The sequence below is a fragment of the Silene latifolia genome, chromosome 1 (assembly GCF_048544455.1).
Source record: "Silene latifolia isolate original U9 population chromosome 1, ASM4854445v1, whole genome shotgun sequence".
NCBI classification, from domain to species: domain Eukaryota; kingdom Viridiplantae; phylum Streptophyta; class Magnoliopsida; order Caryophyllales; family Caryophyllaceae; genus Silene; species Silene latifolia.
Window position 1 is genome coordinate 11,765,198 of NC_133526.1, and position 71,878 is coordinate 11,837,075.

At 38.4% G+C, this 71,878-nt stretch overlaps 5 protein-coding genes across 8 annotated transcripts; 2 read left to right on the forward strand and 3 right to left on the reverse strand.

The window, feature by feature from the left end:
• Positions 1-12,560: 12,560 nt before the first annotated feature.
• LOC141598741 (pectinesterase-like) lies at positions 12,561-18,212 on the reverse strand. The gene is made up of 2 exons (XM_074418495.1): positions 17,198-18,212; positions 12,561-13,624 (listed from the first exon to the last, which is right to left on the reverse strand). Exons 1-2 carry the CDS (start codon positions 18,117-18,119, stop codon positions 12,933-12,935), a joined length of 1,614 nt encoding a protein of 537 aa, XP_074274596.1. The 5' UTR covers positions 18,120-18,212; the 3' UTR covers positions 12,561-12,932.
• Positions 18,213-22,745: 4,533 nt separating this feature from the next.
• On the reverse strand, positions 22,746-23,219 carry LOC141638427 (uncharacterized). The gene has a single exon (XM_074447868.1). The coding sequence runs from the start codon at positions 23,217-23,219 to the stop codon at positions 22,746-22,748; it is 474 nt and encodes a 157-aa protein (XP_074303969.1).
• Positions 23,220-30,811: 7,592 nt separating this feature from the next.
• On the forward strand, positions 30,812-39,804 carry LOC141598758 (protein LOW PSII ACCUMULATION 1, chloroplastic). Of its 4 annotated transcripts, XR_012523625.1 has the most exons (6): positions 30,813-31,212; positions 33,617-34,189; positions 34,283-34,333; positions 34,959-35,124; positions 38,166-39,531; positions 39,754-39,804. XR_012523625.1 is itself a non-coding variant. In XM_074418538.1 (5 exons), exons 1-4 carry the CDS (start codon positions 30,983-30,985, stop codon positions 35,095-35,097), a joined length of 993 nt encoding a protein of 330 aa, XP_074274639.1. In that variant the 5' UTR covers positions 30,812-30,982; the 3' UTR covers positions 35,098-35,124; positions 36,389-37,504. The 4 variants fall into 4 exon arrangements, 3 of the variants coding, with proteins under 3 accessions (XP_074274639.1, XP_074274631.1, XP_074274620.1); XM_074418538.1 differs by lacking the exons at positions 38,166-39,531; positions 39,754-39,804 and adding an exon at positions 36,389-37,504 and having other exon boundaries at positions 30,812-31,212; XM_074418530.1 differs by lacking the exons at positions 38,166-39,531; positions 39,754-39,804 and adding an exon at positions 35,545-35,796 and having other exon boundaries at positions 30,812-31,212.
• On the reverse strand, positions 37,391-39,231 carry LOC141598778 (photosystem I reaction center subunit IV, chloroplastic). The gene is made up of 3 exons (XM_074418551.1): positions 39,022-39,231; positions 38,321-38,386; positions 37,391-37,689 (listed from the first exon to the last, which is right to left on the reverse strand). Exons 1-3 carry the CDS (start codon positions 39,229-39,231, stop codon positions 37,585-37,587), a joined length of 381 nt encoding a protein of 126 aa, XP_074274652.1. The 3' UTR covers positions 37,391-37,584.
• Positions 39,805-51,225: 11,421 nt separating the features above from the next.
• On the forward strand, positions 51,226-55,826 carry LOC141598749 (uncharacterized). Its single transcript, XM_074418506.1, has 8 exons — positions 51,226-51,336; positions 52,443-52,554; positions 52,702-52,850; positions 52,948-53,064; positions 53,156-53,278; positions 53,533-53,635; positions 53,713-53,770; positions 54,295-55,826. Exons 1-8 carry the CDS (start codon positions 51,249-51,251, stop codon positions 55,642-55,644), a joined length of 2,100 nt encoding a protein of 699 aa, XP_074274607.1. The 5' UTR covers positions 51,226-51,248; the 3' UTR covers positions 55,645-55,826.
• Positions 55,827-71,878: the final 16,052 nt, after the last annotated feature.

Sequence of the window (71,878 nt, forward strand, 5' to 3'; positions counted from 1 at the left end):
TTTAATATAATCCTCGGTTATAAACCATGACAAACTCTAATCTTGAAACATTTGCAACATTCTAGAGTTAAGTGTGATTATTAGACTTCGATTTTGTTGATTGAATCCTGAAAAAGAGGTAGCAATAATTAATACTATAAACTTATTAAACTGTAAAACAAAAAATGTAGCCTTGTCGAAATTAAAGCAAAAATTATATTTTCTTATAATTAATGATAAATTAATCATTCAACTTCAACTTATCTAATGATGTGTAGTTGTGAACTTGTTTTATGGTAGGAGTTATATGAGATGTAGAAAAAATGTAAAAGTAAATAAATATCAAACGCTAATACATGTAATGCCTTATAGAAAAAATATGTAAGTCAAGCAATACCTCATTCTGCCTACATTCATTTTCTATCTGCCCACTTCAAATGCAACATCGACGTACACATGATGTTAATCCAAAATTGATGTGATTCATGGGAACTTAAATGTATACCTTTGAGATCAAGTAGAGAAATTTTACACAGGCATGCAAAGAATATTTCATACGGTAGTGTTCATGCATGAAATTTGTGTTGGTTTAGTTTATATAAGGATGTATGTATTTAGTGATGGCTTTTGGAATACGAAGAGGTAAAATATTTATTAGTTGTTTAATGTTGGTTAGATGTATGTTTTTCAAACTTAGGTTATACAATATTTGACACCAAAGGTCATGAGGTAGTCTATCTATAAATACACAAAAATAATTAATTAAAAGATAAGATTAAGAAGTCAATGTTGCTGGCATTTTTTATGCGGACGTGTCATTCCATAGTCAAACGTGGCATTTCGTTAATCAAAGGTGGCATTTCATGATCATACGTGGACTTTATGAGTCATTTTAGTCTAGGCTTTTAATAGTATTTTATAGATATTTTTAAATTTAAATCATTCATTTCTCGGTCAAAAAACAAAAAAAAAAACAAAAAAAAAACATTTATTTTATTACATCTACGATTTAAATTTTTATTTATTTCTCTAATCAAAATACATTAAGGAGAAACATGAAAAATAAGTGAATTGTGAATTTAAATTCTACAAATAATACACTAAAAAATAAAACTCTATATATACCGTGCATATATATTAAATACCGTGCATATATTGCACGAGGTCTATATTAGTAACTCTATAAATACCGCGCATTTATTGTGCGGGATCTAAACTAGTTTATTTTTAATTAAATAAACCTATTTTAAAGTTGCATAACTCATAAATTTATATTTAATATATTTTTCTAGGTCATACCTTACAATTACGATGAAATAAATTATGAGACAAATTCACTACTTTCGTTAGGGGTAGATCAGGCTATCTGGGCTGAAGCCCAACCTATTTTTGAGGAGAAAATTAATAGATACTAACTTGTACAAATAAGGCATCAATCGTGTATTGACTCAGTGTTAAAGTATTGCCTTCTACTCCCCATTGTCATGGGTTCAAACCTCAGCAAAGAAATTTTAATTTTAAATATTTAACCTATTAGATTTCTCATGATATGTTGTTTTTCTTTGGAATTTATATAACTTATTAGATTTCTCATGCTATTTAACCTACTCCGTACAATTGTTCACATATGTGTAGAGTAAGGCAGCCCACGTTGGGGCCACCCAACCCTGATCGGGGTCATGATAAACTACTACTACCCACTTTCATATGTTTACAATTTCATTCAAATGTTATTTAACTTGACCCTGAGGATCTAACCTCTATAGGGACGCAATATACTATGTCAACACGTAGAATTAAGCTTTTAACACATGATAAATATCTGTTGAAGTATGAGACTTTTAGTGTATTCTAGAAGTTTCCGGAATATTCTAGATTTATCCGGAATGTCCTGGAATAATGTAGAAACAACTAGAAAAGTCTAGAAGAGTCTAGAAGGATCTAGAAGAGTCATGTATGTTCTAGATTTATGTAGAACAACCTAGAACCTTCTAGACGTGTGTATAAGTGGTAAGGAACTCTAGAGAGTTCCGTGTCTAGGCCACTCTAGAATGTCCTATTCTAGAGTGTTCTTAGGATGTATGAGAAGGAGGAGGAGCTCTATAAATAGAGGACCTCCCCTCCCATTTCAATGAACCCAAAGGAACCCAAGTGAACCAAGTGTATCCCAACAAATTCACAACAAATCAATACACAAACTAATTCGTTTAAACTAAACTCCAACTAATCAACCTACAAATTAATCAACTAAACAAACAACTAATCTCCACTCTACTTCTTATACTCCCCCATACACCAACAAGTGGTATCAAGAGCTCTAAAGATCTTAGGGCAACAAAATAAAACTATGACTTCCACATCAAACACTCCATTGCCCGCTCCTCTAGATTTTCTAGATTTATTTAGAGGAGAAAATTACGACCATTGGTGCATTAAAATGAAGCTCTTCTTAAGAGCAAATGCACTATGGGAGATAGTGGAAAATGGTCCCCAAAAACAACAAGAAGGTGTTCCAAGCACCGAAGCCACCTTAAAGAAAATAAAAGAGGATGAAATAAATGATGCCAAAGCCCTGTGTTTCATATTTAATACCGTTTCGGAGATCATTTTTCCAAAAATAATGTGGGCTTCTACCGCAAAAGAAGCATGGGATATACTCCAAAAAGAATTCTATGGTGATGAAAGGATAAGGGCATTACGTCTTAATGCCTTAAGAAAACATTTCGAAAATTTGAAAATGGGGAAGAATGAAGACATAACAACCTACACTTGGAGAGTAATGGAGACAATTAACCAAATGAAAATATATGGTGAAGAAGTCGCTGAAACGAGGATTGTGCAGAAAATTCTCACAACTTTGACAAAAAAATTCGACATGATTGTCACTATTATTAAAGAATCAAGGGATCTATCGAAGCTCACTGTGACAGAGCTAATTGAATCTTTACACGCCCATGATCAGAAGTTCAAGACTCAAGAATCTTCTTTCGAAGATACATCTTCCCATGAAGCAGCCAGACATTGGGAGGAAAAGAAGGTAGAAACAAATGTGACCTGGGAGGAAAAGAAGGTAGAAACAAATGTGACCTTACTCCCTGATCATCCCCAGCATCCACAAGGAGCACAAGGTAAGAGAAATCTCTTTGAAATTTATGTAGAATATCTCTCCATTCAAGATACAGAAGAGTGCGAAAGATGCTACTTCACTTTTGAGGAGCCAAAAGACTTTGATGAGGCTTCCAAACAGAAGAAGTGGCAAGAACCTATGGAGAAGGAGATAAATATGATAAAGGAGTTGGTTGACAAGCCAAGAGATCAAAAGGTAATTTGTGTAAAATGGGTTTATAAAACTAAGTTGAATTCTAATGACTGTATCAACAAGCACAAAGCAAGAATGATCGGCAAAGGATATTCCCAACAAGATGGAATTCACTACGAAGATACATTTGCTTCAGTTGTTTGTCATGCTACCAGCTCGAGGAGGAGACGTACATTGAGCAACCTCCGAGTTTGGCGATACAAAAGAAAAAGGAAAAGAAGAGGAATGTTCAAGCTAAGTGTTACACCAAAAGTCTCAAGGAGGAGTGTTGAAGTATGAGACTTTTAGTGTATTCTAGAAGTTTCCGGAATATTCTAGATTTATCCAGAATGTCCTGGAATAATGTAGAAACAACTAGAAAAGTCTAGAAGAATCTAGAAGGATCTAGAAGAGTCATGTATGTTCTAGATTTATGTAGAACAACCTAGAACCTTCTAGACGTGTGTATAAGTGGTAAGGAACTCTAGAGAGTTCCGTGTCTAGGCCACTCTAGAATGTCCTATTCCAACATGAGTGAGTAGTTACCCTTCTAGGGTTTAGGGGGAGCCTAAATAGGATTAGTGGGCATGATTAGTTGATAGTTTTGAGTCTTTGGTGTAGGAATTTGTCTTTCTTAGTGTTCCAGGTGTAATTCCAGAGCAAGTATCGTTACCACCCGTGGCTTGTAGAATAATGTCTTGAGTTGAACCCTTCTTGCTTTTATCGTTCCTCTCGGCCTCTCCTGCAACAATGAACGAACTGAGGGCTTGGCTTTGTGCCAAGCGTACTCACTCCGACGCTCAAGTCAGTAAACTTAAAGGATTAAGTTGTGTTACTTGGCTAGGTATGTATTGTAGAGAGATAAGGAAGATATTACCAGATGAATAGTGTATTTAGGTTCAGTTGTGGGATCCTTTCCTCAATGAAGGTTGAGGAGTATTTATAGGCTTTCACCTTTTGTCACGTAGTGGCCAAGTGGCCAAGTGGCTAGCAGGTGGAAAGACTGATCTACCCCTCGGCCGAGGGACCTATGGCAGGCCGGCGGGCCATGTTGACTCACCGCCGAGGGGTATTGGATATGAGTACGCGGGTATGTGTCCCGGCTGGCAGGTTGTCACGCCGAGACCCAGGCTAACAGGCTGATGGGCAGACGGCTAGTCGTCTAAGTCGTTGACTTGTCAGTGGGATATCTTTGACCTTGTTCAATATGTTGACTTGGTCAGCGGTGCAGAATATGCCCCATCAATTTGCCCCCAGCGTAGTCTATGCCGTGGTATGGGCTCCGATGTACGTTTGAGCGTATATTCTGCGCAAGTAATTTGTAAAAAAATGTTCTGCATCGGCTTCTTCTGCGGCGGCTTCTTTTACCTCGGCCTGGTCTACCTTAGGCCGTACCATATCCCCCCTCCACATGGATGCGTAAAGGGTATCCGATGTGGAAAAGAAAGTGACGCTGGCCGAGACCAGGGTTGAGAGTGCCGGTTGTTTTTGATTGCCCCCGGCCGGCGCTACCTAGCTTGGTTGATCGAGTGGCCGGCGGAGAACAGATGCTTGGGAATTTGTTGAGGAAGGTGAATAGGCGGAGAGATATGAATGGGCGTGTTGAAGACGCTTGGTCATCGTTTGCATTGATTGACGTCTAACTGTTGCAACGATTGACATCCCGTGGTTGCATGTCCGACACGTGTCTGCACGCTGATTGGATGACGCTTCATGGGCTGTTCGCTGATTGGTCCTTCTTTATGGGCTTTTCCCTATAAATAGGGCAGTTATTCCGTGAAATTGGCCACCAATTTCATTCTCCAAAATTTTTCTTCACTCTAAACTCTCAAGGGCTTCCTTGTCTTCTAATTTTCAGAGTTGTTACTCCGGCGAGTGTTTTTCTTCAAGGTAAACAAACTTCCCAATTTCTTAACTTTGTAAGTTTTTTATTGTAAACATGTCTTCTGCTGATGCCGAGCCTTGTAAACCGGCGCACGGGGGTTCCCCGTCGCGTCTTGATGAGGAGGAGAAGTTGGACGCCCTCCTGATAAGGCCTGGGGGCCCTAGGTCTCCTTCTCCTGAAGTCGATCCTCGAATTTTGGAGGAATGGGAGGATGACGATGATGTCGATGATGACGCAGACGATTTTGGTGATGATGCTGAAAGTGCTCGTCCCAAAGAGAGGAGGCAGTACGTTATGGATCACGGTGACGTCTGTAAGGCAAGCGTTGACCGAGCTTGGACCCATAAGTTGGCCAGTTGTTCTGGTGAGAAGTTTTTTGAGGGCCACTTTTTCTTTGGCAGGGGATACAAGATTGTCATCCCTGAGGAGGGTCAGGCCGTCTGTTGCCCTCCACCGGGCCATACCGGTGTATATATGCGACACTTGGAGTACGGGCTCCGGTTTCCGCTGAACGAGTACGTCATGGCTATCATCAAAGCTATGAACGTCGCTGTGGCCCAACTGCATCCGTTGGCCATGAGGACGATAGTCGGCTTTGTGTGGCTTTGTCTCTTCAAGGGGGAGGCCCCGACGGTGAATTTATTCCGCCGGCTGCATTATCTCCAGCCGTCAATCTCTGGCCGCGTCGGTTGGTACAGTGTGCACATGGAGAAGGGTTATGTCTCTGTTGACAAACTTACTTCTTGCAAAGACCGAGAGATCGGTGGGTGTACGTTAAGGTGCTTGGATGACTATCCGCGCCCCGCTTTCGACACTGAGTTAACTTGCGGTGTGAGACTAAGGCGGAACATGACGATGATGGGTCTCCTGGGAAAAAACTCAAGATGGATGCCAGGGTCTCTCTTAGGGAGGATGAGAGGTCAGCGATGAGGCTCTTTGAGGCGGACAAGAGTGGGGTGCCGAAAAGATGGATTCCCCCAACGCAGATCATTCTTCGTGATGAGCCGCTCGCCATGTCGGCCTCATACCGGCCTTAGCACAGGGTGAGTAGGGTCGGTATGAGGCCCATCACCGCTGTCAATGTTCCTGTTCTTCGAACTCCGATTTAATTCCTCTATTTAATTCTTGCTTTGTTTCCTTCGCAGACCACTTTGGACCGGATTTATCTGAGGATATCCTCCGGAGAATGGGGTTGCACAAAGACAAAACCGTTGCTAACTTGCATCCCAAGGCTCTGACCCACGACCGCAGGACGTCGCTGAATGATCTTATGGACCAGCAGCTGAAACGCTTGAATGTGGTGGAGGCCCAGGCGAAGGTTGTTAGTAATATGCCGCGCCATACGCGAAAAACAAATCCTTCGGCGATGATGGCGTCGACATCGGCTCCGCCTTCCACCCCCCTGTTCAGAAGGAGACGGTGGAAGTCGTTTATATCTCCAATGGCGATGATTCCGGTGAGGAGGAGGGGTCTCCCTTGTCCGTAAAAAGAAAGCAGACCTTTACCACCGCCGTTGCTTCCCGCTGCGACGAGGAAATGCACCCTTCGGCCAAGAAGGCCAAGCATGGTATTAATCTATCCGGTGGCTCGTTTAGCCGGGTTCATCAAAGCCGCCGATGACAAAGCTTTTTTCGGCATGCCTATGTATGTTGATACGATGCCCCCTTTTTTTAAAAATTTTGTAGATCAACCGCTGTCGGCCGCCGCTCTTGTTGAGCAAAAACGGAGGAGAACCCGCAGGTGGTGATCATGACGTCGCCATCGACTCTTCATCCCGGAAGGTTTCCCTTTCCGTCCGCAGTCGGTGATCATAACGTCGCCACGACTCTTCATCCCAGAAGGTTTCCCTTTCCCGTCCGCAGGCTGGTGATCATAACGTCGCCACTGGCTCTTCATCTCAGCTTGTGGCGGAAGGCGCGAGGTTGATTAAGAGACTGGCGAGGTGGAACGAGTTGACCGGCGCTCGTATTATGGAGCAGGAGAAGGCCGTGGCTCAATCCGCTTTTGAGCTTAATGCCACTAAGAAGGTGGCCACGAAGGCGAAGCTGGATCTTCTCAATGAGCGAGGCTTCGGGGAGGCCGAGAAGGCGCTCTTGGCTGAGAGAAAGCTCAGGGAGGACGCTGAAAAGGAGGTCCTTGCTGAGAGGGCCAAGGCCGAGACTTCTGCGGCCGAAGTTGAAAAGCTGCTGGCGAAGTGTGGCCTCGTTCAGAGGCACGCCGACCTCTATCTCCGATGGGACTGAATTCGAACGGTTTCGAGATCCGGGGAAGGTGATTCGAGCAAGGAGGCCATCATCAGGCAAAAGGAGGACGACATTGAGATGCTCCAAACCAAAATGCTCCCTGACATGTGCTCCGAATTCCGGGATCTGGCCGAAGCAGCTGCCAGGGAAGTAATTGAGGAGCTCTTCCCTCTTGAAGGTTCCTTTCCGTGGAGAAAATTCGACGAGCTGTTTGACGACAAGCTCGAAGCTAAGGAGAAGGTCGTGGAGGAGAGGGCCAAGGAGGCGGTGAGGGTGAAGATAGAGCAGGAGGCGGCCGAGGAGGCAGCAGCCCTTGCTGAGAGGGCGAAGACAGCCAATGAGGAGGCCAAGAGAATGAGGGAAGCTGAGGCTGCCGAGGCAAAGGCTGAGGCTGCCAGGAAAGCCGCTGGGTTGCCCATCGAAGGAGACGTTGCTACCGCTGCTGATGGCGAGCAGCAGCAGACATAGGGAGATGATGTCTGTACCCTTCTGCCTTTCCGTCTTTGTATTTTGTACAACTTTGGCAGGTTGTCCTTTGGCTGACCCTTGTGGGGACGGCCGTCGTTTGTATTTTTTGTAATTTGTTGAACACATTTAATAAGAGCTCGTTTCTTCTGCCTCCGGCTTGGCCGAGGTCTTTACCTCATTCCCTTTTCCTTGTGCTAATAGTTGAGCATCTCAATCTGTACTTAACGTTTCACTTTGTCTCTGGCTCGGCCGAGGTCTATTCTCATCCTTGTCTGAGTTTTTTTTTTATGTTATTAATTGGGCGTCTCCTCTGTTTTCTCCTTGGCTTGGTCGAGGCAGTCTTAGAGTGCGTTCCTCAACTGTGCAACGCTTCTAAGGCGTTTTGATCGCTTTGCGAGTATCAACTGTGCTGGCCGTGACCGTCGAGGTATTTATTTCCTGAGGGTGATTGCCATTCTTGCCGGTGTGACGGTGTCAGCCGGCGAGTGCTCCTTGTTGGTGACTGCTCTTGTTGGTGTGACGGTGTGAGTGGCGTCTATTTCTTGATGACGGCCGTGGCGTCTACCACTTTGAGTGACTGCGACGGCGTCTACCTCTTGGGGTGACTGCCGTGGCGTCTACTACTTGGGGTGATCTGCGACGCGCCTATCTCTTGGAGGAGACTGCCGCTCTTGTCGGTGTGATAGTGTGAGCCGACGTACATTTCTTGATGATGACGGCGTGGCGTCTACCACTTGGTGATCTGCGACGGCGTCTACCTCTTGGGGTGACTGCCGTGGCGTCTACTACTTGAGGTGACTGCGACGGCGCCTATCTCTTGGAGGAGACTGCCGCTCTTGTCGGTGTGAAAGTGTGAGCCGACGTCTGTTTCTTGATGATGACGGCCGTGGCGTCTACCACTTGGAGTGACTGCGACGGCGTCTACCTCTTGGGGTGACTGCCGTGGCGTCTACTACTTGGGGTGACTGCGACGGCGCCTATCTCTTGGAGGAGACTGCCGCTCTTGTCGGTGTGACAGTGTGAGCCGACGTCTGCTTATTGATAGAGACTGCCGCTCTTGTCGGTATGACAGTGCGAGCCGGCGTCTGCTGCTTCCTAGTGACTATGGGGAAAATGAACGTTCTGATGGAAGACTTGGACGATTTTTCATTAGATAAAAACATGCGTCGGGGTGCCCACAGCTGTTTTGGACACCTCCGCCGTTACACAGAGTTTTCCCGAGATTACCAGTCAAAGGCACACCTTCCCGGTCAGCCGCTAGCTACATCCATGAGGTCGCCCTCCTGTTGTAAGGATAGACTTTTCCCTTTCTCTGATTTCTTCGCTACTTTGAGGGATTGCATGTTGCATCCTCTGGCAGCTATCTGGACGTTGACCACTTCGTCATTCTCGTCTTTGGAGACGAGCTTATGCGCTTCCCCCCGGTCCGAGACATACATCAGTGTTAGGGCCCGGATGGACATCACTGCGTCAGCCTCGTTCAGGGTGATTCGGCCTATGAGAACGTTGTAGGCGGACGAGCCGTCGATGACCACGAACTCAGCTAGGACATTTTTAGCCGCATTCTTTTCGCCGAACGTTACCGGGAGTCTGATTGATCCTAGTGGTACCAGGCCGGCCCCAGAGAAGCTGTATAGTGGGTTGGTGCAGGGGCTCAAGTCCTTGACTTTCAGGCCGAGACTGAGGAAGCACTCCCTGAACATGATGTTCGTGTACGCGCCTGTGTCAATCAGGCACCTTTTGACCAGGTGGTTGGATATGTCCAAATTGACTACAAGTGGGTCGCTGTGAGGAGCGATGACTCCTTCGTAGTCCTTCCTTCCAATGGTTATATCGGGGATGTTGGAAGCGGGGATCGCTGTGTTGGGCACAAAGTTGATGGCCCGATATAGCTCGTTCAGGTGCCGTTTGTGCCCATGAGCGGACCCTCCGTTCTCGTTGCCCCCGATGACAACATGGATCACTCCTATCCGTTCGAAGACGGATTTCTTACCTGAACTGTCGGCGTCAGTCTTTTGGCTTTTGGCAACGTACTTGCCGAGGCTCCCCTTCCGGATCAGCTCTTCAATGGCATTCTTCAGATGCCGGCAGTCGTTGGTTAGATGGCCGGTGTGGCCGTGGTACTCACAGTACTGGCTCGTGTCACCGTCACTTTTTGGCTTGGGGGGTCTCTCCCACTTCTGGCCCTCGTTTTTGCTCAGGGCGAAGACCTCGGCGGCTGATACGACGAGAGGGGTTTTATCACTATACCGCCTCTGGTGGTACGTTCCTGAACTCCACCCGGCGCCCGCCGAGTCCTGTTTCCTGGCGGATCTGTCCGACCGTGACCTATTATTCTCACGGCGTCTTTCATCGGACCGTGACCCGTTGTTGTCACGGCGTCTTTCATCCGGGTTGTCCTCCCGGCGGCTCTTCTTTTCTGAGTGCTCGGCCTCGCTGGGGCCTACCCAGGTCTTGTGATAGTCTTCTACCTTGATGGCTTGGTCAGCCAACTTCCTGGCGGCGTCCAAACCTAGGCCTCCGCACTTGATGAGCTCATTTTTTAAATCTCCCCTTGGGAGGCCCTTCATCAGCGCGAAGGCCGCCAGTTCGGGATTGATTTCTCGAATCTGCTGGACCTTTCCGTCGAACCTCTTCACATAGCTTCGTAGAGACTCGCCTCCCTCCTGTTTGATAGTTAGGAGGTCCGATGTCTCCACGGCCCTTCTCTTGTTGCAAGAGTACTGGGCTAGAAAGGCGTCCCTTAGGTCGGCGTAATAGTATACCGAGCCGTCGGGAAGCCCCTTGTACCAACCTTGAGCCATTCCATGCAGAGTTGTTGGGAAAACTCGGCACTGCACCTCGTCGGGCTGCTCCCATACCGACATGTAAGACTCGAAAGCCTCGGCGTGGTGGTACCGGATCACTATCTCCTTTGTATGATAGAGGTGGCAACTTGAGCTTGGTTGGCACCCGGACTTCTAGGACGTAGGCGCTGAGGGGCTGTCTGACCACGTGCCGAACGACACGCGGCGATCGGCTCCTCGCATTCCTAATCCGGCTCCTCCCCTCGTAGCGGGAAGGACTCCTTCTTCGACTCGGACTTCTCCTCCAACTCTGCTGAGTCGGACTCCTCTGGCTCCTTTGGGGTAAGCCTCGTTCGTGCTGCGGGGACGCTGTCCTCCCATGAGTGCGGGAAGGACTTAGGTCTACCGCGCCCACTTTGGGCTCCCCCGGCGACTTGACTGGGTCAGCTTCTCCTAGTGCTCCGTTCAAATTTCTCGGAGTCACGTTTTGGGCCCTGGTCTCCTGGACGGTTTCCGCCGCTCTTGTCGGCGTGACGGCGCCAATTGTTCCGGGTGTAATTCCAGAGCAAGTATCGTTACCACCCGTGGCTTGTAGAATAATGTCTTGAGTTGAACCCTTCTTGCTTTTATCGTTCCTCTCGGCCTCTCCTGCAACAATGAACGAACTGAGGGCTTGGCTTTGTGCCAAGCGTACTCACTCCGACGCTCAAGTCAGTAAACTTAAAGGATTAAGTTGTGTTACTTGGCTAGGTATGTATTGTAGAGAGATAAGGAAGATATTACCAGATGAATAGTGTATTTAGGTTCAGTTGTGGGATCCTTTCCTCAATGAAGGTTGAGGAGTATTTATAGGCTTTCACCTTTTGTCACGTAGTGGCCAAGTGGTCAAGTGGCCAAGTGGCTAGCAGGTGGAAAGACTGATCTACCCCTCGGCCGAGGGACCTATGGCAGGCCGGCGGGCCATGTTGACTCACCGCCGAGGGGTCTTGGATATGAGTACGCGGGTATGTGTCCCGGCCGGCGGTTGTCACGCCGAGACCCGAGCTAACAGCCGATGGGCTGCATCGGCTAGGCTGTCTAAGTCGTTGACTTGCTGTGGATATCTTTGACCTTGTTCAATATGTTGACTTGGTCAGCGGTGCAGAATATGCCCCATCACTTAGCATTGCATACAAGGTGTTTGACGAATTGTGTGAGTGAAAGCTTGTGCCTTTTGTCTTACTAGCTTAATTCCTCCTTTGAATGAAAGTTTGTTGGTGGTCTTGTTGCATGTTTTGAAATAGTTGTTGCTCAATGAAAGTTGGTAACCGCCTCTAGGACAAACCCTCACCTTAGACTATTTTAATCGACTTGTCGCCCATAGTTCATTTAGGTAACCTCGAAGACCCTAGACTTTTAATCAATCGAACACATACTTCATAATACTTTGTTTAGTTGCATCAAGTAGTTAAATCAAAACCCTTTTTCTTTGTTTTTGACTAGACTTGACTCTTAGTTAGACTAAGTAGAAACCCCCGCCGTCTTCGTGTTCGACCCCGATTTACGACTAAATTGGGTTATTCTTGTTGGTGGTAAGTGTGTTGCCCCTCCCATTTCAATGAACCCAAAGGAACCCAAGTGAACCAAGTGTATCCCAACAAATTCACAACAAATCAATACACAAACTAATTCTTTTAAACTAAACTCCAACTAATCAACCTACAAATTAATCAACTAAACAAACAACTAATCTCCACTCTACTTCTTATACTCCCCCATACACCAACAATATCATTCATCACAATCATATCCACGTTACAATGAACTTAATAAACCGATTATATATGAGCGTGCACTCCGGATTCCCTTACTCACATTATATCAATTACACGCTCATTCCAATTTCGATTTGAAAATCCAAATACACTTAATTGCCTTATGATCAAAATCACCAACGCATAATTAACACTTTTCAAAGAAACAAAGACAGATACAATTATATTTGCAAACACTCATCAACCTAAATTACATAACATCTAAGTTTTCACTTCGTGCCTTCTTAACTATACAAATGACAAGGCTTACATAATTGGCACTTTTCAAAGATCGAAACGAAGATAGATTTCCATTATCTAGTATATATACACGCATGCACACCTAATAAAATCAGGTCATATATACATAACAATAATATTACTCTTTCCATTTCAGTCATTTATTTACCTTTTACATTCGATCTGAGCTCGATTTTAATCAAAGGTAAACAAATGATTGAGATGAAGAGAGTATACAATTTACAAGCCAGACGTAAATGGGACACCAGTGTCAGGTATCCAAGCATCACCAGCCAAAAAGTTCCCTACGGTGAACTTCCCTGCCTCTACCGGGCTTGTGATCACACGATACCCGGCCCAGTTGACCCGACCCGCTGTAGAAGCCCCGTCCCCATTATTCATGTACTCCCCATAATACAAGGTCTTTAGGGCAAAATCTCCGCTCCACGGGGCCCAACCGGCCCGATCCACAACCCGGTCTATATTAGACTTCATGACCACGACGCGTGAGTACATATGCCAAGGTCTCCCTAGGAATGTTTTGACCGAACCCTGGACAGATCTAAGGTCCGAAGCAGCCTCAATTATCGAGTTATGGATCACGATACCCGTGTTCTCATTCGGGTCGGTTCTTCCTTGTGCTGTCACTGTATTAATTTGGTTAGACATGGGTTTTCTTGCATAAATGTTACAGTTTTGGAGGACCGCAACTGCGTCACCAAAGATGAAGTCAACGGTACCATAAATGTCACAATTTTTATAGAATTGACGTTTGGAGTAGACGTAGAGCGTGTCTTGGTATCCTTTGAAGCTGCAACTGTAAAAGACGGAGAAATCCGACCCGGATCTTAGGGCTACTGCTTGATGTTTTTGGGGCCCGGCTGTATTCTCGAATGTTATCCCTTTTGCAATGAAACCATCCCCGGAAACACCTATTTGTTCATACGGAATATTAATTTCAAACGGAGTACATTTGATTAAATTAAACGGGTTTTCTATCCTATGTCCAGTAGGCATAGGTTAAGAAAGCAAAAATAGAAAAATTTAAATGTTTTCTTACGAAAAAAAAGTCAAAGTAGTATCTACCGTTATTTAGATTAACGGAATATGATTCTCAATATATTTGCGTTTTGTTTGTTAATTTAACTGAAAATGAAGTTAGTTAAAAATTACTCCTTTTGTGTCGGTTATTTGTTGTCCTTTGTCTCAGTTATTTGTTGTCATTTCTATTTTAAGAATGAACTTGACGAGTAATTTGATCATTCTCATTTAATTTGTTCCACTTGTCATTTAATTATTGGCTCTCTCCTCTTTTCTTAATCTTTGTGCCAAAACCAAAGGACAAAAATTGACAGGGACGGAGGGAGTATTAAAATATACTCCGCAGTAGCTGAATACTTAAGAGGTAGCCGCGAAAAAAAATGAAGAAAAAAAAGGTGGATAAGTTTATTAATGAACTTTAAAGTATTTGGTAAAACAACTAAATACTTCGTATCATCGTATGTAAGTGAAATTTGTAAATTCTCATAAAATTGTTAGCAATTTTGAAAACTTGTAACCTTTTGAAATGACGACCAAAAGAATACCTATTTGTAAATTCTCATAAAATTGTTAGCAATTTGTAAATTCTCATAAAATTTTCTTTCTGGATTCCAAGAAAAATGTAATACCTATTTCTACATGAAAATATAAAACCACACTAATTTTTTTTTAAGAATCAGACCAAAATATACCAAAAATTTCCGTTTGCGGTAACCCGGAATAGGGGTGGTCAACAGTACGGGTCAGCCTTGCTAATCCGGACCCGGCCCGCCTGTGACCCACTGATGAAACCGGCCCGTCTGACCTGGCCCCGGCCCGACCCGCCCTATATCTGGGCCGGTTATGGTTCCCCAAATGTCAAATTCGACCCGTCCTAGACCCGTGCTCACGGGTCACTTCTGACCCGGCCTGCCCGGATCTGCCTCAACCCGGCCCGTCCCGCCCCTTACCCGAGCCGGTTTTGGGTCTCCCAAAACCTGACCCGGCCCGGACCCGACCGACCCGCACTGTTGGCCACCCCTAACCCGGAACCCAGAAAGGTTTGTGGCTCCACCATTGTTCATGTTTATTGAATCCTTTACATGTGGTTTATATAAAAGTAATCACAAATTCTTGTTTCAAACGGACATTTTTGGTCTTATTTGTCAGACGGATAAAATGTTGCCATTTTTTAAGAAAATGTAACCAATTAATTCACAAAATGTTATGACTAGAGGTGTCATTTTTTACCCTGAAAATGATGTGAACAATAATGGTAACATGTTATCAGAAAATAACAACATTTTATTGTAAAATGATGACATATTACCCGTTTTATTTCAGACCAAAAGCAATGGTCTTAAGAAAAACGGACTGAAAAGTAATAGATGAGACGGATTGGGTGGAGGACGTAGCACCTAATTTTTCCATAAATGGGATTAGTCATTGTATGTAGTAATTATGATGGACGACTACGTGTTGTATTATTTAGTGCCAATCAAAGCTAAGTGCTGTACATAAGTTGACATGCATGATTATCCTTTTGTTTTGTAGATAAGTTATTCCATCGAATATATGGCTAGATATGGGACTTGTACATACAAATGAAGTTTGTACGTTTGAGGTACCCTTTTTCGAACTTGAAACTACGTAAGTGCTAAACAAGTAATTGATTGATAAGGTTGTGGAAGTTAAGTGGTCAATTTACTTAATTATTCATGTTCCACTATTATTATTTGCAAATTGCCTATCATCTCAAAATGCTCAATCACAATTTTATAATGTTGGAGATATGTTGATAGATGAACCAACTCAATCAAAACCCAAAATGCTCAATCACAATATAAATGCCCGAGGGGTTTTGAGGTTGCCAGGATTTGAACCCGGGCCTGGGCCGCACCCGTATGAAGGAGAGAGAGTTCGACTTATAAGTCCAAGGAGGTTCCATCCCAAAACCAATTGGCAATGGGTGGAGTAACTCCTTGGTTTATATGATAGACAACTCTCTCCTCTTTTTCCAATGTGGGATACTCACATGTGCCTTTATCTTGGGTGAGCTGTATCTTGACATATGTTGAGATATCGACATAATATAATTAGGTATATAATATAATATAATATACTCGTATTATATTATATCATATAGAAAAATTATTCAAGCTCCACAATTATTTGCAAATTACCGATCATCTCAATCATTTTCTGTTATTTTCTATGGAAAAAATTGTTATAAAAAACTTGGTGCAGTTTCATAATTTATACGGGGTCTAGAAAATAAAATATGATGCGGGGTAAAAGCTACATGCTAACTCGATCAAATAGTGATTAGCTTGACTCATAAATATCACCTCTCATCACTTTTTCAACTAAACTAAACTAAACTAGTTGACATTATTGCATAAATTCGAAAATGATCAACTAATATAAACCATCATCATCATAAGATAGCCTAGATAGGAGGTAAACCAAAGAAACGAATTGAATTAGGGCATGATGTACAATTGTACAATAATCTTCCATAATTAAGAGCATAAGATTTTGTTTACCTCTCTCCAATGGCAGAGTCAAGATTAAGTTTAGGGGTGCGAAAAAATTTTAGGGAGGGTGAATGGGTAATAATATAAATCACTATTGACAACTCCTTCTAAGGCTCTAACCCTTACTTCAAAAGATTAGATTCATTGTTTTAAATCACTCTTATACTTTATCAGATCAAACTAAACATAGCTTTAACTAATTACACTAAACAGTAGGTCTCCTGAGAGCGTATTAAGTTCACAAAATAAAAATAGGTTGGCTAACATACATATTAGATCTAAAAATTAGGGTTTTTCTACATATAAATTTATAATCTCGTATTTTTTCGAATTCGTTCTTGTACCTCTCGTTGTTCCAAAACATTATCGATATCCCTAAACTTAATGAATCTCTCAAAATACCTAAAATGCACCAATCCATCTCTTTTAAACATTATTTTATGTATTTTTTATTGATCTTTTGACGATAATTTATCATACCATTGACATAAATACGATTTGTACGTAATTAATTTTATTCCACTCCTTTAAGTATAAACTTTTCTATGATATTTAGGTTTAGTATGATGTATTTAAAGTCGTAGTACTAAAATCCAATCACCCATAACCTAAGGCAACGTACGTGTTGTTTGGTTGCCTCATTAAAAGTGGGTGAATTGGAAAAATGAAGGTCGTTTGTTTGCCCAAAATCACGTGAATTGTATTTTCCCACGAGTTTCCAATTATTCCATTATGGAGGAGTTTAATTATTTCCTAGCGCCCCTTGGTAATTGGAAACTCTCGCATGAATCCAACTCCAGGATGTCAATCAAACAAGTTTTTGGCAATTCACGTGTTTTGTAAAAACATGGGAAATTAATTCCCGTATGGCAATCAAACGAGGCCTAAGAAGTACATAGTGCTGCAGTTTATTTATACTAAATCAGTCACATAAATGTTGTTACTCACCAAAAGTAGCAGAGCGAAACGTTGTATATCCATCTTGAACATTCTTGTTGCTCGTCACGATTGTCGCGTCGATTCCGTCACCTATTAACATCAAATTCTTCATCTTATTTGTAATCGCAACGTTTTCGTTATAAATACCTGCTTTTACGTAGATTATGAATCTATTTGTTCCACTTCTTTGTTTTTTCGACGCTGCAATAGCCTCAGATATCGTCTTAAATTTACCACTACCATCCTTAGCCACCACAAGATTGGCTTCAGTGGTCGGGTTTGACGACTGAAGTAACTTCCTATCAGCGGCGGATGTCCATGATGGGAAATCCTTGGTTAATAGTCTTCTTCCTCCACCTCCATTGTTCCTAGATGATGAGGTACCACTAGGGTTTGAGTTTATAATGGCCGCGTTAATTGCGAGCACATTAGTAAGCGATTTGGAGAAATTACTGGTCAAAGATAACGGAGACGACTCTAAATGAAATGGTAAGTTGAAGTCAAGGAATCCATTTTTGCAAGTTTCATAATTGGTAGTAGCTGCACTTAAATAAGTTTGAATATCGTCTAAGTGAGCTGGAATATTTGAAGATAAACGGGTTTGGGTCAATTGTTGGATAGTATCGTCATAAAGTTCTAAACAATCATTCCATGCCATCCTAGTTCGATCATTGACCGAACCAAAGTCCATCGATGAGATGTATTGATGGACCTGTCTGGCATGGTCAAGGGTAATTTTGAAAGCATAATCGCGAATTAAGAAAGTCGTTTCTTGTGAGGTTTTTAACATATTAGACTTGCCGATGAATGAATGACAATCTTGTGGAGAATGAGTTTGGTCGCATGACAACTTTATATTGCCATGCACGACGTTAGGAATACTAACAATTGAACATATTAACGTAAGAATTGGTATGACAAGACTGTCCATTGAGCAAACGAAATAAATTTGACAAATTGACAAATTGACAATATATGTTATGGAAGGTTATTAGGATTTATGTATTTAATTAATGACTATGATAAAGAACTTTGATGAAAGGATGCACATATTTATAGGGAGTTACGTTAGGCATAGGATGTGGTTACAAGTTTACAACTTAGAAATATGTCAAAGGACTTGTTATGGTTGAGGAAAAGTCCTCCATGTGATGTTAGAAAGCAATGTGTTTGATGTTTAGTTTATGACGTGTAGCCAAGGGGAGAATCCAGTAATATTTATGGTTATTACGGTAAACACCAATGAAAAGATGTCGTTATTAATTGGTACCTAAATAACTGAACAATGGGTCGAGATTGTTCGGGTCGTGTCATGACCACGACTGTGGCTGCAACGAGCCCGGGCCTGATAGTGGGCAGGCAAACCAAGTTAAGGTAACATCGAATTTTTAAAACAAATAATATTTTTCGAAGTACAATCAGCGGGGAAAAGTCAAAATCCATATAGTTCTCTACTTAACTAACTAATAAGTATGGCTTCCTCAACTTCAGCGCCAGTACCCGCAACAGATTAACCTCTATTGTCATTATTCAATCATCTTGTTCTTCACCATAGGCATATTTAACTTATTGATGTCGTTTTTCAGCTTGATCTTAATCTTTCTTGTATACACACATTTTTTACGGTATTGGGATTCAAACTTGATCATTTTTCATCTAGGACTCTCCTATGTGTACTAAAAGCAGACTCGGTCGTAATGATACTACTAGTATATATATCTCTACACTTTCGGATAGTACAACTTGTACAAGATTAGATTTAATAATTAGGCCAAATAGATGTTCTATAATGTTTGAATATCGGTTTGAACTCCTTAGGCGGACTTATGGTCAAAGGTAAAATATTTATAAATAACATAAGTGGTAGAAGAGTTTTAAGAACTAGAGGAGATGAAGGGGGGAATAAGACAAAACGGCCTGCTATGAATGGAATTCTTAGTCACCGGAGGCCAACATACGCTTTTTTGAGTCCAATTGTTGATGGCCGTGTTCTCCACATGAAGAGTAAGACTAAGGGAATGCGTGAATATAAACTGGGGGATCTTGAATTCCAAAGGGTCTTTACAACAGCAATAGAAGAAGAAGAAAAAGAAGAAGAAGATGATGATGGCGCTATGGCGACACCCGGTGTTACTGAAATTCAGTAACACCTTAATAAAATAATAAAAATAAATAGAAAAATCTAAATTTAATTTTGATTTTGCGCCAAAATCAGAAGGGTGTACGTGTAATTTAGTATCCAATCTAAGTATTCAACATATTTGAAAAATTAGTCGAGTACTCCGTATTAATCTAGTCTACCCATTAATGTGCATCACATCACAGTTAATAGTTCTTCATCACAATCAAACAAATCATTTTGAAATCGTAAAGTCTTAATTGTTTTTAATTTCATAGTGATGATAATTTAACTTGCACTATCACAAATTTCGATTTATTTAGTTTTGATATTAGTGTATAGATGTAGTGTAGTATGTTGAAAATTATTTCTTTTGATAAATTAGAAATTTAGAATAATGGAGATGGAGATTGAAAAAAATCTTGTTGTGGAATTGGCTGAGGAAGAAAACATCAGAATTCATAAACATGAAAGGAAACGACCAGTCCTATTGTGCATAAACATGAATGTGTCCTTTTAATGAAACTTCAATAGTTAATAAATGGAGCATTCACAATTGATGACAATGGAGTTCGCATTCAATATTCAGTTCCTACAATTTTGGGGTGGATCAATACCTGAAAATCTATTAGTTAAGCTTTTGTTTTACGTAGTTGCTCATTCATGGACGAGTTTTACTCTTTCATGAACTTTTTTTCATTATTTTTCCATAGCATGCCCTTTGCCTAGAAACAAAACAAAAAAAACTCTCTAATTTTCTCCCTCACAAATTTAATCGAATCCACAAAATTAGTCAAATCCGTCAAATTACACAATTATGGATGGTAATTCTCGTATCGATCGAGTAATAATTCTAATTCTTAATTTTATCAATTATATTATAAAAGTATCAAATTAAAGAATTGGTTTACCCTAATTAATTTAGGGTTTGTTTAAACTGTTTCGACATTGGCGTGCGGGACGGCCATAAAAGAGTATAGAGTATACTTTCCGGCGGCAGTACATGAGTAGATTGAACACAATGTTACTGCGCTACTCCTTTTGCTTGTTTGATTTTTTCGTTTTTCTTTTTTTAAATGTGTTGTATTTCTTTTTTTAATAGTCTGAGGAGGTTGTCAAGACGGCTGGTGGTACAATGGAGGCAGCAGTGAGGGTGGTGAATGGTGGCTAACGGGTTGTGGTGGTAGTTAAAGTGAGAAAATGGTAAATGAAAGAGAGAGAATGAGAGAAGGGTATTAAAATGAAAATCATTAAAATAAAAAGGGTATTATGGTCATTTATGTCCATGAAAGAGTAAACTCGTACATGAATGAGCATCACCCTTGTTTTATTGTTTGCAATATTTAAAATTCCTAAATTACCCTTTTTGATTAATTCGTTTGAAATTCAAAAACTAACGGAGGAAATGAAAAAATTTCAACAATTTACAATTATGCCCCGGGTGTTACTCAAACTGAGTAACACCTGGTGTCGCTATATCATTTTCCTTATAAAATTAGGTGAAGTTAGTTTATGATTAAAAAAATCGTGTTATTTGGCATTTTAGACGCCCTAGAGTTAGATTCACCTCCCACCTCTATATCTTGATAAAAAATATTGTACTAATTAAAGTAACTTATTAATGTTGCCACTCACAAGTCATAAGGGTCCAAGCTGAAACAAAAGTTCAGCTCTAATACAAGTCGCGCATGAACTCACATGACCTTCAATGCTAATTACGATTTATTGGTGGAGTTAGGGGGGTTAGCAGGGGTCCTCGTCCTCTCTGGCGGTTGAGATTTTCAAAATTTTAGTTAAATTTTTGAATTTTTTTCAGGTGTACTTTATATTATTACTCATTCGCACTCCATAAAAATTTTCGTACCCCTTAAACTTAAATCCTGAAGCCGCAACTGATTATGATCAACTTCAAATGCTGCTAGAATTAACCAGTATTTGTTTGTTTTAATTTCAGCACACGTAATACTATCTCGTGAAGCTTTAAAGGAGTTAGGTACGAGTTGTTAGCATGTTCATGTAATGTTTGCTTTAGTTACAACTTTCGTTATTGCTAATTATGAATTAAGTTGGTATGTAGCCTCAGTCACAGAATAGTCTTCTGGGGCAACAATGCAACATACTAGTTTCAGGTCCCAAATTCGCCATCTGGGCCAACACATACATGTTTGTGGTGTATGGATTACGTTAATAATGTGTGGCTAATTAGTTGTAACCACTCACTTCAATTGATTACATGAGATTAACTTCTCAAACAGGTCGGGTCAATTTAAATACGAGTCTGATTATATGGGCCAATAGGGTAGAGTTAGAAAACGGGTTAGAAAATAATTTTTAAACCCTTTCTTTTACCATGTTTTAAATAAAAAAAATTAAACAAACTAAATTATATTTACAATTAATATTTGTAGTTGCTCTTTCATGTACAAACTTTACTCTTTTATGGACTTTTCGTCATTTGTTTTCCATACTTTGCCCTTGCCAAAAAGAAAATTATCAAATTATCAAATTCTCTATATTCTCTTCCTCACAAAATCAATCAAATCGGACAAATTAATCAATTAGGGACTCGTGTCAATACAGCATATACTACTCATTAGCATTTCTATACAAAATTATGGCCAAATAATCACAAATAGGATTATACATCCAGTTGTACCATAAGCATGGTACATCCAAGTATAAGAATTCGAGCTTACTTGTAATTTTTCCTGAGCTAATTTAAATTTCATGTTTTTAATGTGTAAATGAATGAACTCAATACTTTCTAATAAAGCTCATATTCTTTAATATAAAGCTCGGATACTTTGACACAAAGCTCAGGTTCTACACCGTACAACATATACATCTGGTTGTATAGTCCATGAATTGCCAAATAATCCCCATTTATTGCATTTTGTCGCCCTCCTACATGTTGCTTCAGTCATTGCTCTCATTCTTTTTCGAACAAACGGAATCGGTATTCTTACTGATTGTTTGTTGGAGTATCAAGATTTTTGCTTCCCTTTTCTTATTTTGTATCCTAAGTACAATTATTGCAAACGATAATAATCACAAATAGCGGGGACGTATGGAGTAATAAGTTCGAATTAATTGATCAAAATTCAGAATTTTCAAAAATGAACATCCCTAATTAATTAAGGCATTTCCAGAAATGATGTTACAGTAATCCAGGAGTGTACCTTGAAACACTCGAGCTTTACTGACAATGGCGGAAATATAGAGAGAAAGAGGATGGGAGAATAAGAGAGAAAGAATGATTTTGTATTAATATTCTGAATGAATGAGATATTACATCAGAGAATGTATTTATAAGCTATAACAAGAATAACAATCAGAAACAAACTAATGCCAGCTCATCTTTGATTGGCTAACTAACAACCTATGTAACTAACTCTTTGCTACTATAACATTCCTACCCCCTTGAGAATAGACTTGACCTCAAGTCTGAACAACAAAAGTAGGAAACTTCTGTTCAAAAGCTTCTGCCCACTCCCATGTAGCCTCAGATGCAGGGTATCCTGTCCATTGCACAAGATATCGTACCACGCAAAGAGATTCTCGTCTCTTCACAACTCTCCTGTCGAGTATAGCAAGGGGTTGTACATCAGCATCACCTTCTTTACCATGAAACCACTCAGGAATATAAGAAACAACAGGTAATGTGCCTCTAAATTTCTTCAATTGGGACACATGAAAAACATTATGAATGAGAGCTCTAGCAGGCAATTTCAACTTATAAGCTACCTTCCCCACTGTATCAGTTATCTGAAATGGCCCATAGTATTTAGGAGAAAGCTTCTCATTGCTTCTTGAGGCCACTGAAATCTGCATGTACTTCTGAAGTTTTAGCCATACCCAATCCCCTAGCATAAACTGCCGGTCGGACCTATTCTTATCAGCCTGCACCTTCATTCGATTTTGAGCTCTTTGTAAATGATGCTTCAATGTGTTGATCATACCCTCCCTTCATTGTAAAGTTCTATCCACCATAGCTACATTGGTCTCCCCAGGAAGATAAGGCAAATGTAGGGGTGGTGGTTGATTGTATACCACTTCATAGGGAGTAAGCTTTAAGGCTGTATGGAAGTTGGTATTATACCACCATTCAGCAAGAGGTAACCATAGATACCAATCCTTGGGATGTTCACTGGTCATGCATCTTAGAAAGGTCTCCAAACATCGATTAACCACCTCAGTTTGTCCATCAGTCTGGGGATGATAAGAGGAAGATAGAAGGAGATTCGAACCATGGATGGAGAATAAAGCTTGCCAAAAGTGACTCAAGAATACAGCATCCCTGTCACTTACAATGCTACGAGGCCAGCCATGCAATTTAAACACATTATCAAGATATGTTTGAGCAACACCAACTGCAGTATAAGGATGAGAAAGTGCCATGAAATGAGCATACTTACTCAGGCGATCTACCACCACAAAAATCACCTCTTTACCTTGTGATTTAGGTAATCCTGTAATAAAATCCATTGAAATGTCCATCCAAACGTCTTCAGGAATGGGGAGAGGTTGCAGTAATCCCGGAGATGCTGCATTATCATATTTGTTGGCCTGACATACTTGACAATTTCTTATGAAATTGTTAATAAATTTGTTCATGCCTCTCCATGTAAATAATGCTTTGACTCTTTTGCTGGTAGCATCTCTGCCAGAATGCCCCCCTTGAGGTGACTCATGATACCATTGAAGTATAGTGTTTTTTAAAAAGTCATCAGACCCAATAAGTATCTTCCCTTTTTTCCTGATTAGTCCATTAACCAATGTGTACCCAGGAACTAATTGTTGTTCTTGAAGCTGGTCAAGTATATGTGATAAGGAGGGGTCAATAGCATAACTATCTTGAATCTTTTTATCCAAATTAGATTGCACAACAGATAAAGCCAGCACAAGAACCTCAGAACCGACTACCCTTGACAGTGCATCAGCAGCCAAATTTTCCTTCCCACTCCTATATTGGATTTCATAATCAAACCCCATAAGTTTTGATAACCAAAATTGTTGGAATGGTGTAGAGACTTTTTGTTGAAGTAACCATTTGAGACTCTTCTGGTCTGTTTTAATTATAAAACGTTGACCAGATAGATATTGTTCCCACTTTTGTACAGCTGCAACCACGGGCTAACAATTCCTTCTCATAGACAGATAAATTTTGCCATTTTGGACCCAAAGTTTTGCTAATGAATGCTAGAGGATGGTCTTCTTGCATGAGGACTGCACCAATTCCTATATTAGAAGCATCTGTCTCTACCACAAAGACTTTTGAGAAGTCTGGTACAGCTAAAACTGGAGTTGAACTCAGAGCAGTTTTTAGTGCCTCAAATGCTACTTGAGCTTGCTTATTCCACTCAAATGCTCCTATCTTGAGGAGTGAGGTAAGGGGTCTGCTAATGAGAGCATAATTTCTCACAAACTTTCTATAATACCCAGCCAAACCAAGGAAGCTCCTTAGCTCTTTCACAGATTTTGGAATAGGCCAATTTTTAATTGCAATAATCTTCTGTGGGTCTGTTTCTACCCCTTTTCCTGAGATAAAATGTCCCAAATATTCGACCTTATCAATAGCAAAAGAACATTTACTAGCTTTGGCATATAGCAAATGTTGCTTCATGAGGCTAAACACTTCCTTCAGGTGCTGAATATGGTCTGCCATGGTTTTACTATAAACCAAAATATCATCAAAGAAAACCAAGACATACTTCCTCAAGAGTGGTTTAAAGATATGATTCATCCACCCTTGGAAAGAAGCTGGAGCATTTGTAAGCCCAAATGGCATGACTAAGAACTCATAGTGCCCACTGTGAGTCTTAAATGTTGTCTTAAAAACATCTTCTTTGCAAACTCTCAATTGATGATAACCTGCTCTCAGGTCAAGTTTGCTAAAAACTGATGCCCCTGCTAACTCGTCAATTAATTCATCCACCACTGGTATTGGAAACTTGTTCTTCACTGTTCTTTTATTCAATTCTCTATAGTCCACACATAACCTCCAAGACCCATCCTTCTTCCCAACTAAGACCACTGGAGAAGCAAAAGGGCTGCAGCTGTCCTGAATAATACCCTTATCTAGCATTTCTTGGACAAGTTTCTCAATGATATCCCTTTGCTTCAGAGGGTACCTGTAGGGTCTTATACTAACTGGATTTGAGCCTGCTTGTAAAGGAATCCTATGGTCAGATATTCCCCTAGTAGGTGGCAAACCAGGAGGCTCTTCAAACACAGTCTTATACTCTTGCAGCAATTCTGGAAGACCGGCATTTTGTTGTTGAACTGGTGCAGCAGTCATTTTTAGAAGAGTAACTTCATCAAGTTGAGACCCCTTAGGAATGAACTCCATAAGATACAGTTGCAAAGCATTAGCAAGTATCTTAGGGGATGGTATTTCTTGCAATGTTTTAACCCCTTTAGGTGAGATGCCCCTTAATGAATGATATAGCCCATTATAATCAAATTCCATAATCAACTTCTTAAAATTCCACTTCACAGTACCTAAGGTATGCAACCATTGCACTCCTAACACCATTTCACAACTACCCAATGGAATCAATAAAACATCAGTTTGAAACTGAGTATTCTGCAGCTTCCAGGAATTTTTTTTACAAACGAACTGACAAGCCAAATGGTTGCCATCAAGAATGACCACACGCTGAGGCGCTATAGGTTCCATTGGTAGGTTCAATTTTTGTGCCAAAGATAGATCTAAGAAGTTATGAGTACTCCCCGAATCTATCAAAATATGCAAAGGTTTTCTTTCATAATATCCAGTTACTCTCATTGTTTGAAAATTATGACTACCACTCAATGCATTAACAGATATGCAAGGCTCAACCTCTAACAATTCATATTCATCTTCCAATCCCTCTACTTCACCCTCATTTTGGTCATCACAAAACTCTTCTTCTAGACCATGCACCTCTACAGTAAACAACTGAGACTCCTTCATTTTACACTGGTGATTCCTGCCATACGGTTGGTCACAAAGAAAACACAACCCCTTTGCAATTTTATCTCTTCTTTCTGCAGCTGAGATAAATTTTCTAGGTTTTTGGTCAATCTTTGTGGTGTGAAGATTGTTCTTTGTGATGTGTGGGTCTTCTGGGTTAGGTAGTAAAGGGGGTTTCATTTGGTTTTGTAATGGTTTTGCTTGATTTTGAAACTGGTTAGATGATTTGGCAACCAAAGAGGAAGATGAAAAGGTGGCCTTATTGTGAATTCTACCGACCGTGTAAACACTATCTTCCTGTAATCTTGCATACTCTACTGCCTCAATTAAAGAACTCGGCTTAAATGCTCTAACAAAGGGTTTAAGATGAGGTTTCAGACCACCAATGAAACTGTCCAAAAAGTATTGGTCAGGCAATTGTGGATTTCTCTGAATCATTAGCCCTCTAAGATTCTCAAAGGCGTCAAGATAATCATCTAATGCACCAGTCTGATGCAATTTATTAAATTCCTCTACCACATTAGCACCAATATGTTCTTTAAATCGGGCACAAACATCCTCAACAAATTCTTCCCATACAACATGCCGTCTAGCAGAAATATACGAATTAAACCAAGCTTCGGCTCTACCTATCATATGAATTGAAGCTAAATCCATTTTCTGATTATCAGGTACTTTGCAAAGATTAAAGTATCTAGCACATTTCTTAAACCACATACGAGGATTATAACCATCAAAAACTGGAAATTCTAACTTAGGAACATACCCAAATGGCTTGGAAACATGAGTTGGGTTGCGAAAACCATTACCATTCCCAGTGACAGCACCACTGCCATTGATATCAGGATCCTCTAAATCCTCAATTACAAAGACACCTCCAGATTGAGAATGCCCCGGTTGTTGCGACTTCTTTTGCTGCAACAGCTGCATAATTTGCCCAAATTGAGCCTCTACATTCTTGCTCTGCTCAATTAATTTCCCTTCTAACTGTGAACTACGCTCCTCAAACCGTTTCTCCAGAATCTTGAGTTGTTCTTCCATGTTTTTGGATAATTGCAAAACTGTTAAGTGTTTTGGTGCCAGATTGTAATCAAGAAAGAAAAGGGCGAGGAATTGATTGAAAGTGATCACGTAAAAGGAACCAAGAATGGAAAATTAATGGCGCCCAGCGAAAATTTGGATCGAAAAAGCTCTGATTACCAATGTTACAGTAATCCAGGAGTGTACCTTGAAACACTCGAGCTTTACTGACAATGGCGGAAATATAGAGAGAAAGAGGATGGGAGAATAAGAGAGAAAGAATGATTTTGTATTAATATTCTGAATGAATGAGATATTACATCAGAGAATGTATTTATAAGCTATAACAAGAATAACAACTGTAACAAACTAATGCCAGCTCATCTTTGATTGGCTAACTAACAACCTATGTAACTAACTCTTTGCTACTATAACAAATGAAGATCCCAGATTTTGCGTTATCAAATGTTAAGTGCGGTTTATCCGGTGAAGGGGTCCGGTGCAGATGGGCCGGTAATATCCCCGGTGCAGGGAGGGGAGGCGGCGGTGGGGAGAATGGTGGTTTGGACGGAGTTGGATTGTAATTTGAGAGAATTTGTTCAAAATGGAAATTGAGGGTGTAAAAATGACAAGGGTATAATAGTCATTTATGTCCATGATTGAGTAAATCATGTCCATGAATGAGCATAACTCTTAATATTTAATCACATTTAGTACTTACATTAATTTTATTGACATAATTATAAAAATAAAGCTAATTTAATAATTATTTTATTATTTAATATTATAATAAGGCCGATTTGCACACTACTACCCATTAGGTCATTATAGTTAAAATTTTTCAAAATACTACATATTATACTGTTTTCTTTAAAGTATTACCTACATAATTAATTACAACTCTTCTCAATTTGATACCTAATAACCTAAATTAGGGTCTTAATTAACCATTATTATAAGGTGATTTTCATTAATTTCTCATCTATTAATTCAATTCGAAAAAATATACCCATTATACCCTTATTAATAATCTTACCCCCTCTTTCAATCATTTCTTTTTCATCATGTTCACTTACCCACCACCACGATCAACATCCACCAGTTAATGTATTATACAACCGGTTGTATATACAACTTATTCAGTGTTGTGGAGCTTTGTTACAAAAGTTGTCGAGCTATATTAACAAAATTATCGAGTTATGATACAAAGTTGTTGAGCTAAACAGAATAATTATTAAGCTCAATAATTTCGTAAAATAGCTCAATAACTTGTAAAATAACTCAAGAACTCTGTGTGAGAGCTCGATAATTTTGACGCGGTTGTATATAGCTTTTATACAATCAGTTGTAGGATAATATTTGTGCAACATCTACCCATCATCGCCCACGACATCCACTGCCAATATCCACCTCCTCTAACACCCAACACCATACTCCATGTCACCATCCTCACATCACATACCACAATTCTCAGCTGCCTTCTACCATTGGTGCCATATCCAATCATCTTAGATTTAGTGTAGGGTTTTCTTTTGTGTGGGACTTGAGTGCGATGCCACACTGGTGGTGGTGTTAGGAAGGTGGTTTTGGGATAAATTAAAGACGAGAATTTGGTGGCTCTAAGGTGGTGAATACGATGTAGGGTGTGGTTGGATTCATTGTTGTTAAAACTCACGATCCGGATTGTAGGATCTTACGATTTTACGATCCAAAAAGTGGTGGCCGATCCCGATCCTAAGTAGGATCTTAATTTTTTAGAATCTTATGATTCAACTTACCTCAAATTTTTTAAGGTAGAATCTTAACCCGATCCTACGGTTATACGACTCGATCCTACACTGTTAACATTTTCATTTTTTCTGTTACTAAAATTATTATAGATGACTTTAAGATAGAAAATTACTATAAACTCATAATAAGATAGTAGTGTTTTAAGATTTAAGCACGAGATTTCAACATATTTTAATAACATAATTGTGTATTTTAGTTAATTTGTAGGATCTTACGATTTTACGATCTGATCATACCGATTCAATCCTAGTAAGATCATCGATCCAAAGTAGGATCTCGATCCTAACAGCATTGGTTGGATTAGAGTAGGGGGTGGTGCATGTTGGTTGTGTGCGTGGCTAGATTGGGGATGATAACGAAGGCATGGTTAGGTGGTGGTGGTGTTGGTGGTGAACATCGAAAATAGGGGAACAAAGGTGATGTTAACTTGTTGTGGTGGTGGCTAATTTTTGGTGGTGCTAGCAGAGGTATAGAAGATGGTGGTGAGTTTATTTAAGTGTGTAAAGATGAGCAAAATAGGTACAGCGCATTAATTTTTGATTTTTTGGATGATTTAACTTCAATTGTGATGTAATTTAACTTATTAGGTAGCAATTTGAGAAGAGTTCTAACTATATAGGTAGTATTATGAATAATTAACTATATTATGTAGTATTTTGAAAATTCCTTGCTATAATTGATACTAGTAATTTGCCATTTTTCTTTATAAAAATGATAAAAAATGATTTTTTAACGGTGTTTGAAATTTCAGGTATTAACAATAATAATTTTTTAACCATTATGTCAAATATAATATATAAATAGTAATATTTTAATAAAATTCTTAATTTATCATTGACGCAACAGGTTGACCAATTTGGATCGGGTTTCGACCCTAAATTAACGGGGTCATTTTCGGTTCGGATCACGAGTCAAAATTCGGGTCTTGACTTTGGAAAAAAATGGGCCAGGTCGGGTCATGTAAGGATTTGACGACATGGCTACATGAGATAGATCAACAAGTTGATTTAGAGGGAGATGCGAATTTAAAATTTAATTTATACGAGATCACTTTTATACTTGTTGGAAATTTTAAGACCGCACGGTAGTGTTTGAAAGTTTTAAGACCACACTAAAACTCTTTTTGGACCTATTTTTAACATGGTATCAGAGCTCAAGGTTTAGTCCTGGGTTGTGAGGCGAAGACAGGTCCGAAAAGCGACGATGTTCCCGTCCACCGAAAAACTGAGCCACTATTTAGCGGTTTCGAAAAGCGACGACGTTCCCGCCCGACGAAACAGGTTCGGAATGGCGTTCATGTTGATCGATCGAAAAGGAGACCTTACATGTGAGGGGGCGTGTGAAGAATCCACATGTAGGTCTACCACAACGGTGAAATAGAGAAAAGTGATCTAGTTTATAACACAAGGGGCTACTCCACCCATTGCCAATTGGTTTTGGCATGAAGCATCCTCGGACATGTAAAGTGAACACTCTCTTTTCCTCGACGGGTGCGGTCCAGACCCATGTGCGATCTAACAGAATATTTAAATTTGAGTGTTTTACATGTATATTGATGAGTAAATGCGTATTTCGGATAAGTAATCAACTAAAATCGAGCGAATATAATATACAAAATTTTAATATTTGGGCATTTATAGAGCATTTTATATAGTTTAAGGGTAATTTGTATTTTTCTAAAAATCGAAATTATATCATAGAATTCGAATAAAGACGGCCACACGGGTACGTCATAAAAAACCCCAAAAAAACAAAAAAGACCGTGGCGCGATGGTAGTCATCCAAATGCTGCAAATTCCAACCTCAGCTTGACCTTTCTTTCTTAAACCGTCTCCTCCTTTCCTTTGTAAACTGTTAACATAAAAATCCGCCATTTTTGCAATTGCAGATGTAATTCTCGAGAATATCTATGGCTTCCAGACTCCAATTCACTCACTTTATGACATGTGCACCCTCGAATTTAAGCCGTCAAGATATTAACCGCTTCAGATTTTCATATCAATTACAATTACTACACCGTAACATTTCTCTCCCCAGTTTCGGTCATCATATTCATATTCATGGCTGTAGAACAAATACCTCTTCCTCAACAATTGTATGCTTTGCTGCTAACAAACCCTCCTCTTCTCCTGATATAAGGTTTTGTTTTCTTCACTTTTTCTTCTGTGTTTTTCCATTTTCACAATTTCTTGTTTAAGACGGGTCAAATACATACCAAATCACACGGCAAAGTTTTGTCTTTATTACCACCGTGTGTTAGTATTTGACCCATTTTAGAATTTAAGACGGATACTTACTTTTCCATTATTATTGGATTAGCATTAGGTTTGCTAGAGCTGAAATTAGTTACCGTTTTACAATGTTTGAAATGCTCGGAGAATATTCCGTTCATCCCATTTTTATTATCCCCTTTTCCCTCGTAGGTTTTCCAAAATTAATTGTCGCATTTCTGCATTTAGTAGAATACTCCATAGTGCCCCTAGTAATTTAATTATTCCCATTTTCTTGAATGTTTTGAGTTAAGTTAAATCATCGTAAAATAGAAAGTAGGACAATATAAATGGGATGAAGAGAGGGTATGCATGGCAGCATGGGCGATTCTAGGATTTGATAGATGGGGGTGCGTAAAAATTTTTTACAACGAAAAATCGAGTTATATATTAAAAAATCTTATTTAATTGGGCAAAATTTATGGTGAAAGAGCATGAAAAAAATTTGCTCAATTAAAGAATTGAACCCATGACCTTTTAAGGTAAGAAAACATATCACAAACCTAGACCAACATAATTAATATGCTTCTTTACCAATCAAATTTGTATTTATTTTTAACAAAGGGGGTGCGGATGAATCCCCTGCACCCCCGCCATAGCCGCCCCTGATGTCAGATTTGAGTTGAGCTTTACTGTGTTTATAGCTCTATGTTTTAAGTTAGAAGCCATTATCTAGGCTAGTTGACGATTTTTGTCTATATTCGGAAGCACTTGTTTGGATGGGTGAATTTGGAGGAAAAGGGAGGGGAGGGAGAGGAAGGGATATAGTTTCTCTTGTTTGGATAGCGAAATGGGTTGGACGGAAATAGATGAGTAGAAAATTTGAGGGATCAAAATTCTCTGCTTGTAAATTAGAATATCTCTAACCTAGGAAAACTTGTTCATTTGTCTCCTATAAGACGTATTAAAATTCCCTTCTCACCTTGATTGGCTACTCTTTTAACAAAGTTAGGTTCATCATCAACATAAGAACTCTAAAGATTGTAGCTGTCTCGATCAATGATGTGAGGGGCGTGTTGATATATAGGATGACATTTATGATCGCTTTGAAATCCATTGAGTCGACTTTTATTGGTAATTGGTTTTATATGGAACTTATGTTAGGCTTACAATAATGTCAACTCTTGTTTCTCCTTGAGGGTGTGACCTAGGTCTAACAAGATGTAACAAGTGTCTGACTAGTTAGGTTGTCTCATGTTACTGATTGAAAACCGTATGCACGAACATGAGTACATTGCCGTGTTTTCTTCCTTTGCAAACAAAAGGAAAAAACATACTTTAGGCGAAAGAAAGTAGTTTGTATTTATTCAGAATTTCTAATTGAGTAGGAAATGTCCCAAGAATGAGTACCATTTGCAGAAGTGATCATGTGTGAAATGATATCCTGTTTGAGGGTTTGTGCAATCGATTTTTATACATTTCACCATTTGGATGTTGAGAATGCAATTACATTTTGCAAGAAAGTGTTCTAAGAAGCCTCTGGAGATCTTCTTATCAAAGTTCATGACTAGGATATCTTACAAATTTAGGGAAATTAGTGTTAAGGGATTATTATAGAAACTGAATTGAGTTTATCTTAAGTGGGCATAGTATAAGAAAGAGCCGTCCAAAGCTGGGATTCTATCATTGTTACAAGTTACGTTACAGCATCAAGGGGATCATCTTCATGTAAACACTTACTCTATGAAGGGAACAAATAATGTAAAGGGTGTGTAGTTGAATTTTTCTTATCCCATTCTCGTGTTTTCCTTTGTTATATCTTTAACGGTGAATTGGTCGGATGGGATTCTTTTATCATGTGTTCATTAACAGAACATAGAGCTTTCGCCCATCAGAACTTTCTTCATTTATGCTCTACAACTTCTTGCTAAGATAGTTTGCGTACCCTATTTTGTTTCCTTTCATGTAGTTGTGGAGCAGAGGGGGAGGGGTGTTCAAAAATTCCGATTCATTTTCTATGTTACTCTATTAAATTTCTTTTTTTAGGCGTGTTTAAAGAGTGCTGTTGCATTCTCTAGTCTCTACCCCACTTGCATGTACTCGCGTAAAAGTCAATCGAAAAGCAAGGGTAAACTATATAATTAGATAGAAAAAGAGTACTGTTAAATAAAAATAATTGAAGCATGGCTCCCTGTTTAATTGCTTATACATGTCTTCTCTATAGGATATTTGCTTGCTCACTCGATCAATTGATGAGATGTCTTCTTTTGTGCTGTCCATTAGTAATAGCTTCCATGTATTCATGATTAGTTTGCTGCTTGTACTTGTTATAGTTCAACGGCCAAGATACGGAGTGAAGTTCTAACTCCTTTTCGCTCAGTTCGGATGTTCTTTTACCTTGCATTCATTGCAAGTGGTGGTTTGGGTGGCCTGATAGCTTTCACACGAGTGATTGGAGCTCTAACAAATCCAGCAAGAGCAGCTGAAGTACCAGAAATTCTCAAGGGCCTTGGCATAGATTTGGCAGCAGTTTCTATCTTTGCCTTCCTATATGCTAGAGAGAACAAAGCTAAAAACTTACAAATTGCTAGACTTTCTAGGGAAGAGAGCCTCGCAAATCTTAAAGTCCGTATTGATGAAAAGAAAATCATTCCTGTAAGTTCTTTGAGAGGGATCGCCCGCCTTGTCATCCTTTCTGGCCCTGGCTCCTACATTTTAGAATCATTTAATCGTAGCAAGCCCTTTGCGGAGCAGCTTTTGGAACGAGGTGTGCTGGTGGTTGCATTTGCAACTGATGGGCTGTTACCTACCTTTGAGTTTGATGACAGCCAAGATGACGCCACGACAACCAGCAAAAGAAGACGGCTTTGGCAATTGGTTCCTTTTGATATTTCTCAGTGGTCAAAGTAAGGGTTCATTTTATACAATACATCGATCTATATAAGTGAATCTTCTCTTTTATTTTTCTCAAAGAAGAATGTTTTCTCGTTATCTTGTAGGTGGATAAATGAACAAAAGGAACTAGCCAATGTCGCTCCTGAGTCTCCTGTGTAAGTTTCTGCCCTGTGTCAGCATTTCTTTCACTAGGTGATTTAGCTCTACAGCATTTTTTTTGTGTGGAATGTTTCCATTTTTGTGCCATGTGGTTTAAGTATATTGGTATGTTGTGGTTTTACTACTTCGATTTCAGTCACATGTGTTTTAAATGATTTCTCACTTTGGTGGTCAGAGCCTCAGAGGTGTGAAAAAATTCTCACTAGGGTAGTGTGGTTGTTATTTGGATTTTGGATGTGCTACACTTTGGGTTACCAACGTGGAACAAAGGACCAACGTGAAATTACCCCAAAACACAAGACACCAAAGTGAAATTTTTCCATGTTTTTCGATTACACCAAAAAGCTAGTAACCTAGTGATGTGGCAGCGGATAAGGATTGCGTGTCTCATTTCTATCCAGTGTCAAACTATTGTTACTATTGAATTAAAAAGGTTCTTTTTGCTATAAGTTCTTATGACATATGTGTGTTTGATTTTATCTATCACGACACGTGATAGGTTGAATGAAAAAAATTAACCAAATTAAGTGTTCCTTATACTGCAATGTACAAGTGCCATTCTACTGGCTATCTTAGGCTAACTATATCAGTGAAACTTACATGCATCCTTGCTGTCCATAGGTATATGTCTCTTCGTTTGGATGGTCGTGTTCGAGGCAGTGGGGTCGGTTATCCACCCTGGAATGCTTTTGTTGCACAGCTTCCACCAGTAAAGGGGATTTGGTCAGGGCTTCTTGATGGGATGGATGGAAGAGTTTAACATCTCCTATATTCTTCCTTGAGAAAGGTTAGCTTTTATTTTCTTCATTGTAACTATAGTCATTTGTACTTCTGTATCTCTTTCGTGCATAATATATCAACGAATCTTTCACACATATTACATGTGTATGCTCAACAACTTTCCTGACTGCCCATTTGTATGAAATTTGTCTGAATTTGTGTTCATCTCTCTGTACATCAACTCTACAGTTCACACTTGGGAATCCCTGTTTGCCAAAATGACATTGCCCTTAGCCCTTTTGATAAACAGTTAAAGTAAGCAGTTTAGCTCTGTAGCAACTTGCGACAAGCTCGAAAATCATCACTCATGTCTACATGACACTGATGATTGATGATTAAGAATTCAGAACATTTCTTTGGCGAAATACAGTGTGTGTCCGTCAATAATTCAATATCCGTTAACTTTCATATTCAATGCATGATGCAGCCTAAGCTTCAACAACAACAACAATAACATCACCGCAGTGCCTCAATGGGTCCCGCAAATTGCGGGGTGGGGTGGGGAGTTTCGGATGTACACAGTCTTACCCATGTGTTAGCAACACAAAGAAAGAAAAATTAGGTTTGTCATATACTCATATGTTTTGAGGAAACCCTTGAACCCATTCATGAACTGTTGCATTCTGTAAGTTATATCCATTATTGAATAGCGCTGGACTCTCACTCTGTGTCTATAAAATCATTATCGCAAGACTAGTGGATATGCTTACAGCTTATTGTCATGGATTTTACTGAAACTCGCTAGAGGGATATTTTTGTAATAAACTAAATAGGCAAGTGGACAATTTTCTTGCCAAGAAAGTTCCTAACAGGATGGTTTGCTCATGTTGCATGTCTGTAAAGCCGAGTTCCTAATGCATTAACTGGTACCTGATCAAGAGTTTAAGCTTGAAAATGGGTTCATTTGAGCCAGATGTCTGCTGTTTTGGTGATCTTGTATAAAATTAACTGGTTTGGTTGTTTTTTATAGGCTCGTTAGGAGTATCTCTCACCTCCCTTGATCACTGGAGGCAAATTGTGAGTAGAGCCCTCCCAACTTTGGTTGTTTCATTTGCAAGAGTCAAGAGTAGAACTCTTCCTACTTGTTCTCGAGATAAATGCTCGTACCAATCGTGCCAACCAACTTTGGTAATCATAGTACAAAATGAAATGTAACTCAATCAATGATAATATTGTTTGCTGAGATTGCATATATGTCTTGGGTCATCAATAGTATGACAATGGTGAACTGTCCTCAGTAAACTGTCTCTGATGAAATAAACTTGCTCTAGATGAAGCTATGGGAGAGTTGGTCTGTCAATATGTTTATGCTTGCTGGTGAGAGTCGCGTACATTTGATAACTGCTAACAGTACAAGAAAGTGGTGGAGAATGTGATGCTCAAAATTGAACATGAGATATCAAAGAGCTTGACTTGAATATTTTGTTAATTGGCGTGGATGTACATCTGTGAAATTTGATTATGACATGGGTTGAAAAAGTAAGCGTCAGAAATCCGTTTTGGACTCGATTTTTTCGACCAAAAATTGCATCTTTGAATTGGCATGGATGTACATCTTTGAATTGTGATTAATGAAGGGTTTGAACTTATAGCTCTTTTAGCGGAGTCATAAACCCCAACACCTCTTTGGATAAAAAAGAGGGAGGGGGACTGGAGGGCGGAAATGAACCAATGCTGTTTTCAAATCTTTCTCACTATAATGGAAGGATTTTATATTTCTTTGTTGGATGATTTATTTTCCCTCTCCTCTGTCCCTCTACCTCAATTTTGCTACTCAGACTAATGAAAATTTTCCATCCAAATCAAAGGTAAATTTGGAGACTAAATATATCCCCAAGTAGTTCCCATATTTATAATCTAGTTTCTTTATGATGCAGCAAACTGTGCCTGATATACTTCTTCCTCCATAGAAGCTACCTGACTGATGTTAATTAGTATCAGTCGAATAACAGCTTTTATATCCACCTTAAATGCTGGCTAACTCTACGAGAGACCTCTCCAACCAAAAGATTTAACAAATTGTTGCGGACCAATCAATTGCTATACACCTTAATAAACTTTTACCAGTCATGCTACCTTCTTATAAAAGGAAAAGTAAAAAAAAGGAAAGAATTCTGACTTACGGGGTTTAAAATTTAAGTGTTTTTGTCTTGAAATGAAGTCTCCATGTGTACTTATATCCGAGTCTGAAGTGTTGCATATGAATACACGAGATATTGTGAAGAGTTGGAGTGATATACGTTGGAATGCAGATAGGGAATTAGGGAGCCCTGTGAACATTTAAACAATATAGGGGATATTGCATTCATTGAATTGAAGATGCAACATTTTGGAGAAATCATGGCACATAATTCAGTAACCAAAGGAGTCGATGTACAAGGGAAACACACAAAAGAGCAGCTCCTAATTCATCTATTGTTTAAAACTTGAGATAGTACTTGTAGCAGGGGAGTGATATATTTGTATCTCATTTTACTTCTTGGATCTCATCCAGTGCATAGTTGTTGGTTGATACATTTGCGTAATTGACTTTGTTGAATCTCACCACCACAGGGTACCTTGTTTTCGGATCCTGCAGCTCGAAGAAAGTTTCATTTTAGCACACATGTCGCCCAAAGTCTAAGCTGCTGATATTTTTTTTTATGGTCATAAAGGGAAAATAGCTCCCTGAATTTCAATGTGCTGCTTTTTATGGCGAAAGAATAATTATTTCAAGCAAATATGGTTGTAATTTTCATTACTGGGTCATCCGAAACCAGCCTTTTTAAACGTAACTGTTGGGGTAGAGCTAGCTGGTAGCAAGGCGAAGCACTCGCTACCCCCAAACCATAAAAAAACAGTTAACGTTATCGTTTCGTGCTACCCGGAAATTCCTGTATGAGATATAGCACACATATAAAATGAGAAGGAAAAAGTTTGTTACCCCAAAGTTCTATTTCTAATTTCCCCCACCCCCCAGGCGTAAGATGGATTATGTGCAATCCCCAAGACTGACTTTTGAGGGAATCACTGAGACATTGGGGTAATGTTGTTTTTGTTGTTATATAGGGATCCACAAGTGGAGTTTTGACGATGATGATTATGAATCCAGTTCATGTGAAGTTTCATCCAATTACTGTACAAGCTAATTTAGCTGACATATTCTATGCCGAGGAACTTCTGTTATCAGGCGTTAATTGCTGGTTTGAGGGAATATAGAGTACCTGATCAACAGCAACCACAGATCCAACACCCTTGTACCAGTATGATTCCTTCCTCAGAATTTTCACCTGCAGATACCAAGATGATTTATACTGGTCTATACAGTTCACCATTATCAGAGTAAGCATCTTATGTTCATTTTTAGTTCGTAAGGTTGGGATATAGACAGAGATAGCCAAAATACACCCTATAAATGTCATATCCCCGTCACAGCCATGTGACGGGGATATGTGACATTCAGTAAAGTATGCTTCAACAATCATGAGTTCTGCTGATAATCTCCAAAATTGCAGACTCTTACTTTAGGTAAATTAATCAATCATCTTGATGATCAATTATTGGTCTCTATCAGCTATGTTGGCTGACGAATGACGATTTAGATCATAGTTGCTTACTTGACATTGGTGTGTGTTCAGGGCTTGAGTCAAACTAGGCTATTTTATGAAAATTCGCATGTTTTTTTCAAATGAAATGTATAGGTGTCATACACCCTATAAATGTCATATCCCCGTCACACCCATCTAAAAGCGCCGATGGTCGAACGCAGGTAAATGGAAGTACTATCGAAAGTCAGAGCAGGATAGCTGCTGATTTACTGCAACTTAACGTGTGCAATTTTTTTGGGTACGATCAATCTTGGGGATAATATGCATGGAAACAATATTGAGTATAAGAGGATGAAAATTTGTAAGAAAGACCAGACCTTGGAACCCCTGCTAGGTCCAATTGGAGGTGGCTTGGGCTTAGGAGCAGGTGGAGCATCGCCTTCAGCGGTGGCAGCAGGAGCAGGGGCAGCAGGCTCCTCAGCTGCCCGAACAACGAGCCTTGTGTTTCTGAAGGAGACTTTGTTGGGTTGCAGTGGTGCTAGACCTATCCGGGCAGCTACCGATGATGCCATGCTGCAACTCGCCATATCTAATTTCTTGTTTCTTTGGTTCTTCTTACTGTGTGATCCCTGTGGATTCTGTGGAGTCTATGAAGTATACTGTGTTTTGTTGTTTTTCAGGGCTTTTTGTTTGTCTTTGGGGTATAGTCTGGGAGATGGAAATATAGTTTTTGCCAATAGAAGTGTGCCACATGTGCTAGGATATCTGCTTCTTGTGGTTCATATACTTAATATTATCGTTTAAGTAGCTTTTCAAATACAATTTTGGATTTTGGATTTTGGATTTCTCTATTTTCTCTCTTTAATTTTGGTTCCATTTCTTTTATAGCACAAATTCTTGTTTCAGACTGACACTTTTCGTCTTATTTTTTAGACGGGCATATGTAACCATTTTATAGTTAAATGTAACCACAATGATATAGACAGTGTTACAGCTTATGGTAACTGGTTTTTTAATAGTGGTCACATTTAACTGTAAAATGGTTACAAAATCTCGTCTTATTATTTCAGACCAAAAAGGTCCGTCTGAAGCAAGACGCACTGTTCTAGGACCATTTCTTTAATTTCGGTAAACAGATTATAAATGACAGATTTAATTGATAAGTTTGGCTTGTATATTCCCATTAATAGATTGTGTAAATGTATTTGATACTTAGCGAGTTTTATTGGATAGATTGTTAATTGATTGTTTCCCTTTTCACAATATGTTAAAGGGGCGTTTGGTAAGGGATGATATGGAAGGGTAAAGGAATGAAACCCCTCATTTTCCTTTGTTAATGGTTTGTCACTTTTTTCCATTCTCTTTCCCCAATTTTCAGAATGGGATTACCTCAAGGTTTCCACTAACCCCAAAACACGACAAACAATTAGAAACCTCCACCCCATCAGCGAAAACCCCCCCTCCCCGAAAACACCTGGTTTCAGTGATGGGGTGGAGGTTTCTAATAGTTTGTGCGGTGTTTTGGGGTTGGTGGTGATGGGTTTCGACCTTGGTATTAGGTGGCGTAGGGAGGCTAGTCGGCGAAGAGGACTGATCATTCATGAAGAGGCTAACAGAGGCGGGAGTAAGGGGCGACAAAGGGTGGCTATGATGGTGGTTATAATTTGGCTCTTATGTTTCCATTTTGTTACCTATTATGAATCAAACAAGTAACAACATCAAAGTGAAATTCTTTCTTTTCCTGAGTGCGAACCAAACACGCCCCGTAAGTGAATATGTTGAGTATAACAACATATTTAAGATAATCCTAAGAAAAACATATTTGAGATAATAGATTGAAACTCAATCTACTATTTTAATATGCTATCTACCAAACAATAAAATTAGTAGATTGTTTAGTCAAACATGCTAGAAGTCTTGAATATGGCAATTTTTTTTCAATGGCCCTGTTTGGTACTAAGCTGATTATAATTAGCAGAAGAAGATTGGTTAACCAGATTACAAATGACAGTTTGATTGACATGTTTAACTAGTATATTACAATTACCAGATTTAGTAGAAGTGTTTGATACTTAGCGAGTTTAGGTTAATAGATTGTTGTATACATGTGTAAATTATAGACAGATTCATTTTTTACAATCTACTAAAGTGAATATGCTGGGGGTGAGCAACATATTGGAAAACAGTAGATTATAGCTCAATCTACAATTTAAATATGTCATTTACCAAACACGTAATTTAGTAGATTGTTGACTCAAACATGCTAAAAGCCTTAAATATGCTGAAATTCCAAACACCCCCAATATATCGTTTACCAGACAGGTTCTGAAATTGGCATATTGATCGGTCAACCATGCTAAAAACCTTGAATATGGTAAAAATCCATCAATATGTTTTTTACCCAACTCCTCCATATTATTGTTTACATTTTATATATTCTTTAAATCGTACAATTTTCAAATTTTGGAAAGCAATTGTGAGTTGTATGATGTATATTTCACAAATACAATTCATGGACTATACAACCGGTTTTATATGTTGTACGTTGTAGAATCTGAGCTTTGTAATAAAGTATTCGAGCTTTATGTTAAAGAATATGAGCTTTATTAGAAAGTATTCAGTTCATCCATTTACACATTAAAAACATGAACTTTAAATTAGCTCAGAAAGAATACATATAAGCTCGGATTCTTATACCTTGGTTGTACCATGCTTATGGTACAACTGGATGTATAATTCTATTTGTGTCACAAATACTACTACTATGCAACTTGTAACAAGAGCATTGTACAACCATATTAAATTTAACCGAGCCTATGTGTATTTTTTTCGAGCTTCTATAGTTTTTTATTTATATTTAAATTTTTTAATGTTAAAATTAAAATCTAATTAAGTTTATATATACTATCCTTGAGTTTTATTATAATTTTTTAAAACCAATATTTTTATAATAAAGTTCATATTCTTTCAAATAAAGCTCATAATTTATAAGTCTAAGCTCAAATAATTCATCATAAAACTCAATTCTTTTTCTATACAACTGGTTGTATAGTCTACTTACTGTATATGTTTTACTCCTATTAAATAAAAAATGTGTCCATTGTGCTGCATCTCATGGGATGCTATTAGACCTGATAAACGGGCGAATGTGGGATGAAAATCATACCCGTCATTTTTTTTTTTTTTTTTTTTTTTTTTTTTTTTTTTTTTTTTGGTACATACCCGCCATGGGTAGTGGGACATGGGTGAATTTTCCAGCTTACTCATTTCATACCCGTCTACTTGTCAATCATTAAAAATTATATTATGAGTTACGACGATTTTATAAATCACATTTTGTTATATTTAAGATAGGAAAAGATATAATCTATATAAAATAATAAAACAAGAACCACTAACACTTTCCTTTCCCGCCTATTTACTTACTTGCCTAGCATACCCACTCAATATATTACTATAATAATTCCTAGATTATAGGTTACAGTTACTGTCATTCCAAAATTTGCTTAACACTTAACCCTAATTTTTTGTGCCTATTATTACTTATATGTAATCCTTCTTTGTCATATCTTCTCTGCCTCCACTCCATATTGTGCCTCCTTCATCTACAGAACTTCTAAAAATTCTTTAGCACGTAACCCTAATTTATGAGTTAACGAAGTAGTACTCCGTAGTTGACAACAGATAGAGATTCAGTCCGAGAGGTAAGTCGTGCCTGTAATTTCTAAGGATTATACAGTAATATTGTTCAAATTATTACAAATCATAATTCTATTTATTAGAAGTATTTTGCTTATACATGAATATATTGGGCAGTAGAATTGGTTTAGCATGTATCGTCAAGCATGTACAAATTTAACATACAAAATTTGGCCTATTGGAGAGTTTTAATGTTATATGGTGCTTGCTTAATTATAAACCGTTGCTTAATTATAAACTGTTGACTAAAAATTTGGCCTATTGGAGAGTTTTATTTCCTGCCCCAGGTTCATTCATTGATTCGGGCAAGTATTTAAGTTGTTGTACTCCAAAATGTTTAATACTCCGTATAAAGTTGTTTGGTATGTTGCATGATGGCTTTGAATTGCTTAATTAACTAATTGCACATGTTATTTAGTTATTCATAGTACAAGTTAAGTCGTCCGATAAAAATTTCTAATAAGATCTCATCAATAACTTAGAAACACACTTCAAATTACCAATGCCTTTTATAGTAGCTCTCAATCTCGCTCTCATAACTTAACAATACAAGTCCTCTGTAAAGCTTTCACAAAGTTTATTTTAGTAAGGTAAATTTCTACTTCCTGAGGTTTGGGCTAATTCTACTTTAGTGCCATGAGGTTTGGACTACTTCCCACTTGGTGACCTAAGTTTTAAATAAAATTTTATTTTGGTAACCTAAAACATGTAAATAGTCACCTTTTATTTTAATTAATTATATTTTTAGTAAATTAAAGTGCAAAATTAGATATTATATTACGTATAAAATAGAATAATCAACATAATATTGCAAAAAAGCTTGATTTATTACGTTCAAAATATTATTTTTTAGTATAAAATATTAAGAATGTTTTGTAAAGATCATCAAAGTGGGAAGTAGTCCAAACCCCAGGACACCAAAGTGAAATTAGGCCAAACCTCAAAACACCAAAATGATATTAATCCTTTTAGTAATGACAACTCTTCTTGACCACGATATATTCTAAAATATGATGGTCATATTCCCCAATTTTGAGTTCATTTTTTTTTTACACAAAATATGATGGTCATATCCCCCAATTTTTAGTTAGGTTACTTAGATATCCTATTTTTGAGTTGTTAATGCATGTGGATGTGTAGAATTACGTTAACTTAATACTCTCTATGTCCCAGTTATTTGTTTTCCTTCCTTTGATTAAAAAACTTCTTACATAGAATATACCAAATAAATAAATGAATGGACCGGAGAGAGTGGTCTACTATAAGCTAACTTGAGTTGAGTGTTGCGAGACCACGTATTTTGAAGACTAATTAATACTCTCTTCGTCTCAATCAATTTGTTTACCTCTTTTTCATTTTAAGTGCACTTTAATTAGTTTAACTTACATCTAAGGTTGGGACGAGGTGGTATACATCTTTTCTCCTTACATTATTGATTACCGCTTTAACAGTTGAGTTTTTATCTCAAGGAGCAATAAGTTGGATTTTGATTTGTTGTAGCATGACGAGATAAGGATTACCTTGGCATTGTTTTTAATGTAAAAAGAAAATCATAGTATATCCTATTATGCTTATATGCATTTATACTCTATGAGAGATTCGTGGGTTTTCCGGGAGGACCGTACTCCTTCACATAAACTAAGTCTATTAAACGGGATATTATGAAGGGAATAGGAGAAGGAGTATGTAATAGGAATATTTATAATAGTTGGGCTTTAACCATCACCTTAAGGTTTTGGTTGAGATGGTTCATCTATCATGGTATCAGAGCCAGTGTGACCGAAGGTCACTGGTTCAAATCCTGGCAACCTCAAAACTCCTCAAAAACTCGAAGTGGAAACCTAGCACACGGTACGGGGGAGCCGGTGCACAACTAACCACTCTTCAAGCCCAACGGGCATTTGAGTGAGGGAGCGTAATAGGAATATTTATAATAGTTGGGCTTCAACCATCATCTTCCAGGAGAAGACGCAAAAACTTTGTATACCCTATTATTACTAGGACCAAAGCAACTAATTATTGAGCGTCTTCTTGGATGAGATATTCAAGTCGCCGAATCACCGAGTAATTTTAAATTGAAATACTTTCAAAATTTACCAGTTTGAAAACAAAAACATTACATTCAATATATACTTGTGTTCCGGGTGTAATTCCAGAGCAAGTATTGTTACCACCCGTGGCTTGTAGGATGATGTCTTGGGTTGGATTCCTCACGTCTCTATCGTTCCTCTCGGCCTCTCCTGCAACAATGAACGAACTGAGGGCTTGGCTTTGTGCCAAGCGTACTCACTCCGACGCTTAAGTCAGTGAACTTAGTGGGATAAGTTGTTATTACTTGGCTAAGGATATATTGTAGAGAGATAAGGAAGATATTACCAGATGAATAGTGATTCTGGGGTTAATTTATGGATCCTTTCCTCAATGAAGGTTGAGGAGTATTTATAGGCTTTCACCTTTTGTCACGTAGTGGCCAAGTGGTCAAGTGGCTAGTAGGTGGAAAGACCGTTCTACCCTCGGCCGATGGACCTATGGCAGGCCGGCCGAGGGTTTTGGATATGAGTACGCGGATATGTGTCCGGCGGCTACTTGTCAGTTGTGTCGCCGAGACCCTAGGTGACAGTAGATGGGTTGCATCGGCTAGACTCGTCTAAGTCGTTGACTTGTTGTGGATATCTTTGACCTTGCTCAATATGTTGACTTGGTCGATGGTGCGAGAATATGCCCCATCAATTTGCCCCCAGCGTAGTCTATGCCGTGGTATGGGCTCCGATGTATGCTGAGCGTATATTCTGCGAAAGTGATTTCTGAAATTTTTCTGTATTGGCTTCTTCTATCTCGGCCTGGTTCTTATTAGGCCGTACCATATATATCCCCCCTCCGCATGGATGCGTAATGGGCATCCGATGTGGAAAAGAAAATGACGCTGGCCGAGACCAGGGTTGAGAGTGCCGGTTGTTTTTGGATTGCCCCCAGGCCGGTGCTCCCTAGCATGGTTGATCATGTAGCCGGCGGAGAACAGATACCTAGGAATTTGTTGAGGAAAATGAATAGGCAGAGATATGAAGGGGCGTGTTGAAGACGCTTGGTCACTGTTGCGTTGATTGACGTTTAACTGTTGCGACGATTGACATTCCGTGGTTGCATGTCCGACACGTGTCTGCTCGCTGATTGGCTGACGCTTCATGGGCTGTTCCCTGATTGGTCCTTCTTTATGGGCTTTTTCCTATAAATAGGGCATTTGTTCCGTGAAATTGGTCACTAATTTCATTCTCCAAAATTTTCTTCTCTCTAAACTTCCAAGACCTTTGTCTTCTAATTTTCAGGGTTGCTACTCCGGCGAGTGTTTTTCTTCAAGGTAAACAAACAAATTTCCTTTCTTCTCTTGTTAAATAATCATTGCTATCATGTCTTCTGCTGACGCTGGGACTAGCGCTTCGGCGCCGGGGAGTTCCCCGTCGCGTCTTGATGGGGAGGGGATACTAGAGGCCATCCCGATAAGGTTTGGGGGTCCTAGGTCTCCCTCTCCCGTGGTTAATCCACCAATTTTGGAGGAGTGGGAGGATGAGGATGATGACGCTGATGATGATGAGGGGACTCCTTCTGATGGTGAGAGGACTTTTTCTGTTGTTGATAGGCCGTCTATCCCGGATCATGGCGAGGCCTGCACAACTGGTCTTGATCGTGCTTGGACCCATAAGTTCGCCAGCTGTTCCGGCGGGGCTCTTTTCGAAGGCCATTTCTCCTTCGGTGATGGGTACAAGATCGTTATCCCTGAGGAGGGTCAAGCGGTCTGTTGCCTCCCCCTGGTCACATCGGGCGTGTATCGTGGCACCGGAGTATGGGCTCCGGTTTCCTTTGAATGAGCACGTCATGGCTATCATCAAAGCTATGAACGTCGCTGTGGCCCAACTGCATCCGTTGGCGGTGAGGACGATAGTTGGCTTTGTGTGGCTCTGTCTCTTTAGGGGGGGAGATCCCAACAGTTAACTTATTCCGCCGCCTTCATAATCTACGGCCGTCAATCGCCGGTAAAGTGGGGTGGTACAGCGTGCAGACGGAGCCAGGCTTCGTCTCCGTGTTCAAGCTTACTTCTTGTAAGGACTGGCAGGGGCGGTGGGTGTACGTCCGGGTGCCTGAGGACTACCCATTGCCCCGGTCCTTCCAGAGCCCTGTTTACTTGCGGTGTGAGAACCGGGAAGAATTTGAGAAATGTGTTTCCCGGGGTAAGGTTAAGATGGACGCTTCGATGGTCCCTCTTACTGCGGAGGAGAAACGGGCGATGCAGCTGTTTGATGCTGATAAGGGATGGCTGCCCCCGACGCAGATTATCCTTCAGGATGAGTTGCTTTGCCGCGTCGGCCTCATACCGGCCCTTAATCAGGGTGAGTGGGGTCGGTGTGAGGCCAATATTTGCCTGTTGCGTTCCTGTTTTAGAGCTTTGTTTTGCTTCCTTTATATAACTCTCGCTTGATTTCTTGCAGACCGGTTTGGCCAGGACCTGTCCGAGAAGACCTTAAAGAGGTTGGGGCTTGATAAGGACGGGAAGGTTGTTCAACGGCGTCCTACGGCTAACAAGTTTGATCGCCGAATAGCTCCCAACGAGCTAATGGACAAGCAGCTGAAGGCTTTGGATCCGGAGGCGGCCCAGGCACGGGTTCTCGGAGGCGTGCCGAAGAGAACGAAGAAAGCAGCGTCCAAAATGGCGGCGGCGTCAGTGTCAACCCCCTCTTCAACTCCCGTGGTCCAGAAGGATCATTTGGAGGTCATCGATATCACTGATGGGGTGGTGACCGTTGCTAAGGTCCCTTCCCCTCTGAGGAAGAGAAAAGTGCCACCGTCTGCTTCCACCGTTGCCGAGGAGAAGGCTGCCCCAACCGACCCTCCGACTAAGAGGGTCCGGACTGGTACGGACCTAACTTGCGGTTCAGACTTAGCTGGTTCGTTGGACATTCCCGATAGAAACGTGTTGATGTGGATGCTCTGTGTGAATTTTTTGTAGATCCGCCGTCGGCAGCTGTCGTTCTAACTGAGCGGCAGCTCGAGCAGCAGCCTGAGAAGACGGGCGATAGAAACGTCACCGTTGACTCCTCAGTTCAGAAGATTTCTTCCGACGAGCTCGTGGCGGAGGGTGATAAAATATATAAGAGGCTGGCGAGGTGGACCCGTATAGCCGGCTCTCACATCATGGAGCAGGAAAAGGCCGTGGCCCAATCTGCGCCACTGATCGCAAAGCTTAAGTTTGATCTCTCCGCTGCAAGGGGTGAAGCTGGGAAGGCTAAGCTGAACCTCTTTGCTGCCAAGAGGCGTGTGGGGGAAGTTGAGAAGCTGCTGGAGGCCGAGAGGGCCAAAGTCCAGGATGCCAATGCCGCCACTGCCAAGATGATGGAGGAGCGGGACAGGTATAAGGGCGCTTATGACGCCGTGGTTGCCAAGAGGGAAGAGTGGAAGGATCTGTTCCATAACCGGTGAGGCGCTCGGGACACGCGGCCGCCCTTGCTCAAAAGGATAAAGATATCGAAATGCTTCAAGATGATCTCCTCCCTAAAATGTGCGCCCGATCGGGACCGGGCCGAGGAGGCGACCAGGAGAGGCAATCAAAAGCTCATCCCGACGGCTCCTTCCCGTGGGATAAATTTGAGCACTTTCGGATGAGATGGCCGATCTTTGCGAAGCGGCAGCTGCGGAGAAGGCAGAGGCGGCAAAGGCGGCTCAGATAGCTGAGGCCAAGGCGGCCTATGATGCAGAGGTGAAGGAGGGTGAGAGGCTAAGGGCACCTGAAAATGTCGAGCCCTCTTCTGAGCCGGCCACCGAAGATCTTCTTTGCACGCGATGGAGGGCGAAGAACGGGCATAGGGAGACGGGCGGTCGTCACCAGACTCACCTGGCATCTCGGATAGCTTTAGCTGTTCGGGGGCCGACTATTGAGCCTTTCCTCCCTGCCACTTTTGGCGCTTCAAATGATATGTCTGTAATATTTTGCTTTTCTTTCCCGTGTTTTGTTAGTAAAACTCTTGGTAGGTTGTGTTTAGGCTTATCCCTACGGGGACGGCCGTCGTCTGTACTCTCTCTGTAATTGTTTTTGATAAAGTTTGTCTTATTGGCCTTTGGCTTGTCCGGGGCTTTGATCACAATCCCTCACATGTCTTTTTGCGTTATTAATTGAGTGCCTTCGTTTTTACCTTCGGTATGACCGAGGCAGTTTGAATGCATGTCCCAACTGTGCTTAACGTCTTTAGCGTGCCGACCGGCGTGTTCCCCGTCGCTCTCGGCTTTGGCCGAGGTAATCGGGGTTGCGGTTTCGACAGCGTTCGTAACTGTGTAGGCATATTGACCGCTAGATTTGCGTCTCAATTGCACTGAGTATACGTTTCTTCTAGCGTATCGACCGACGTGTTCCCGTCGCTCTCGGCTTTGGCCGAGGTAATCGGGGTTGCGGTTTCGAAACGACGTTAAGAATCGTGTAGGCATATTGACCGCTAGATTTGCGTCTCAATTGCACTGAGTATACGTTTCTTCTAGCGTATCGACCGACGTGTTCCCCGTCGCTCTCGGCTTTGGCCGAGGTAATCGGGGTTGCGGTTTCGACAGCGTTCGTTACTGTGTAGGCATATTGACCGCTAGATTTGCGTCTCAATTGCACTGAGTATACGTTTCTTCTAGCGTATCGACCGACGTGTTCCCCGTCGCTCTCGGCTTTGGCCGAGGTAATCGGGGTTGCGGTTTCGACGAGCGTTAAAGAATCGTAGGGCATATTGACCGCTAGATTTGCGTCTCAATTGCACTCGAGTATACGTTTCTTCTAGCGTATCGACCAACGTGTTCCCCGTCGCTCTCGGCTGGCCGAGGTAATCGGGGTTGCGGTTTCGACAGCGTTAGAATCGTGTAGGCATATTGACCGCTAGATTTGCGTCTCAATTGCACTGAGTATACGTTTCTTCTAGCGTATCGACCGACGTGTTCCCCGTCGCTCTCGGCTTTGGCCGAGGTAATCGGGGTTGCGGTTTCGACAGCGTTCGTAACTGTGTAGGCATATTGACCGCTAGATTTGCGTCTCAATTGCACTGAGTATACGTTTCTTCTAGCGTATCGACCGACGTGTTTCTTCTAGCGTATATACCCCCATCAACTTGTAAGATAAATTTGTAACAATAAATTTTAGAGATTATTTTATATATTATTTTGTGTATGCCCGTGCAACTTTGCACGGGCCCTAAACTAGTGTTAAATTATAACTACTCCCTCCTAGTCACTCATTTCTTTCCTCTCCCACTTTGCACAAGTAAGTAATTGATTTTGAACCACACAAAACTCTCTAACCCACATGCGGTTAGATTTAGATCACATAAAACATTCTAAAAAAGGAAACAGGGAAGAAATGATCAACTAAGAGGGACTAGGGAGTATTTTATAATTTTTTTACTAACTTCTTGAAAATCTAAAATTATAAAGATAAATTCAAAAAAAAATTAAATCACTAATGAATAAACCTACTTTTACAAAAAAACATTTATCGAATAAAATAGTGGTGTAGCGTGTAAATGAATAAGTGGATGCGTACGGTTTTGTATTTTCACTCGTTGGGACGGGTATGGTTTTGGAAAGGTATGGATATGAGTCTTTCTTGGTGGGTACGGGTGCGGCAGAGCCTATATCCACCCCCACCACCCCACCACGCCCCAATGACATCACTCAGTCTAATGTCGGGTTTGCAAGAGTCCGGGTCAAGTCGAGTCGGAGATTATTTCAAGTCAACTATTATCAAATTATTATGGTTAAAAATTAGTGTACAATAATAATAAATTTTTGGGCCATGTTATAAGATCGGTTTAATTTGGGTTCGAGTTAAGCTGGGGGATAGTGTCGAGTTGGATATTGATCGGATCATTCGGATCGGGTCATTTGAGCCGAATCAATTTTATGCTATGTCACGTGTCTGAATTGTTACTACCTATATTAATTGCACAAAATCTCATTTGTGACGGCACGTATCCGTCACTTTGGAGTGACGGATACCATTTTTCCTCACAAATGACCCAAATAGAGGAGAGAGGGAAGCACATGGGGTGCCCCACCTTGTTCCCCCTATCCGTTTTGTGAGTGACATTATCCGTCACTTACTCCGAGTCTCCGACCCGTCTTCAGCAAGACTAATTGAATAACGCTTACTTTTAAAAAGAATGCTTTGAAATTGAACCTTCTCAACTAGGGATGGCAGTGGGTCGGGGACCCGACCCAGACCCTGAGGGTCGGACCCTAACGGGTCGGGTATGGGTCTCATTTTTTCAGACCCAATGGGTATGGGTCGGGTATGGGTTTTAAGAAAATATTTCGGGTTCGGGTCCGGGTCTAAGTTATGAGACCCATACCCGACCCTTAGACCCTTTATTAAAGAAAAAAAAATCAAAATTACAACTTTTCTGAATTCATACTGACAGATTGTAGAAACCCAACTAAAGTCTATTTCTCTTCCCTCATCCCATAAAGTGATAAAACTCAACCAAACTCTTCTGACAATACCACCACTCCACCACTGACACAAGAAAACCACCACCACAGCACTGATACGCGACTGACAACCACCTCTCTAATAGCCTAATGACGACAACCACCATTAACGGCAGATTAATAAACTCATAATGTTAAAGTAGTATGAATTTTTTTTAATATTATAGACCCCATAATCATTTAATCTTGTTCTTAAAGTGGTACTGAACTCGGGCCATGGGTAGACCGACCTCTACCCTTACCCATGGGTCCGGGTATGGGTCCTCAAATTTTAGACCTCATGCGGGTCGGTCAACGGTCCCAAAGGAAAAATCTCGGGTCGGTCAAGTGCAGCGCGGACCCTACCCAGACCCTACCCATTGCCATCTCTATTCTCAACAATGGCTTTTTGGCGCGCACCATGAACGACGACATAAAGCTCCTCTCCGAAATGCCGATTTTGAGGAAACGTTTCGATGATAACCCTAGAAAGCGATTCCGCAACTCCGGTAATCAATTCCGCATCTCTATTCCTGTATATTCTTCAGCTTACTATACTTAGGGAGTTAGGGTTTCGTTGAAATCTAATTATCTGAATTTATCTTATATAATCCCAATTTTCCGTCACACTTCATCTCTTATGTGAAATTCTCTATATTTTTAGGCGTTTTTGATCGTTTATGTAGTGTTTTTGATGAGCAATTGATTCAAGAACAGTCAATTAACACAGATGATGAATTTTATAATAGTACTCCCTCCATTCCGCTTTTATTGTCCTCTTTTCCATTTCGGGAACGAATTAAAGAAAAATGATAGTGAATGTTACGATGGAAGGATTGGTAGTTATATATAAGGGCTACTGGATTGTCACTCAATTTCCTTATTAAATTTAGAAATGTGACGATTAATTTGGGATAAATTACGAGAGAGGATGAGACAATAGAAATAGAAATGAGGGAGTTATATCTATAGAGCAGAATCACATTGGTGCGAGCTTCAGGGTGTGTTTGGATAACAAAAATGGAGGGAAAGGGAGGGGGAGGAGGGAAGGGAAAGGGAGAGAAGGGAAAGGGAGGAGGAATGGGGTGTGAGTGTTTGGATACAATTTTCTCCCAAATCTTGCCTATTGTGGAGAGATTTTGATTAGACTTGGAGGAAGGAAATTAAATCCCTCCAAATCACTCCCCCTCCATTTCCCTCCACTCTCATTTGCTATCCAAACAAGAAATTTTAAATCCCCCACTCTCCCTCCCTTTCCTTTCCCTCCAAAACCCTCAATCCAAATACACCCTCAATGTATTTTTTAACATTAAGTTTTTCTGATGAGATTGTTTGACATGCTACCCAACCTATTTGAATTTTGTTATATAAAAGGTTATATTGTACAATCGGTCTATGTATTCAGCCTTCTGATGCTATACCGCGTGTGCATCAATTAAACTCAATAGTATTCAATTTCTAGTAATGTCAATAAAAATCAAGCTCTATATAATAGATATCACTTGGAATAGTTGTGACTTGTGAGTACTATTAAACTTTTTAGATGGGATTTATTGAGGTTCTGTGGTTCGTGAAGCCTACCATATGCTCAGTTTATTGACGCTCTCTTATGAAGGTATGATAGAGGCGAAAAGGGCAAGGTTTAAGGATATGAAGACTGGAATAGACCATCCTAGGGAAAGATCAGAGTTTTCTGAACCTGTAGAAGCAAGAGAAGAGCCTTTCAAGTATGATCTCTCATCTATGGAAGTAGCCTTGGTCAATTATGATCTAGTTTTCCATCTTACAATATTGCCTCCTAAAACATTAGACTTTGGCTCCGTGGGTAATGCATCGTGTCCAAAGATTAACATGCTTTTTACCTGATGCATTAGGCCAGTTTCAGATTCAAGTGACCCGAAAACCTCTGAGTTTGCATATTTTAAGAGATTAAAGCAAGGGGTTGGTCATACCTCTCGTATAAATTCGGTGAATAGAGAGAGTATCCAAATGAGGAATTCCGGCCCTTCCAAAAATGGTAGAGGTGGGTATCACTGACCCCTTATGAACACCGTGAACTACAGTCTGTCTTTACATTTGGTAGTTTCTGACTTCGGGTTCCAAATTTGTATATGTTACAGAATTTGGTGAGCCGAAATTTATAAACGATGTAGAGGCTCCTATCTTCGATAAGAAATTGTCAACCCTTGACGTTGGCTCTTCCCTTCATCCAGAAGATGTTGCTATACGTAGTTCAGGTGTGTGACTGCTGTTTATATAGTTGTTTCCACTATAATAAACCATTGTTATACGCTCTTAGGTATTATCTATTGGATATTTTCTCAACAGATGTGCATAGCAGGGTGGATAATTATACTGAGAGGTTGAATCCTGCACCTGCTATCAAAACCCCTACTGCCATTGATCTCGATAGTTTTGTTTCAGCATCTGGAACTGCTTCTGTGAATTCAGGTGGAGTATGTGTCTACTCGTCTTTAACAATTCGAAATTAGAGGGCAGTATGTTAGGCAATTTGATTTGTTTGATTTCAGTCAGTGTCATATATGGGCTAGATACCAGAGAGTTTAGTGCAAATGTGCTACGCATATGGTTGAAGTTTGTTTGATACGGAGTATATGTTATTGTGAGGTAAATGGATACTTAGGATTATCCTGATATTGAAGCCGAATTAATGTTATTGACATGGGCTTTGATGTGTCTTTCAGGAAGCCAACTGAAAGATGGGGATATATTTTTGTCGAAGAGGATTAAATTACAGCAGTTGATTTCAAAGACCTTGTTTCTGGAAGCTGATAATCTCTCAAAGGAGTTAAGTGTACAGCTCTTTATAGGTTTTATCTTGCATTTCATTACTTAAAAACAGAGATTGACGGCTACTTTGCCAGGTATGATGTGGTCTCTCTGCTATTAAGTCGGCTGCTCCCCGAGGGCTCTTCAAAGATCGTATTGTCCCTTACCTTCGATCTTCAATCCTTTCTTTTTGACAATTGTGTAACACTTGGACTAAAAAAAACGTGTTTGAGACGCAAGGCATGTAGAAGCACTAGGCAAAATGCCTGGAGGCGCATAATGCGCTAGACATATCTACCAAGGCGCACTACTAGCAATTTCGACTTCTTTCCCTTCTTGTTCTTTTGTTTAACCTTCCTCTTTGGCCCATAGTTACAGCTTTACTTCTACTTCTTCATATCCCTCTCTAAAATCCAAAAATAAGGGGTTACTGCTGCACTAAATTTTTTTTATTTTTTTATTTTTTTTTTTATTTTTTTTTTATTTTTAGTACAAGAAGAAATAAATAGCTTACAGTAAGGCCTTTTAGGCACTATATCTGTTTTGAGAACATGAATTTTGTTGGAAAAAATAATGTGCCTCATGCTCATGAGTTATGTGCCTTCGCTTCACGCCTTTTAAAACTAAGATGCAGCATCCCTCTTCTGCTTCTCTGAATGTCATTATTTGTGTATCAGCCTTCAGAGAGAAAAGATCATATGGAACCGCAGCTGAAAGACAAACGTCAGGAGAACCTTCGTGATTCCAGTTTTGAATTAGGGGAGTGCTGGGATGGTACACAGAAACTCGTACAGGCTGACGTGGACAATTTCTTAGATGGTGGTGTCTCTTCTGCTTATTGGGGTACTCATCCTTCTTGTCAAATAAATGAGGCCAACATTTTAGCGAGTACGTGTGTCGATACTATGCTTCTTGGGTTTAAAGAAGGGAGCATACATGGAAGCTCCTCAAATGAGCATTGGTCTGACATGTTTGTTGACAGAAATCTTTTGACATCGGGCAACAAAACTAGTAGCAATATATTCAAGAATGAAGTGGATGGTCAGTGTTACGGCAGTTTTGTCAGTGATCAATCACGTACATTTAGTGGCCGCACTCATTCATATGAACTTCCAACTATATGTTATGATCGGTTTGCAGAAGATTGTCCTATAAGAAATCGTCTTGGATTCCCAGACAGTTGGCGACCTGAGTCATCTGAGAGATTTGAATCTACTGCACTGTGTAACTTCAGGGATACTGCTAACCTGGATGAATTTCCGGACAATTATCAGAGAAGGTACTGTCTTGAGTACAGAGAAGAGAGAATTGGATCTCGTGCATTAGTTAATCTCAGGGACTCTGCTGAATTGAATGAACCTAAGATTATAGGTGAACACAGTCCTTTGTTGCTTACCTGGGGTAGCGATGACACAAACATGAAACCCTTCAGAGATCTTAATGATGTGGATCATGAACTATATTCTCCTCCATCTTGGAACAAGGACAATCAATTTGGTTTGGACAGTAGTACTTCCCGAGACATATATCAGTCTCCAAGCAGCTTTATGTTGCACTCATCTTCCGACATATTACATGATCATACTGGGCCAAGATCAAGCTGGGCTCCTATTACCTTGTTATGTGATCCAGACCAACTGAACCCATACGATGACAGGCTCTCTAAAGACGTGTTTACAGGCAGTTGTGTCTATGTCATTTCCGAGGCTCATAATCACTATATGGGAAGCGTGGTGAAGGAGAGTGTAGTTCCTCATGTAGGAGCTTTGCTCATCTCCCAAGGTCTTGATTCTAATTTGGGGTTGAAAAGCGAGTCGCTCCCTGATTGCATCCAGGAACAGGATATGAAAGGCCTCATGATACCACAGTTGAAAGAACACTACTCATTGATTAATGTCGATAGTCCTGGTCGACGAGAGGTTTCATTCCCTTCACAGCTGCATAGAATTAGCTGGTTGGATACAGCAGTTGAAACCAGCAGTTCTGATGAACTTCAAATATCATCTACATGGGATAACCTGTCGTGATTGTATGGTTTAGATAGCGTTCTGCTGTAAGCTGTGATGCCAATAAACATCTGGCAATCATTCTCAAGCTTTTCCGTTTTCCCAAAAACTTGTGTAGTGAAATGAATCAATTAACTGATTCTTTAAACGAGGAAATATTAAAAAGAGATATTCTACAGGGTACCCCTCAATTTTTCGACTTTTTACATGGTACCCCTACACTTTTTAAAACATACATGGTACCCCTAATTGTTGTCATTATCATTAAGTGTACTCTTAAATTTTATTTTCGATCAATTAAACTCAGTTTTAGGCATTAAGTGATTACTTGGACGCGTAACCAAGCTTGTCATTTATCATCCCATGACATAAGGACTCTATTAGGCTCAATATCCATCTTTGGACGTGATAATTTGGCAAGGAATCAATAAATTTTCCGTCAAATTTTGTTTAGCCCATATATATCAATAAATATTAGGATCGAGATGGATATTGAGCCTAATAGAGTTTTTATGTCATGGGATAATAAATGACAAGTTTGGTTACGCGTCTAAGTCATTATCTAACGCCTAAAACTGAGTTTAATTGATGGAAAATAAAGTTTAGGGGTACACTTAGTGATAATGACAACAATTAGGGGTATCATGTAGAAAGTCGAAAAATTGAAGGGTACCATGTAGAATATCCCTATTAAAAATTTGGCTCGATTTCACATTAAATTGCATGCGCATTTCATAAGTTGTAGTATGTGATAGTCTTATTTCTTGCCATCTTTACAAATAACTCACCATGTGCTTAATTGAAAAAGGGTAAAAACCATGAGTAAATCCGACATTACATGGTCATGCAAGGTCGAAAGTTGTTAAGAGCATCTTCAACGGTCAGCTACAATGCATTGTAGCTTGGTTTGTCATATCGATTTTTAAAGCTACTCGGCTTTCCGGCAATGTACCGCTTTAATGGCAAACTACAATATATGTAGCTTGTATGAGTCCCACATACTTGGTTTTATCCAATGAAAATTTATCTTTTTTTTTTTTTTCTAAAGCAAGCATATAGCTTGGTAGAGCTACCATGCTTGCAAGCTACATCTCACTTTTCCATCTCCAATGGTAAGCTACATGCATATTATTTTGCAAAAATTACAAGCATGTCCTTTTAGAGAACCATTGGAGATGCTTTAATGTGCCATATTTACGGTATCATGTAACATCACGGAATTTAAGCTGCATTTTTCTTTCATACTTTGTTATAGATTTGAATTGCTATGAGATTTGTGTGCGCATTATTAGATTTGCTCTAATCTTATTCACCCCACCATTTGTAAGTTTGCTTTCGTTGCTTTGTATTGTGTCTAGACCTGGCAAAGCTAACTCGATCCAAAAGGCCCAACTCGATAAGGTTGACCCGATACCCGAAAGTGACCCAATCTTGCTTTAACCGAATATGACGCGAAAGCCGACATGACCCGACCCGGTCTGGACCTCGGTTGACCCAATGATCACCCGATCCAAGATTACCCGACTCGAAGAAATCCGACCCATAATTGACCCGATCGAAGACTTGAAATGACCCGAAACAACAAAGCTAAGTCATATTTATGTTATATACATCAAGATAAAGTTTCATTAGTTATTACAACAAAATCCCTAATATATAGTTAAATTTGAAAATAGTATTTCTTAATCAAAACAATACTAAATAAAGTGTTTTAGCTATAAATCCGAAAACGACCCGACCCAACATGATCCATACCGAAAGTGAGCCGACCCGATCAAAATGACCCGATAACAGTTCACTCGAAACTGGCTCGAAATGCATGACAAACCCGAAATGACTCAACCGAAACCGACTGACCCATACCCAACCCGATTGACTCATTTTCCACCTCTAACTGTGTATAGGTTTAGTTTGTTTTGGGATAGCAAAAGTTTGATTTGGGGAAGTTTGATAAGCGCATTTTATACTTGATTTATACACCCTTAACATTGCATTTCGTATTGTCATTCATGCTTGTTTTAGTTAAATGCAATGTCTTTTGTGAAATATCACTACTTCCGCCATGTTTTCTCATTTTGCAGGATTTGAGCTATTGGCGGAGCTCATTTGATGATATGCTTACACTCAAGGGAACCAATGAGCAATTAGAAGGAAACATGAGGTGAAAAGAAGACGATAAGTAACTATCAGTACTCGGTCGAGGTGGCCTCTACTCGACCGACTGGATTTTTACTCGGTCAAGGTTCCTTAATTTTGCTAAACCCGAGTTTGCAGGTTAATTAAATGCGACATTGAAGAGGATACATCATCCTCTTAGGACTCTCTTTCATCTAAGAGGATGTTCTCTTTAATGTGGGTACATTATCCTCTTTGAAGAGAAAGAGGAAGACATCCTCTATTTATAGAGTATGTCCTTGTTTTGGCCCTTGTGTCATATAAGAGAGAAAAAGTGTGATGAGTCCTACTTTAAAGGTGGAAAGGAGAGGAACACAACATTATCTTTGATATGGAGAAAAAGAGAGGAAGAGGATGAGAAATTGGAAAATGTGGTACAAAATAAGAGAAAATATTGTACCTAATGAAAAAATGAGAAAAAATAAATAAGAGAAAGAAGAGATCATTTTCAATATGAATGCTCTTAAACGTCGTATTAGGTTAAACATTCTCGTATTATCTTTCATTTATATTTCGTTAGGCAGCCCAAAGCACTCTTTCAGTTATTGGTAACAATTTCCTTTTCATATATTATTCAATCTTGTTTTATAATTATGTCTTCTTTAATTATGTTTATCGTTCTTTCAATCGTTATAGGTAGTTAATCCTCTATATAGAGTTGAATGGGGATCGACGAATATTGATTAGGGGTTAATAATTCATTCCATTGCTTAGATCGACTATCATTTAATTATTGTTTATAATTCTGATTGATTAATTACTGGCTAGAGTTAATTGATTATTAGTCTAGCTAGAAATTAGGATTATTGTCGACCTGACTAAGACTAAAAAAAGGCTTGTAATAATTAGATAGACAGACTTAGTTATAACAACCACATGCTAATTAAGTTGCCGTTAAAAAGGATGTATTGTATCGACCAAACTTGCACCCTTAGGCAATTTGTTTTTGTTAATTGATCAACCCTAAATCCCTGTAATTGATATTCATTGTGAACTTGATGCCTTAGAAACTTTTAATATATTTGTATTTGTCTTATTTACATTCGCTTTAGTTACAATCAAATAAAAATATTCTGATCCAATAGTCTAGAATCAATCCATAGCGATAATAAGCAGTTTAATTGCGTTGTGGTTCGACCCCTAACTTCACTATCTACATTAGTTGGGTCTTTTATTAAAATGACCATTTTTCTTAAAGTATTTACCGAACTAATCATTCTCAAATTTTAATTCCCATTTTAACTATTTTAAAACTTTAGAAGCATAATTAATCTTGACAGCTAGTTTTTGGGAAATATATTTGGCAAAATGACTAATTTGGTAAAAAAAAAAAAAGACAATATTAAAATTAATTAATTTTCCATGATGACAATTAGTATGCATATATTTTTCATTAACTCATGGATGTTGAAATATGTGTTTTTTTAGTCTATATATTACGGAGTGCTTATTATTCTAAATTTTATAATTTTTCATTGAGCATATTTAACTTTCAAATAAAAGTTACTGTAAATGTAAAAAAACTAACAAATATGTCATTTTATCCGGAAATAAAAAAAAAAAATTAAATGGGAAGATTTATAAAGGGAAGTAAAATGGCCGTATTTTTTTCAGTTATTATTTTATTTTATTTGAGGTTCTTAATATTTAATTGTAATTCTATCACTGTGCTCATAATTTAAATGTTGATTTTCCTTTTTGTAAGAATTTGAAAATAATTAGGGCTAATTTATTAAATTGAGGTAGAAGTCAATTCACGTCACATTATATTTATTTTATTTTGATATAATTAGCCATTTTACCCAAATTATTTGCCAACTAGCCATTGTCAAAATTAATTACTCCGTATATTGTTAAAATCTTTAAAATGGTTAAAATGGGAATTAAAATTTATAAATGGTTAATTTAGTAAATACTTTTTAGTAAAATACCCACATTAGTTGGTGTCCATAGGACGGAGGCCAGTGGTCAAACACACATATAGAATTTGTGGGACAACATCGGGTTAAGGAGCAGATTTATTTTGAAAACGTATTTAAGGTGCGTTTTAATCCTGATTAATTCTTATTTCTTAATAAACTAATGTCTTTTGTTTTAGGGTGAAATAAATAATTTATAAAAAGAAACTTATGTTAGAGCCTAGTTCATTAGAAGAGATAAAGTTTCCAAGAGGACATAAATTAGAAAGTTGATTGTGAGGTTTATTTTGAGAGGAACTTTCAATTTTTTTCTATGCTCAAATTCGTTGGGTGTGTTCATACCTTTGACAATCGAGTGAGTTTGTCCGATTTTATTTGGGCTTAAGATCATTTGTCCTCCATTTTATTCGGTGAGTTCTTTGCAGGTTGAACTCGTATTGGAGTAGTCTCTTTTTCACTTGAGATTACTACATTTTTGGTAGGATTTAGTTATAGTTTGACTCTAGTTAGTTACTATTGAGAATGTGTTAACTAATTTATTGTTGTACAATTAACTTCATAATAGTGAAATTTGCTATCCTCGTCCGGTAGACATAATCAGTAATTTTGCAAGTAAACCATGTAAATAACTCGGTTTAGCTTGGAGTAACCTTTGTTATTTCTTTACCCTTGTTCCAAACACATCTTTATAAAGTAAAAAAGTAAATACTCTAAAAACACAAATATTATTATTCACCTATTATAATCTCACTTGAACCTAAATAACACATACATCTAAGATTCAAAGGTGCTTTTCCCAGATTTTTTGAACTCATAATTTTCAAAAACACAATGATATACCATATCATTAGGACAATTATCTATCATTTGGCTGCATGCTATAAAAAAAACCATATACTAGAAGACAAATATTATGGCTTACATATAATAATTGTAAAATCATGGGAGAAAGTATACATGCACTAATAATGAAGATATCAACTGTAACTATCATGGGGAAGTGTGCATGGACTTACATGAGAAAAGGAGGGTCCAATATTAACCCAAAATATAATGCAGAGAACTGTTAGGAGCCCTATTATCACGGGGTAAATGTTCCATTTAGAGGGCAGGCAGGTATCACTTACTACTTTACTAGACACAATCTCATGAAAAAAAATTCATGTTTTATTGCACAGATGTAGAGGTGATAATAACGAGCCGAGTCGAGTTTAAGTTTGGCCTTGTTCGGCTTGCACTCGTGAAATGAAACTTGAAAAAATTGAGCTCGTTACTATGCTCGCGGGGTTTAACCGAACTCTAGTTGAGTCGAGCTCAACGCGAGCCTATATATAATTATTGAGTTATAATTTTTTTTCTTTCGATAGTTTCAATAACAGGAGTCGAAGATTATATATACAAATATTGGGCAAATCAATGAAAACATTTGATATGATTATACAAAGATATAATCATGATAAATTTATTTAAAAATTAATAGCAAAATATTATTTTATTGCGCAAGTCCACTTATCCAGTTTGACTCGTTAAGTTATCGAGGCAATTAAGCCCGAGATTGAACCAAGCCGAACATAACTCAAACTGCTCACAAAAATCTCATTGAAGACGGCGATATCCGTCACAAGCTGAAGACGGATACCATTTCCTCTCACAAAATACCTATGAGAGGCAAGTGGGGAAGCACATGGGGGATGCCCACCTTGTCCCTCTCCCTTTTTGAGAGTCTTGACTGTGACGGGATTAGCCGTCACAAAGTCATAAAGACGCTTTGATCTATTTGATCTTATTACCATCCCTACACAGAAACACATAAATAATTGCAAAGTGAACCACCTTATTTTATGTTATACTTCCCATCTAAAGATAGCCGACCAAGAGTCTTGCAGAAGAGTCATGCTAACCTCTTTTTACTGAGAAGTAATTGATTCTTACACAGTCACCCATGTAAAAGTTATACTTCATCTAAGAGGTTTTTTTACCCGTTTTAAATATGGGTTATGATAAATACAACCTAGTGAGTTGTATTTAAGCAACTAAAAGAGGAAATAAATAGTTAATATATGCATTAATTGCATTGATTTATGTGTAATTTACCCTCTAATTTCTAAATTAATGCCAAATATAAAAGGATATTAAATGCTTAAATACAACTCAGTGAATTGTATTTATCATTTTCCTTTAAATATAAACGGATTAAATACAATTTCATATAGATAGGTGGAACGAAAATTTGCATTTCCTATACATTATGTTTTTTTGGCCTTAACCATCTATTTGACATGTTTTATAGAATTTTTTAAGTTATATATATTGAGACTTATTTATAATTGGAACGTTCTATATCTAAAAATCTTGCTTAAAGAACTTAAAAATGTCTTATTATTAGTGACAGAGGGCTTAATAGTTAGCAACTAGAATACTAGATCTCCAATTCAAGAAATAAAAAAACTTTGAAAGTTTTAGTTAATGTTTTCATTTCCTTTTCTAATTAGTCAGTTATATTAATATTTCTCCTCCCTATACTTTTCACTTTATTTAACCTTTAATTGAATTTTTCCCTTACTCTATCATCTACAGATGTCAGCTAATATAACTGATAAAGTCATGAGAAGTAATACTCATAACATGGATTCAAATTTCATCGGCAACAATTCGTCCTTATAACTTCCTCTACACTGAAAAAACTTAGTTTAACATACGTCAATATCAAGAGTAACTGTAAAAGGGTAAATGAGACATGTAATTAAAAGAAAAATCTGACACAAGCAAATTAAATGTTGAAAGAAAAGGCTCATCAGATGCTCTTCTTATCTGCCATTACAACCCTCCTTTAATATCACTTTTAAGTACCTTTGAATACCATTATGGAGTATTTCCACCTTATGCAGCATATCAAATCTTGCACCAAATCTAAAGCATATATCCTTCACAGTGCCATCTCTACTTTTTTTAGAGAAGCAAGTACTTCACTATACTTTAATGTCGAACTACAGCTTGAATATGCGGAATTCAATATCATGTGCTCTTTATTCCATTTCACACCATAGACATGAGTATGACACACCTCGATATCAACAAAATACAAATTATACTACCTTCGTTCAATCATTTGTTTACCTTTAGTTAAAAATTATAAATGACTGAGATAGAGTGAATAGCTTTTATCAAATTATTGGTTTCATGTATGATGAGCTAGTAATAACATATAATTATACTAGGTTAAGTTAATACTAAATTAAATCCAATATTATTGTAGCGACATTTAGCTCAAGTGATAAAAAATTTAGTTAATGTCCGCAGAATTATTATTGTAGATTTTACTAGTTACGTACTAAGTCATGTACTGAGTAAGATCTACCCTTTGATCTAAACTTAAAAAAAAAAAAAAAAAAAAAACCTATCTACTAATAAGACAAGCTCTTATGCATATTATTAACATCATAAGATTCATAACTTAGGTAAAAGGTGGTTAAAAGGTTTTTCAAAGAAGAAGGCTTTGATTTCATAACCTAGATAGATATAATTGGGTAAATGATGATGCCAAAGGAAAAATACTTCTTCCACCATGACCTCTTTTGTGAAACAAACAATTAAATATTTGCTATATATTAATTATTTGTTTGTCTTTTAATATTATTTATAAAGAGTATTTTAATCAAAGATAAACAGAAGAAATTATTTTCATTTTTTTCCATCTAAGATTGAATGAGAAAGTAGATATATATGAGTGCCAATAACACCACCCTAAAATTGTTAGTATAAACATTCAATATTTTCTTTTATATGATTCACCCTAATGAAGAACAAAGATGAACTATACATGGATACAATAAATCATGAACATATAATAATATTTAATTTATATGCTTGTTCTACTTAAAATGTACTATAAGAAAGACATAAAACATATGAGCTGTAATAGACCTGAAAAATATGAATTGAGTCCATACATTAGTATTATTATAACCTTTTCTATACATCTTTAAAAGCTCCCAACAAACAAGTGACCAAAAAACCACATAGATAGAAAAATAAGATAAAAATAATTTAATTAATTCTGCCTCTAACAAGGCTACAAGTAGTTTACCCACACCCAACTACACTAAATGCACCATAAGGATAACATTTCAAAATAAATTACAAACCATTCTTGCTCATCAAGTGTTAAAGCTCACCGGTTAGATATCGGGTTCGGACCGCTTGGTACTTCATGTTCATCACCTTGAAACTGTTTAGAAGGCAACCTTTTCCCATGTTTCCCTTTTGTGGTAGGTTGAAAACTCGAAGTCGACCCGACAAATGTTGAAGCACCTAAATTAGTAGGTTTTAGGGTTTGTGTGGTTTGTTTTGATACCATATTAGATCTATAAGGTGATCTTGCTTGGTCTGAAGGGTGAACAAGGAGGAGTATGATCAAGGAAAGGGAGAGTAAAGTTAAGAAAGCGCGTGCCGGAAACTCAAACCCTAATAAATTATTTTCTCTTGATGAAGAAGGAAATGATGATAGTGTTTTGGGTTTAGCCATGCAATTTGAAGTTAAAAAAAACCTACACCCCCCAATAACCCACAAGGGATCAATATCCATGAACTAGTTGAGCCTATCCAAGGCTAACTAGAGAAAACAAAGGAAAATAAAGATAGTGTGGAAAAAATGAGGAAGAAATTAAAGAGAGAAGAAAAGATGAAGGTTATTCAACAACTAAAGTAGGTATACTTGGAAATGAGGTTTAGAAAAATATGGTGTCCATGTAATTTGTTAATATGTCTTAGAAAAGGGCAAGGGTTTTTGTGTAAGTTAAAAAGGTGTTTGGTCATATTAGGCTATATTACATAAATGCCCTTTATTTGGTTATGAATTCAATAAATGTTTGTTTTATTTTGTGTCTAATTTGGATTGAAGACTTGAAGTAGAAAATTAATAAATACCTTGCTATTTTGTGAAATTAATGATGGATTTTAAGTTTTATTTCGTAACTACTTAAAAAAAAATTAGAACTAAAAAAAAGCACAAACTGAAAATAGCTTGCAATTTTTTTTAAAAAAAATTGTAAGGTTAAGTAAAATCTTCGTTTTATTTTCTATTATTACTTACTTAATTACTTAGAAATTATCATTAAAGGCTTAAGCCGTGAGAACGTGAGATAAATGAAATTTTGATTTTCTATTTTACTTTTCTAAACGTATATATTTAATTTATCTATCAATTTATCAACATATATATAGATTTTAAAAGTTGGGTACCAACATGGCAACATCCCTAAATTTTATGGCACAATTTCAAATACAAGAACAAAACATCGGTATTCTTTAATTTGTCACAAGTACATGTGAGAGACGCTTTCTTATTGAGTTTTTGATGAAAATATAAAAAAAAATTGTCTTATGTTTACGTGTTTTTCGTAACTTTTTTTAAACCCTAAGAAACTTTTTATTAAGTATTTTTTTTTCATTATTAGTTTACCAGTTTAATTTCGTTAATTGTGATTGTTTTTATTAGTAAACGATTTGATATCATTTGTGACAATCATAGGAGATTAGGAGTATCATTTTAGCAGCCTTGTTACTTTAATTTGCAGATTAACTCATCCATACTAGTAAACAATCTAAACATATAGTAAAATTACTTTTAGAAAACATATAGTGATTGCTCGCAAGTGATCGTGTCATCGTGGAAAGTGATTGCTCGCAAGTGATTGAAGCTTTGAGACAACGCAAGACGGGACGTAGTTTGTTTTCTTTCATTATAAACGATATTTTACGGTTTTGTACTTCTTTTACTTCTGTTTCTTGGTCTTTTACGAGTAGGCGAAACAATTCGGTGGCTCACGCGTTAGCACATGTGGCGCCGGTAGGCTCTGGTAGAATTGTTTGGGTCGATAATCTTCCTGAGGTTGTTGGTCGTCTTATTATTTCTAGTTAATGAATGTACCCAGTTGGGTTTCAAAAAAAAAAAAAAAAATTACTTTTAGAAAACATATACTTCCTCCATTCAACTCCACTCTACCACTTTCTTTTTTCACGTTTGTCAACGCGTGTTTTACGCGCTAAATATCGTTAGCTACGTATTTGCAAAAAATATAAAAGTTAGATATTTTTAATGTACTCGTAAAGACGAATCAAACAAGATCCCACATGAATATATTTTCACTTACGTATCGAGAGAAAATTGAAATTGAATACTCACCCGTGAATAGTGTTCAAAAATGAAATAGGTAGAGTGGAGTTGAATGGAGGTAGTATACTAAGTCCTTATTTATGAATTAGACTGACATGCAAAGTCACTTACTTTTACTTGCAAATTTTAATTTGCATTAAGCTCCTTATGACACACACACAGTCACACACACTTTTATTTGTTTTCTAATTGCAAGTATAGATAAATTATCTCTTACCATGTTGACTTTTTTTTCCATTGATACTATATAGATGAACTTTATATATTTTGAAAATTATCTTTTTAAAGGAGGGAATGTCAGTCATGTTTGTTATATGCAAGGATAACTTGTTTTTTATGTGGCCAAAACTACATTTGTTATTATACCATTTAAACAAATAATAAATGTTAAGTAATATAAGAAGGTCTAAAAAAAGAAAACAGAAATTAACGTTATTCTACATAGCATTTTGAAAAGTGATGCACATAATTGATACGGAGTAATTTTGAAGATTCGCCTGCAACTCAAGACACTAGAACAAGCAGTTTTGTAGTATTACGAGCTTGGCAACCAAGGGCAATATAGACAAATAAACCCCTGGTTTAATTAGACAATAGTGATACCCAATTATTAGACATGATACTCACCATGCTTGGCTAATTTTTTTTGCCTCATAATGGGTTTGAGATGATCTGAGTTTATAGGTCAACCCTTTTGTAGAATTTGAACATACTTAATTGTCAAGAATTTCTTAAATACACCTCATGTCATCTCGTCATGGTACACTAAAAATAAACAATTGAGAAGATTGAAATTATTACAATTAGACCAGGTAAATGGGTCAATTGGGTCGGGTCGGCTTCGATTGGAGTTTGCAAGAATTCGAGTCGGGTAGGATTAGGTCATTTTTGGGTAGATTGTTATCAAATTACTTGAGGATAACTATTAATATGTGAAATAAAAATTCGAGTCGAGTTGAATAATATACTCGGATCAATTCGAGTTTCTGGTTAGATTCGGGTGTAGGTGGGGTTTAGGTCGAGTCAGTTTTGTTCGGTGTAGTCACTACATTGCATTAATAGTAATGCAAAATCTAATTAAAATAAGGGTAATGATAAATACAACCCGTATTTAAGAACTAAATTACTTTCCAAAATGGAATTAAATTAGGAATTTATGGCATAATTACGCGTAAATTGATGTCATTAATGCTTGATATAAACTTTTCTTTCCTTTTTTGGTACATTAAATACAGCCCTTACGGCTGTATTTATCATTTTCTAATGATAAATACAGCCCTTAGTATTTAAGAGCTAAATTACTTCCCAAAATGGAATTAAATTAGGAATTTATGACACAATTACGCGTAAATTGATGTCATTAATGCTTGATTTAAGCTTTTCTTTCCTTTTTTGGTACATTAAATACAACCCTTAGGGCTCGATTTTCCTTAAAATAAACAAGATAAACATTTTCTATCCTTCTTATTACCAATTTATTTGCAAATATACCGAATTAGCGATATACTTCCTCCATTCAACTCCACTCTACCATCTTTCCTTTTTCATCCATTCAACTCCACTCTACCTATTTCCTAAAAAAGAATGTCAAATGACCATTTTGTCCTCATACCCCATTACTTATTTACAATATTTACCACTCATACCCCACTACTTCTACATCAAACTCCACCCTTTTCCACTCATACCCCACTTAATTACATTATACCTCATTATTTATTTACAATATTTTCCACCCAACCCCACCCTTCTTAATATTTGTGCAAAATACAAATAGGTAGAGTGGAGTTGAATGGAGGAACTACTCCGTAGTTCAATCACTCAGTGGACAAAACGACCATAGTAGCTCGATTAATGCTCAAATAAATGATTTAGTAAAATAAATAAAAGGAAAAAGGGAGAAGGTAGAAAGAAAGGAAAAGAGTGAATGACACAGGAGAGAAGATGGTGGGCATGACTTTATTTGGTTGTTTTATTTTTTGAATATTTAGTGCTGCTTTTAATTTGGACGGTTCCCCATGCAATGTCTCTCTATTATTTACATTTTTCTTTCTTTGACTTGATTGTCCCAGCCATGCACACAATCACGAGAGAGAAATTGCTGATTGAATCTCCTTTTCTTTTTTCAGGTTTTGTCCTTTTCAGTCTCACGATTCCAATTTGGCTAATTAAGTTTCTTTTGCTAATGGCTTTCCTTGCTTGGTCAAACTATTAATAGTTTATCCTAAGCTTATGAGATACGAGTAAGCCTTAACCTTTTTTTTAAAGGGAAAGATCGATTCATTAATCAAAAGCCATACGACATCTACAACAGACGTTAGAAAAGACGAAATACAATATCATTAAAATCAAAGAAAAACCATCTTTTACGAAACAAAGATCTCTAACACTACTACGAAAACGCAAAATACCGACGGAAATAATCAAAGCGCGTCTTGCATCGACGGCTTTTCCAAAGATTTTCCATTCTTGACGGAAAATCCGTCAGGAACCAAGGTCCACGTATTTCGTCACTAAAATACATGTCCTGACGGAATTTCCGTCAGTAAACGCAAATACTGACAGAATAACCGTCGGGTAATACTAGCTAACAACTGACGGAATTTCCGTCAGTATTTGCGTTACTGATGGAATTTTCGTCACATAGTTGACTCGTGGCGTTTTCTGGCCGTCCTTTTAAAAATCCCAAAAAAAAAAACAGACACTGGCGGAAATTCCGTTGGATTTTCTTAATTCCTGACGGAATTTCCGTCAGTATGGGAGACACGTGGCAGATGGGTGTAAAATCTGGGAAAAACTGGAAAAAAAACAGACACTACCTAAGTGACTTAAAACGTACAAAGACAGTTCCAAAATAGGGACTATTCAAAAATTACTCCTACTGAGTACTTTTTGAACGGGTACTAGGTCAATATTAATAATAATTTTAACAATATTAAAAACAAAACATACAACAATGACTACTTTTTCAATTAACAAAAACTAACATGACTTATTTTTCATTTTACATATCTAGTCTAATTCACATCTATTCTAATTAACATTTAACAAATTTAACAATAATCTAATTAACAAAAATTCCAATTTTTATAAATATTATTAACAATAATTCAAAATTTTAACAATAAAATTACATAGCTATCTTAAGTCAACATGCATACATTAAAATTTAACAACATACATTTAAACAAAATTGGCTTCTATCCTACGTCAACATGCAACAACACCAACAATAATTCAACAACAATTAAAACAATAACTAATATTTAAATCAATTAAGCTAATTAAAAAAAAGGAGAAATACCTAATTAACTTGACAAAGAAAAAAAATGAAAAGGAAAGGAAGGATGAGGCGGGGCAGGGGCGGTACTGACGAAAATTCCGTCAGATATATTTAGCGCCATTGACTTAGTCAACGCGCCAAATATAACTGACGGAATCTCCGTCAGGAAACGGTACTGACGGAAATTCCGTCAGATATCCGTCAGTATCCCGTTTTTTCTGACGGATTATTTTTTCCGTCAGTATATCTGTCACTATGCCCCGTTTTCGTTGTAGTGTAATTACAATGCAAGAGGCTTCTGCACGCCCTCGAAAACGCCGCTATTTCTTCACACAGCCCAACGGGAGGGGATCTTCGGATCTGAACGAGTTTTGTGAAAGACGATTTTTTTCTGATCTAACCTCTTGTATCCAACGCACCGAAATCAGCTGCAACACCATAGGAGAAACCAAGAAAGCGCCAATCTTCCGCTTAGTTCCACGCCTCCCATAAAGGGAGAAACCGCCCACAGAAAGTGGGAGCAAACCCACCATAAATGGGGACCAACTCTCCAACAGGGAGAGAACAAAAAAGCAAACAGAAAAACAAAAACTAAAAGGAAAGACAAGAAAGAAAAGAAGACGGAAATGGGAATAAGCAAACAGAACCGAAAAAGAAGAAAACGAAAGAAATCTCCACCGCCGATCCAACCGTCACTACCACCAAAACCAACGACTAGCCCTCTCATTCAACTCTCAACCACAAATAAAGAACCAAATCAAGAGAAGCCCACAAAAGATCGAAAGAAGAAGAAACAAGTGGGCTAAAAATGATTTAACACGAACACTATATATTGATGGTTTTGAGATGAAGCGCCGGAGATCGGCCTCGGGGAGGCCCAATCACCAGCGAAAAAAAGGGCTAGAATGGGGTGGTAGAAGAAAGGGGACGGTGGTGGAGCAGAGGAGATTTAGGGTTATGGGGTTTTTTTGGAGATTTATTTGGGTATTTTACAGAGAGAATAAATTTTAGAGAGAGAAGGGTCTTAATGCTCACGAGTAAGCCTTAATTAACACAAGTCAAGTATCGGTTATTTGATGGAGTTGGGGTTTATTCAAAAGTGGGTGAACTCGCAAATATTAAATCATGGGTTGGGGGAACAGAGTGCACACCTACATAAATAATTTACAGGTTTGTGATTTAGTAAAATGATCCATTAAATCATAAAAATAACTTGTTATGCGTTTGATTAAGTATTTTACGTGTTTGAAATTGTTTGGTCTCGACTATAATTGTAATACCCCGAATAAAATTAATTTTTAAGATATATATATATATATATATAATAATAATAATAATAATAATAATAATAATAATAATAATAATAATAATAATAATAATAATAATAATAATTATATTAATAATAATAATAATAATAATAATAATAATAGGACCATTAGAAACTTTATAGACTAAACTCGTATATTTTTCTGTATACACGAAGACGGCTCCATTTTAGTATATTTGTCTAAAAGTATTTAAGTCGGAACCGTTACGATTTTTCTACCTTATTAGATAGTTTAAAAAAATTTTAAAAAAAAAAAATGAAAGTAGTCACAATCCTACGCAAAAACGAGAGAAAAAAGGGCGGAGGCAGGGCTTGTGCGCTTTCATCGGGATAGTTATAAAGTATCTTGTATCCATATTCCTCCTTATTCTCCGTCATATATACTTAATAAGATATGATTTCGGGACCCTTTGTCGATATAAGTAATTATTTACCTTTATTTACCTTGAAATAAGAGATTAGAAATAATCTGTTATATTAGTTTTATTGCTAATTTTATCTTATGATTGTTATACTGCTCATACGTTATATTAGTTACCGTCTTATGAAAATATGACTGTGATAAGGGTACTTCTGTTATATTGCATAATTGGCCAATTGTAGCATTCGGGATACGATTATTGGATTGGGATAACATTATTATATAATCTGTGTACACATGAGGGGCGTTGGCCCTAGGAGCAGTAGCTCCAGGAGCGTTGGTTCCATATATATAAACTGAGGGGCGTTGGCCCTACGAGCGTTGGCCCATAGGGAAATAATTATTAGTTTGTGTACATGGAGGTGGGTCTTAGACCCAGTGGAAGTTTTACTCCGTAATGTCTATTCTTTTCAGTAATGTTATACCGGTAGTAGTGTCATATGAATATATATCATGTTGGTATGGTAGTCATATAATGTTTTTGGGATACCGGGTTGGTTCCTGGCATGGAATGCTGTATTTTTGTAAGTTATTTTATTGGATGATATATGGTAATAAGGAGAATCCCCACTAAACTAAAAGAATAAGAAAGCTCTAATATTTTCCCGCCTAAATGAATATTCCATATTTGGGCTTCATTATATCCTATCTACAATTGGGACAAACTGCTTAATTCCATATAATTCTATTCCAATTACATATTTATATGCCTACAACTGGGCCAATACTGATTAATTACATACAATAACTAACCTACTACAAGATAAGAGTATTCATATATTGTTTTTACTTCTAAAACGAAAAAATTGCCAATAATATATATTTTTCTTACACTTTAATTTAATATCTATTTCTACTCTATACAACTTGAACATTTAAATTTTGTAATTTTGTAATTTTTTTGATTTAATATATACATAAGTATATTTATTGCAACACAGATACACACAAAATA

What these genes read in the sequence shown, in the direction of transcription:
- LOC141598741 (XM_074418495.1), bottom strand. Translation starts at nt 18,119, where the DNA reads ATGGACAGTCTTGTCATACCAATTCTTACGTTAATATGTTCAATTGTT. An exon ending in GTTTCGCTCTGCTACTTTTG is followed by an intron (nt 13,625 to 17,197) that starts GTGAGTAACAAC and finishes ATGAACAAATAG; the next exon opens with GTGTTTCCGGGGATGGTTTC.
- LOC141638427 (XM_074447868.1), bottom strand. Translation starts at nt 23,219, where the DNA reads ATGAAGGTGCAGGCTGATAAGAATAGGTCCGACCGGCAGTTTATGCTA.
- LOC141598758 (XM_074418538.1), top strand. Translation starts at nt 30,983, where the DNA reads ATGGCTTCCAGACTCCAATTCACTCACTTTATGACATGTGCACCCTCG. An exon ending in TCCTCTTCTCCTGATATAAG is followed by an intron (nt 31,213 to 33,616) that starts GTTTTGTTTTCT and finishes TACTTGTTATAG; the next exon opens with TTCAACGGCCAAGATACGGA. An exon ending in GATATTTCTCAGTGGTCAAA is followed by an intron (nt 34,190 to 34,282) that starts GTAAGGGTTCAT and finishes GTTATCTTGTAG; the next exon opens with GTGGATAAATGAACAAAAGG.
- LOC141598778 (XM_074418551.1), bottom strand. Translation starts at nt 39,231, where the DNA reads ATGGCGAGTTGCAGCATGGCATCATCGGTAGCTGCCCGGATAGGTCTA. An exon ending in GACCTAGCAGGGGTTCCAAG is followed by an intron (nt 38,387 to 39,021) that starts GTCTGGTCTTTC and finishes TGGTATCTGCAG; the next exon opens with GTGAAAATTCTGAGGAAGGA. An exon ending in CTGTGGTTGCTGTTGATCAG is followed by an intron (nt 37,690 to 38,320) that starts GTACTCTATATT and finishes TTCGAGCTGCAG; the next exon opens with GATCCGAAAACAAGGTACCC.
- LOC141598749 (XM_074418506.1), top strand. Translation starts at nt 51,249, where the DNA reads ATGAACGACGACATAAAGCTCCTCTCCGAAATGCCGATTTTGAGGAAA. An exon ending in CCCTTCCAAAAATGGTAGAG is followed by an intron (nt 52,851 to 52,947) that starts GTGGGTATCACT and finishes TATATGTTACAG; the next exon opens with AATTTGGTGAGCCGAAATTT. An exon ending in CCGAGGGCTCTTCAAAGATC is followed by an intron (nt 53,771 to 54,294) that starts GTATTGTCCCTT and finishes TTTGTGTATCAG; the next exon opens with CCTTCAGAGAGAAAAGATCA.